This window comes from Diadema antillarum, unplaced genomic scaffold (assembly GCF_040938485.1).
Source record: "Diadema antillarum isolate AM-2024a unplaced genomic scaffold, OU_Dant_1.0 scf00000051, whole genome shotgun sequence".
NCBI lineage: Eukaryota > Metazoa > Echinodermata > Echinoidea > Diadematoida > Diadematidae > Diadema > Diadema antillarum.
Genome location: NW_027270940.1, coordinates 890,865 through 962,953, shown reverse-complemented (window position 1 = coordinate 962,953; position 72,089 = coordinate 890,865). Strand labels below are relative to the sequence as shown.

Below are 72,089 nucleotides of genomic sequence, written 5' to 3'. Positions count from 1 at the left end.
ACTCTTCCTTTATTATCATTATTATCATTAGTAGTACAAGTTGTAGTAGTAGTAGTAGTAGTAGTAGTAGTGTTATTATCATCATGATTTATATCAGTCTAAGTTTGTCCAATGGTAATGTTATGCCAACAGTTTTAATAAAAAGCGAATTTTCTTCTTTTTTTGGGGGGGGATGTAGTCGATTTTTCATAGCTTTATTCCTGTGAAAACACAAGAATAGGGAACGGATGTCTGTCAGGGAAAATTGTCATTCTATTCATCCATTTATACAAGAGCTAACACTTTCCAGTCCTTGGCGCCACCTCCTTGAAAGAAGAAAGAAATATCGTGTGTCAGAATATTGGAACTGTGTTGTTTATTTATTTGTGTAATTGTTTGGGGTAGAAAAGCGCGTCGTGACACAACTACTCTTTAAGTTTTTGTTTTCTATTGCTGTGGTGGGTTTGCGTGGTTGTTTGTTTGCTAAACTAAAAATCCATTTCTGGCGACTTTTTGTTGGTTTTGTGACACTGGGTCACAAAAATAACAATTTGCTGTGTTTTGTACTACAGTTAATTTCATTTTCTTTGTTCGTAAAATTCTATCCTTCGTAGAAAATGTAAGTGTTTCAAATTATGTTATCGTATTTTCGTTTGTACATTGTATTCTTGAAGAAGTAATTGCCCCCCCCCCAAAAAAAAAAATGAAAAAGTTAAAATGTCAAATGAAACTTTTCAGCTTGCTATTATTTATCATCCAATTACAATAACCTTGTCTTATTACCATTGATTAAAACAAAAGTTGATGACTTTGATGGGAAAACAAGTTATCTCCATCATTGTTAACTTCAGCTATTTGATATTTTTGATCAAATATTGTAAAAAGCATATGAAATAGCAAAATATGGGGGGTTTGTGTGTGTGTGTGTGTGTGTGTGTGTGTGTGTGTGTGATTTGAAAAATAATCATTGTAATGCACCTACATTATACCGCAGCGAGGAACATGTATCAATGAATGGGTTTTATGTTACACTGTTTGGTGATGGACTTACTTTAAAAAGTTTCAAAATGGCGCTAAACCCGTTTTGCCATCAAGCTCTTCAATTGGTGTCATTGGTATTGAATCACAGTGACAACGTAGCAGATAAGGCTGGGAATTTGAAGACACGTCTGTCAGTAAGGTCTTGTCTTGTATCCTATTCCTCTGTCTTCATCCTCGGACAAGATATTTGCTCACAAGAAGTCGCACCTGACCAATATGTACAAAATTAATCGATACCTGGCAATGGTAGGGCAACGATGACTGCATGCAGTGATAAAATTGAAGAAGTACTCAGAGAAGAAAAATAGGTATATAAATATCTATTGTATACTAAACACACACACTCACACACACACACACACACACACACATATACATACATATATATATATATATATATATATATATATTATATGTGACCCTGCACCTCAAAACAAACAAAAAGTCGCCAGACATGAATTTTAAGTTAAGACCATATTCTGAAAGAGCAGACTTTAAGCTTTAAAATGATGTATAACTCAAATCAAATGGACTCTTATAACCTATCTAGTGAGTATATGAATATAAGAACGACCCAAGTCCAATTTTTGGCCAAAATCAATTTGACATGGGAAATTGTAGCTTATGCATGGACTCATCTTGTGTGTAAATGATAAATTCTAATTACCCCCGGAAGTGCCTGAAATAAATGAGTTAAATCTTATATGAATGTAAGAATGAAGGACTTGGGTCATTCTTACATTCATATTATAGCGCCCTTTCTCGTCCTCTCATCTCTATAGCAGAATATCATGTATATGAATCAAAGAACGACCCAAGTCCATATAAATCAAAGAACGACCAAGTCCATCACACAAAATGGCCTCTCCACAATTAATGTTAATGTTAGTTGTCATAATAATATATGTTCTAATTTGTATATACAATGTTGCCTTCCCATCACAGTTAAATAGAATATTATTGGACAAACAAAAAAGATATGAAGTTTTTTTGAGTTTACTCGAAATGGTCTTCCATGGACTTGGGTCGTTCTTATATTCATATACTCTATTGGAAAGAAAGCACAAACTCAGGAAAAGTGTGAACTGAGAAAAGAGGCTCTGAAGTACAGTGTCTATTCAAGCGCTTAATCTTTACCAAACCGTGCTGGCTGTGCGATAAATGGGACAAAAAAAAAAGGAAGTAAACCACCAGAGTAACAACAATGAAGGGATTAGTATATTAAACTGAAATTAAGCATGCCTCAGTATCACATTCTGTCCATAATTGTTGCCAACTTTCAAAGCAGTAGCACTATCCTTTCAGAAGTTATTAGAGTTGAAAGTGAAGAGTGTGGACAAGGTTTTTCAGAAATGAAAAAGGGATTCTAAAGACACACCTAATCACACTATTCTACCAAAAATGTTTGAGATAAACTGCTAAAAAACACACTTTCCTGTCCGTTTTATGATACCAAATTTTAGCATAATGTAAAAGAAGACCCGCTCTTTCAGAAAATATGAAAAAGTCAAGTTCAGCTAGGCTGAACCATTTCACTTATTTTCAGTCCTCACGCAAAATCAGTGTGTGCGACTTTATGTTCGTTTTGAGGTGCACGGTCACATATATATATATTACATACATGTATAGTATTTGTTTATGTATTCATTTATATACATACATTAATGTTCTCAAGATGGTGCCATCCTAGGCTTTTTTTTTTTGTATAATGACAAAACCCAAAGTTGACGGGGAGAAAGTTACATTTTCAGAAGTTAGAAAATACCTCTAAACTGCAGACCCTAAGCTAGAGCGGGAGATAATCAAATCATATTAGAGGAGATTGTGAGAAATGGTTTCAAAGCAGGATATCTCCAAAGGCAAGACAGTTCGAGTATAGTGTAGTGGCCTTTGTGAAATATAGTGTACCAACGACATATGATGTATGAAGTTTTGAGACACATTGCCTACGTGCAGCACAGCCTCAGGCCGCTGCGGATGCACATATGATTTTTTTTTTTACAGAAATCATAACTTTTGTGCACGCATACAAAACTAAAGTAAGTCTAACAACGATATAGTATAATCAAACATCATCATAGCACATCAGTGTGTAATTCAAGACATATCACATGGATTGCTTACCATTTTCTAACATGCATACATTTTCACACGATACTTGTCTTACAATACATTTTAGACGCATGGCTTGGATAAGTTAACAATAAATCGATGTACTGACATTCCTTTTTCCTGTATACAGTAACCCCAAATCACACAGGTTTCGACTTTGATATAGTCTCTAATTGCACTGAACAAAGAAACTGGGAGTAGGGCCTATACATCATGCTGTATAACATGGCAGTTGTAATAACAGAATTTGCTGAGGCGGAAAGGCGTGCTGGCTGAAATCTTCACAACAGCACTCCCCTGCACACATCATACTGCTCATGAACATGTCATAGTATCAAATGCTTGGTGGGACGCTACATTATGCGCCTTAGATCTACACAAAAGAGTCTGGTTTGCATTTTTTCCCTGCTTTATATAGTGCACTTCATTGTGTGCAGTCTCCCGTGAAATAACAATGTCAATGATAAGACGTACCGAGTATGAGAAATGAGGGATATCGACAAATAAGGATACGGGTGCGCTATAGCGTTGAACAGCGCGTTAAAAGTGCGGATAGATTGCAATAAGAGTTCCCGCTTTTGAAAACCGAATGCGACGATCATCTTGACACACTGCTGAAACATAACGATTAAAACAAAGTGTTTTCACACAACTGTCTCCATCTGCGACTATCAGTGATGGATAGAAGATACTACCTCGTTCTTCTACTAGCATTATCTTCTGTGCTCTGTAGCGCTGCTGCAGAAGGTGAGTGTATTGAAGTTATTTTTTAATGAACCCAGTTGTGGCCATATAGCCAGTTTAACGTTGTTGAATCCCAACCTATAAATGATATCACTAAAAGGACCTGGGGCCTGTTTCACTAAGCTCTGGGATCAATCCTAAGTTCAATTCAATTGATCCCAGGGGCAGTTTTGGGATTGATCATTCCCAAAAAGTTAGGAACTGTTTCACTAAGCAATTTGGGAACGATACGGAGCTGGGAATTGAACCCAAAGTTGGGATTGATTCAGATCTGACCCAAGTTGGGAAAGATCCATTACACTCGCCGAGTTGCGCGCTTATGATTGTTACGTCATAATAGCGATGACCTCACACAGAAGCGTCATAATGGCAATGAAGTGATACAATTTGTCATGTGCTCGTATGTTACATGAGCAAAAAGAGAGAAGAGCAAAAATGTACGAATGAAGGGACGGAAGAAAGAAGGGAAAGAGAGAAAATAAAGAGGAAGAGGGTGAGGAAAATGCCATTATGTAGTATACTAGTAACACGCCAAGGCTAAGTACATATATATTGCCCAGTACAAAGACCATTCACAGGGTGAAATTATCAATTTAATTATGTTGAACCTCATACTAGTACAGAATTTTGTGGTAGTTTCACCTATACGCCACCTTGGACATTTAACACACATGATGCAGTTACGTGTATATATAACTGCATCATGTGTGTTAAATGCCCAAGGTGGTGTATAGGTGAAAATGGCAAACAAAAAACAAACATATATACCAAATAAAGAATACAATATTGTTCCAAATATTAATGACAGCAATTACAGTCCTCAGTGTGAGTGGAACAGATACGTTATATATATATGTATTATGTATATATGTATGTATGTATGTATATATATATATATATATATATATATATATATATACATAATACATATATATAACGTATCTGTTCCACTCACACTGAGGACTGTAATTGCTGTCATTAACATTTGGAACAATATTGTATTCTTTATTTGGTATACATATGTTTGTTTTTTGTTTGCCATTTTCATCTTTGTTGACATGTTTGAACATACATGTACAATGTATGTGTATATCTATCTTTTCATCTTTAAAGCGCCATGAGCACTGAAAGGTGGACCTGTGCGCTATATCATATGGTTACATGTATACATGTAAGCATATGTATACATGTAACCATATGTTTACATGTAACCATAATTTATTTACATAGATACACAAAATTCACTGTGCGCCAACAAAACCATCAACTATAGCACTCAATAAAACAACATCAATCAACTACAGCTCTCGAGACACTTCTGAATAAGTCAACTGTTACAAAAATATTCACATTTGATGGAATTTAATTGTGCAATGTCAAAATACTACCGGAATAAAAAAAATGCAATGAATACACACTCTTCATTATCTGAAAGCCTGTACTTGGGTTTCAACACCACTACATCACGTTCACACGTGAAGGGCAAATCATTCACATCTGGGTGTGTTAAAATCACATAGAAGAAACAATGGTAATTGAAGTCATGAATGAATAAGATATGAAAATCAACACCAATGAAACTTTTAATACTAGTATGCATCTTTCTTCTACATACAGTAGCTTTTCTCTTCTCTTACAACTGAAAAAATATTCAAATTCAAATCAAATCCATGGTAGAAACGTACACATTACAACATGAGACAACTCCATTCAGACATTCCCTCTTTTAAGCCTCCAACACAAGACAAGTTTTTTTTTTCATTGTTAAAGGTCAAGAGTGAAGTCGCATACATGCATAACAAGGAGAATGGAAAGGAGAGAAAGGTAGCATATCATGTACACCAGGGAGAATGAAAATGAGAGAATCATAGCAGTGCAAGAAGAGAGCAATAAGAAAAATAGGTTCAAGAGAACTTGAGCAAGAAAGAGGAACTATGATATACTTGGATTTTAGAGGGGGATGGAAGAGACTACAGATTTATAACGACTTTGACACATAATTACATAGACAAAGAAAAAATGAAGAAACAAGCAAGGACTATGACTAAAATGGCTTACTCATTGCCTTAGATGGTTTCTATTTGAATCTAGTCAGATAAAACAAATACATAACAAAGTGGCTATTTATTATGCATATGATATGATGGTTATCTTAGTAATATGACACTAATTGATTACAAAAAAAAATTATAAGCTCACAAACGTTCACAATGAGATAAAATTCAATGTCGTGTCAAAAATTAAAGAGTGAGGTTTCAAAGTAAAAGTATTCACCAGCCAAAGGTATAAGTTTCCAGGAATCTGCTTACAGCATACTCTTGTATTTCCTATTACAGTATTATGGAATGAGGGAAATCCTGGTGGGGCAACATGTCACACATTCTGACACCAAACAAATCACCACCACTAATCAAACTTAAAAGTAATGAAAACTTTATTCTTCCCTCGACTCCTCAGACGGCATGGTCCCTGCTTCGAGCCATCTTGACTTCCACTATGGGCAGAACAGGCCACACCCACTTTGTACAAATGCATATTCATGACACTAATAACACATTTAGGGTAAAATATTTAGACAATAATGCCTAAACTTTCTTGCTAAATGACTTTTGAAAGAATACCATTGTTGTTACACAGGGAGATCAAAATCAAAAGTAACCTTTTATTCCCTTTTCATCTCTGAATCAACTGTTGTCGTATTTGTGTGGACTTGTTATGTGGAGATTGGAGATGATGAATAAATTGTTACATTACTGTTGGCTTGGCTTATTCATAAATTGCAGGACAGAATGATGCCGCAGTTGCAGATCCCCCTAGTTTATACACAAATCCCTCTTCAAAGAAAATGGCGACTCTGCCATGTAATGTGGCTAGAAGCCAAGATCTAGAACACAGATGACCATGATAATGAGGAAACAGCATAGCGCCATTTATGTGTAGAAACATTCAAAGGCGCCCAGGTCCCAGAATGTATCACACGTCATTCACAAAGTTGCTGGAAAAGATAAGGGTTCAGTTGAACAGATTTGAAAGCTCAACTTGAAGACAAGATCATCAGTAGCTACAATGCTTGGACAAGACAGTCCCCTAGCTGTTCTCCACGGCTGCATATAAGAAGGAATAGGGTTTCATATCCTCCAATAGAAAGGACGAAGGCTGTGACTGTAGATGCTCCATGTTGACGACACATGACCAATAAAACTCAGCAACTGTCCCTTCCTGAGGTAAAACAAAGCATATAAAATAAAAAAAGAAACATTGAAGACGCCTTGAACCACAAAATGGTTTTGTTACTGTTAAGATTTTTTTTCCTATGACATTAATTCTGTAATGACTCATACCATAACTTGATGGACTCTCAAAGATGGTCACATTCAAAGTACATGGTGTCATAATTACGATAAAAATGTACATAGGTATTGTGAATAGAAATACCACTACCACCAAATCCCCATTAAATGATTTTTTCCCTCCCACAATCGTATGATTGCGTTCTAAAACTGGGTATAGATAATACATTGAAAAACCTTTTGAATAATGAGCTTTCAGAAAATTTTAAGAAATGAAACTTACATCTTTCCAGTCAATCAATGAGCTCAAAGCCTGGTCAGGAATTCACCTCTCTCATAAGGTTTGCACAGTCCTCTTGTCCACTGTGTAGAAGAGTGCATCACATTCAGAGCCAGTCCCTGCTGATAACAGAATAAAGCAGATTACAAAGTTTAACTATACAAGTCTGTAGAAACATGCTATGACAAGTAAAATATCTCAAGCTCTAGTTCTTTTCTCAAATTTGTCTGTCATTACTCAACCTAGCGGGAAAAGGAAGTGTCACCGACTTGCATTTGTGCATTGTACTTTCATACCCAGGTAGAGATATTTTGATTTTACTGTAATACCATATTGTATGAAAATGGCAGGAAATACTACCAGATTTTTTCCAATCATTCACGTAAGTTGGAACCAACTCGGTAAAGGAAATTGTTGATATTGACATTGACTTGCACATGGTTACTGCAAAAACCTCGCTCTCCGCAGCATACGCTGCGCTGCTGCCTACGCTTACCTGAAGTAACCTACACATCGAGGGATGCATATATTGAAATAGGCTATGGTGTAATATGAATTAACTTTGGTGTAGTCTGGTACAATTTGTTGTACCCCCCCCCCCCCCCAAACAAAAATGCACAGCAGTTCAACGAAAAAATATGAGCACACGTAAAAGCATGGAATTAGGTCTTTCCACATACCCGGTTGTCAAATTTAGGACAGTGTTATAGTCGAAGTATGGCCAGCTTGTTCCAACAAAACAGTAGTGGAACTTGAGATAACATCCGTATAGAGGTTCTAGAGCTCTAAGTCTAGTAAACATGCAACCATGGATACCGAGTACTTAGCACCGAAAACAAACTCAGACAAAGATATAGAGGTCTATAATAGAATCAGCATGCTACGTTGCCATTACTGTGTATCTACTAGTTCTCGACTAATCTAATGTTAGATCTATGTGTTACTAACGTTAGATATCTAATGATACTGATGTTAGCTAACTAGTAGTAGTAGTATGCCTACTAGTAAGTAGTAGTAACGTTAGATCTAGCCCTAGGCCTAGTCTAGGCTAGGCCTATAATGTAATCTACTGCACTGTAGTCAAGTGTAGACTGCACTCGAATTGAGTAGTACAGAGTCTAGGTCTAGACAAGAGAGACTCAATTGTGATTGTGATGAAGAGTAACAGGTTAGAGATCTAACAATGTTAGGTAGAGGGTCTAGAGTTTCTAGGCAGAAAAAGCTGACGTCTGTCCGGAGGAGCCTTAATTCAAATTTGAATTGTCTATAGCTAGACAGCTACGCGATCGCCTAGCTAGCGGCGTCTGCGATATTGCTGACATTTCACAAGTTATTCGAAGCTCACTTAATCGAAATCTTATCAGTGACAAGTTGTAACTAATCTAACAGTTAGATATATTCTAGGTCTACAGTCGTGAGTCTACATGCATGAATAAAGCAAGGATGGAGCTAGATGTGGATTACCGTATCAGTGGTAGATGTAGACTGACATACGTGTGCGTAATTACACACATGGGACTAAGCAAATCACGATTGTTGCGATTAACATGTTCAATACGAACAGAGTAAAGAAATCGTTGGGCAGTGCTTCCTTATGACTGCCAAGAACAGACTTGGAATGGCATCAGCCATGGAAATAAAAATAAACATGTCATTCTAAGATGAAATTTGTGTACTGAAAATGAAATTTGACCTCGAAATATTAATTTCATTGTTTCTTTACCGTACCTTCTGCTTGGTTGTCATTGCCATGTTTCTCTCCTATAGCTCTCACTATCGATCACAGCCTCGTTCACTATGATTAAATCAGTCGAACTCAATTAATTATCGTTCCCACCCAAAGATCGATTTGATGAAACGCGTCACAAGAGTCGTTCCCAGGATGGTATCAATCCCAGAGTTGGGATCGGTCTTGGGTTGGATCGATTTCCCATGTTAGTGAAACAGGCCCCTGGTGTGTAGGAAACTATTGTCCTAAGCAGTATATCATCAAACACCATCAACGGGTATACACGTGTACAATGATGGTAAAGTGCAAAATAAAGAAAGCTACATAAAACTTCACAGGTATATAAATCCCAAGTCTTTAACCGCTGTATGGTTATAAATTATAGAGGTTAAAAAAAAAAACAGACCGTAATAGCTGGTGAGTCAAATGAAACTCTGCAAGAAGGTGTTTTACGTGGGTTTCTCTTTTTCAATAGCGTAATTATTTTGAATGTTTTCCTTTTTTCATACATATACACACACGCACATTAGGCGTAGGTGTGCACAATGTATTGTACTTTTATATTCCTTGAAATTGTATCTGAAACAGAAAATTTGATATTGGAAAGAAAAAAACTTTATCACCTTTGAAGTTGAAAAAGGAAAAATTGTGACCGTGCACCTCAAAACGAACATAAAGTCGCACACACTGATTTTGCGTGAGGACTGAAAATAAGTGAAATGGGTCAACCTAGCCTAACTTGACTTTTTCATATTTTCTGAAAGAGCGGGTCTTCTTTTACATTATGCTAATATTTGGTATCATAAAACGGGCAGGAACGTGTGTTTTTTTAGCAGTTTATCTCGAACAGTTTTTGGTAGAATAGTGTGATTAGGTGTGTCTTTAGAATCCCTTTTTCATTTCCGAAAAACCTTGTCCACACTCTTCACTTTCAACTCTAATAACTTTTGAAAGGATAATGCTACTGCTTTGAAAGTTGACATTAATTATGGACAGAATGTGTTAATGAGGCATGCCTAATTTCAGTGTAATTTGATAATCCCTTCATTGTTGTTACTCTGGTGGTTTACTTCCTGTTTTTTGTCCCATTCATGGCACAGCCAGCACAGTTTGGTAAAGATTAAGCGCTTGAATAGACACTGTACTTTGAAAGAGCCTCTTTTCTCAGTTCACACTTTTCCTGAGTTTGTGCTTTCTTTCCAATATTTAGATAGGTTAGGAGAGTCCATTTGATTTGAGTTATACATCATTTTAAAGCTTAAAGTCTGCTCTTTAAGAATGTGGTCTTAACTAAAAATTCATGTCTGGCGACTTTTTGTTTGTTTTGAGGTGCAGGGTCACAATTAATACCAGTGCATAGGAAAGCTGACCAGGCGTGTGGTATGAATTTTACTCAGTGTAAATTCCATACTCATATTTAGGTATTTGTTTAGTTCGGTTAGTTAGGTTTTAGGGTTAGTTAGGTATTTGTTAGGTTAGATACGTTTCCGTATCTTAGTTCCTTTTGTATTTCTGCTTTTCATGTATAACAGTCTTTCAATAATATAATTTGTTGTATTAAGTGCGGGGGGGGGGAAGCACCCTACAAACACTCCTTTTTAGCATTCCTCCCCATTTCCAGCATTTTAGTACACTTATAATATTCGGTAAACCTAGCTATTGTTGTGTATTGGGATGAAATTTATGTATTCAATTTATGTAAAATATATATGTTTATGTTGGAAATGGAAAAAAAATGAAAGAATGAATGAATAAATGAATGAATGGATGAATGAATGAATGAATGAATGAATGAACGAATAAATGAATATATGTTTTTACGGCAAGCTTTATGAAGTGTGATTTTCACTTTGGCAAGGTTGAAAATCCATTTAAACCATTCGAAGAATTCTAATGGTTCCACTGGAAGCATAATGTGTGTGTGTGTGTGTGATTGTATCGTAATGGTTCCTGTGTCTATGGATAGATAATGACATTTTTTTTTCTTTTTTGTTTTACATTGAATTGAAAACGGAATGCAGAAATAAACTGAACTAAACTGAACTGAACTGAACAGTCAAACACCCTTAGGCAACCTCTAACGACTCAGTAAGATTTTTGCTCTCTGAAAGGTTCCTTAAAGCTCTATAGCTGGAGGCGACTGGAATCTGATATCATCAACCAACCAAATGTGCAAATGCCATAAGGCAATCCCTTTATATGGTCTAGTAAAATGTTTAATGTTTGTCAGAGGTGTAATAGTATCTAATGGCGATATAACTTACTAGTATGCCATAACCATCACCAAGAGAGTTACTGATGGTCCACCAAATCTGACTGTTAGTATATGGTGAAACAGCTTATACCAAAATAATATCTAATGGTGTGGTAGAATTTGACTATTTTGTGAGTCCAATGATATGTTGATGTGGAGCAGACTTATACAGAGAATTCATATTTCTCAAATAGAGTATTTCAAAATGATTAATGGTCTCCGTTGGACGAACAGTTGGAGAGCAGTCTAAAACATACATGATAATCAGACAGTTACTTTATGTATAGGTTATACCAGATGCACCTTGGGGAAGATTGTTACATTGAGGGCTATTAGACTGTTAGAAGAGACCATCCGAAATCTACGAGGGTTTCAATTGTTTCTGTTGGAGCCAACAGCAATCAGAACCTAGAATTCTCATTATCATGGCCCAAAAGTCACACACTAGAAACGGTTCCATTGAAACCTGGTGGACAGATAGAAATCACAAGGAGCAAGAAAATCCATCACAACCTATACGACCATTAGAAACCACAATACACCACAAGAACAGATTTTTGGACTTTTGCTGTCCTACCTAAACAGAACCAACAGAATTCGGAAATGAGCAGTCGGTTAGAAACAAATTTCCATTTTGAGGCAGAATATCAGAATATTTCCACTTTCCAAAGACGGGGACTGCGTATGTTTTGTGAATTGACATATGGGTTGCAAGGAAAATGAATCACAACGCATTGGATGTCAAGAATCTCTGAAAATACGATTCTTGACTTCTTTAGGGATAGTGATTTCATATTAGAATTGTCAAGAATTGAACTGAATTTTACAAAGGCGATGGCTGCAATATGTTTTGTTTCCATAAAAATGACAGCAAGAAGTGGATCATGATTTCATAGTTTCATATTTATTAAAGAAATTGAAGAGATGATTTGGCGGCACTGAAGACTGTCGTTTAGTGCGTTGTCGGGCATAATATGAAACTCAAGAGCACGTATGAAATGTTCGGTTTTATGATTTGGTATAGAATCTCTCATTAGGCATTTGCATGTTTCTCAGTATTTTCTGTGTTGGTGTGACTGTTATTGTGGTACAATATACTATAGTGCCAATTTAGTTACTTGATACATTCGTTGTGTATTGTCCATTTTTGATCTGGTCTCTGAATTTTCTCCGCAGGCATCTATAGCATACCATTACTGCTTTTCAAAAATCTATACCGTTATGGTTTTTTGGTGGTTCAACAGAGTTTATCTTAAAGATTTTCCAATAGTCCAATAGGCTGTATCTATAATGGCTTTCTAATAATTTTCTTGTGGTACTGTATTTCAATTCCAATATTGGGGCCATTTGCTAATGATTTTTGTGTGTGTGTGTGTGTCAAAATCGTATTGGGTTATTAACCTGGTTATCAACAACGTCAGGAATATTACATAAGATTTGGTTTGAAGAAAGCTAAATTTTGAAACGAAACGAATACTACTGAATTTATTTCAGATTTCAGATTATTAGATTACTTCATCGCTGCTGTAATTTGGGGGAATCAGCAAGGAATAAAGTATTGAAGACAATCCCCCATGAGTTGCCAAAGAAAGATGCGTTTATTTATGTGTTAAGGACGTGTGCGTACACCGCATTGAGAGAAATCGCGTGCGTTTTACACAAAGGCGTTGACGCCATCTTGTATTGAAGAATTGGCGCGTCCTGGTCTGTCATAGCAAAGGGTGCCATTCATACATTACGCATTGCACTGCATGGGATTGTATTCAGATCGTGAAGGGCCGTATTGAGGCAGTTGGGAATCCCACATGAACTTTGAACCCGGCACGTCTTACCTGCACAGAAGAAAGAGAGAAAATGAAATGATGCAGTTCCAGTAAGTGAGAAAGGTACAAAAAACACAGAAAACTATTGTTTGAAATACTCGTTCATAAAACCTTGAAAAGTCTGTGTGGCAGTAAATGCTAAAGCAAAGCGTGTGCGCAAGGTGCTCGAGAAAATGTATGATCTATGGCCCTTAAAAAGACAGTTATACGTAGGCCTGCTTTCAATCCTGAGGACATCCATGCGACATGTCCTGGTAAATATGTCAACAATTTTTTGAAATGCTATGCATTTGATTTTGATTGTACGGAGAGCGGAGGTTGACCTCTTCCGTTCTATCGATGTTTCTTGTCAAATGCACATTATGTCTGCACAATTATTTCATTATGTAACGATATGGTGATTTTACAGTCATGTTAATATCCAATAAGCAATAAGCAGATTCAACATGAATGACGTCAAATACAATCATTCCACCAAAACTCATTGTAACGCCTCACTTCAGTGAGCAGCCGTAGCAGTTTTATGTTTTTCAGATCTTCAGAAAAATTAAAAATCATTAGTAGACATCATCAGCAGACAGTACAGTAGCACAGTTTTTTTATGCACATGCATGCAATGATTTTATTGCATTTATAGGCCAATAATTACCAGAAAAAAAAAATGTTAGTAAAAAATAAAAAATCACTTCTACTACAGAACTTCTAGTAAAACACATTTCAGTGTACAAGATTTTGGGAAGGAAATGATATCTGTCAGAACAAGAAGAAAGACGAAAAAGAAAGAAAAAAAAATCAAAAAAAAATTACCAGACATCACTGTTATAGTGTCATCTCAACTGTCATGTTATGCGCTTAGAAACGCCAGTATGAAGCGCCATATAAATGCAATCATTATTATTATTATCATTATCATTATTACTACTATTATTATTGTTATCATTATTATTATCTCAATCCCGTATCTGGACAAACACATACCGTATGGGGGCTAACTATAGTATTTTGATTTCCCATGCCACAACAATATAACAAGTCATTACAAAAGGTTTCAGTTGATAGTTTGTCTCTTTTCTACCTGAAATAAATGTTACAATGAAAATGTGCGGCGAAATCTCCAAGTGACTAGAACTCACTCGACTGTGAACAAACATGATATTATTTCCCTTTTATACGACCTCCGCCCCCTCCCCCCATAAAACAAGACAATGAAATGGGAGTCATATTCAGCTGATAATAAGCAAACTTTCTTAGTGTTCAAATGCAGCAGTATACAGAAATTGACTGCTCATGAGGGTGATGGTGGAAATTATCATTCCCAATTTAAGGTGCTTTTCATACCGACCCTTCTATGTATGAAAAGCACCAAGGGAGTGATGATTTCCACGATCATCCGAATACAGAGCAGTTGATATTTGTTTTATATATTTGTTTTATATACCTCATCGTTTACCCAGACTAGGTCTAACTAGTAACTAGCTATGTCAAGTTCTGGGTTTTGCCTTACTTTATATCATGAGGTTTTTGCCTTTCTATCAGCTTTACCTGAAACCCTAAGGCAAGATAGACAGAACTACACCTTCAGGGGCGTCACCAGCTTTTTTTCAAGGGGGGTGCGTTTTGACACTAAATGTAATGAGATTTTTTTTTTTGACAGACATTTGGAATATAGGAAGCTCTCAATCCCTACACTTTTACTGCTTTTTGAGGGAAACCAAGCGGGGAAACGGCACCGGCGTATAGCTAGGATTTCATCGGGGGGGGGGGGGGTGTTAGTATATGCGAGGGAGCGAGCAAGGGTGGGGTGAGGGTGTGGTTGCTCCCCCCCCCTCCCCCCTCCCACGGTGAGAACTTTTTGCATTTTGATGTTGTAAGTGGTGCAGTTTGATTTGATGCATGTTTTGCTTGTTTTATCGACTTGAAACAGTCCCACTTGTTTAAGGTAGCAGTACATTTTGAAGAAAATTGTTATTGAACAATTTGCCTATATATGGTATAATTTAGATGAACTTCTAGTAATAATTCTTACACTGATGTCATGAACGCGACTGATGAGCCCGAGCAAGCGGAACGAGCAAGGGGGAGGTTGTGGGAGGGGGTTGTCCCCCCTATAAATGGATTATGGAATGACGGTGTGAAACGACAAAATGATACTGGCAGCAATATCAGGAAAATGGCATAACGACTACATGCGAGCGAGGGGAGCGAGCGAGCGAGCTTGAAAATTTTGACATTTTACAGTAAAAAAACTGCCGTTTGTAGCCATATCTTTTTGCTTTGTAAATTAAAGGGAATGTACAGTACTGGTTGAGGTAAGGATTCATGTTTTGAACATTCCTAAGTGAGATAATGAAAAGCGATATGAAAGAGCATTTGATTTTAAGAAGGATTCAACGTTTGTTTGATGAAAATTGGTTTTCAATTAAAATGGCTGAGATATCCCAAAAAGTGCTAATAATAAAAGGCGATATATGCTTCAACTTTATCAGTATCTCTTTGTTTCACCTTGTTTTTGGATATCTCAGCCATTTCAAAAAAGGTTCTCACCGAATAAACTTTTGATACCCCTTAGAACTGCATGCTCTTTGACATCTCATAGAGTGGTTTCTGAAAATCTCACAAAACGTTAAAAGCTAAATCCTCACCTCGACCAGAACTGTACACACCCTTTAAGGGGGGTGGGCGCACCGGGCGCAACTGCTGGCAATTACTGGCTGCAACATCAGGTGAATGGCATAACAATTAAATGCGAGCGAGCGAAGAGAGCTAGCTTGGAAATTTTGACATTTTACAGTCCAAAAACTGCCATTCTTAGCCATATTTTTTCGCTTTGGAAGTAAAGGAGGGGGGGGGGGGGGGGCGTAACGTGCGCAAATGCCGGTAGTTACTGGCAGCAACATCAGGAGAATGGAATAACAACTAAATGCGAGCGAGCGAGCGAGCTTGAAAGTTTTGACATTATACAGTCCAAAAACTGCCTTTTGTATTTTATTTTTTTTGCTTTGGAAATTAGGGGGCGCAACGGGCGCAACTGCTGGCAATTACTGACAGCAACATCAGGTGAATTGCATAACGATTAAATGCGAGCGAGCGAAGAGAGCGAGCTTGAAAATTTTGACAGTTTACAGTAAAAAAAAACTGCCGTTTGTAGATATATTTTTTCTCTTTGGAAATTAAGAGGGGGGGGGGCACCGAGCGCAACTGCTGACAATTACTGGCAGTAACATCAGAAGAATAACATAAAGATTAAATGCGAGCAAGCTTGAAAATTTTGACATTTTACAGTCCAAAAACTGCCGTTTGAAGCTATATCTTTTTTTGCTTTCGAAATTAAAGGGGGCGCACCGGGCGCAACTGCTGGCAATTACTGGCAGCAATATCAGGAGAATTTAATGCGAGCGAGTGGAGCGAGCAAGCTTGAAAATTTTGACATTTTACAGTCCCCAATAAAACTGCCGTTTGTAGCTATATTTTTTCGCTTTGGAAATTAAGGGGGGGCGCACCGGGCGCAACTGCCGGCAATTACTGGCAGCAACTTCAGGAAAATGGCATTACGAATAAATGCAAGCGAGCGGAGCGAGCGAGCTTGAAAATTTTGACATTTTACAGTCCAAAAACTGCCGTTTGAAGCTATATTTTTTCGCTTCGGAATTTAAAGGGGGGGGTACGCCCCTTGCGCCCCTCCCCCTGGATCCGCCACTGGTAGTCGAGGGTGTGAGTTTATGTTAATAACTGGGGGAGGTATAATGACCAGCGAGGTGGCGTCCGAAGTGACCAAGCGGGGCAAGGATGTCCAAAATCTGCACTTTAGAGCATCCCCTAATTGTGCGTGTTTGTTTGTGTGTGTGTATCATACATGGAAAAGTTAGGAATTAGCCAGGTCAAGTCTTTTTATTGGCAATGAAAGACATTTTTATATAGACTAGTATGTAAAGCAACGCTGCAAAATCAATGATCTAGCTTTGATAACGAAGCGTAAGGTACAAAGGTGTACATTCTACATAACATTGCGCAACATTGTAGCGACTCTTTTTGCCGTTCGGATGTTCTGAGTACACTGCACACATCCTGCTTATATGCAGAATGCCAACCAGGAATCACGCTGAATCACAATCTTTTGTCGGGTCCGGGCTTTTTGAACAATGTTTCACACTATATACCTATCTAATTATGGTTAAAAGAAATCATAGAAAAATATCTTATTTCTTGATCACCCTTTCATTCAAAAGCAGTTTACTAACACATGAATTTCTATTTTGGCAAGTCTTTTTTTTTCTACCAGCGGATTGGAAGGGGGCGCACCCCCCCCCCCCCTCCGTAGTTACGCCACTGCTTTTGGGTGAAATAATTTGACAGATTTCTAACAAAAAAGCAAGAAAATCTTTTCATCGCGGGAATTATGATTATGTGGGGTGGAGCAAATGGTGCGCTTGCCTTCCAATATTTTTATGGGGGTAACATTTTTTGTTTTCTTTCAAAAGCAAGAAAATCTTCTCGTTTCGGGAACCATCAATTATGGGGGGGGGCAAAATTAAAATATGATTGCCCCTCTAATATTTTTATGGGGCTAACTTTTTGTTTTTCTCTCTCAAAAAAAAAAGGTAACAATATCTTCTTGTCTCTGGAATTATGGGGGGTGGGCAAAATGGTATGCTTGCCCCTCATTTTTTTTTCTTTTTTTTTAATGAGGCTAAGGCTCGCTCTTGGGCTGGCAATATGGATTGGTCAGAAGTAACGTATAGACCCTACATACTTGTAAGTAGCACACGTACATGCAAACGTGTACGTGCTCCGTATCGTATGAGTGTACAGTACGGTCGATAAATAGTAAACAGTGCATATGTAGAATACTTGTAGATATGTATAAAATCAGTGCTGCCAGAACCAGGGGTGCGAATTGTTTTTGCCGACGAGTTTTTGGTGTTTTTTTTTCGTCCCTGGTGCAAAATATTAAAAAAATAGAAAAGAATAATTATTAAGGGTCTGGCGTTGAGGTCGCTCGCAGACTTTTTTTTTTAAAGGATCTGAAGGGGGTGCGTTCGCACCCAACGCACCCCCCCCCCCCCCTGGTGACGCCCATGACCTTGTCATTTGATATACTTTTGACCAATCAGTGATAAGATCTCACTTACGATCAATATAATATAAACTATCAAACTTCATGATCTCTCTGCTCAGCAGTCACAAAATTGCAGCGCGTCACCCAAACATACATATTTCAGGGCCCGCGAAAGGGAGGGGGGGGGGGGGGGGTTGTTACACAATAGGCCTACATATGGTGTAACCACTTTGTCCCCCCCCCCCCCAAAAAAACACACACTTTTTTCCTCGTTATATGGCTCCAAAATAGAATGTGGCTAAAGGTACCGTTTACCATTGGCAGAGTTCAGTGATTTTAAAAGAAAAGAAATATATATATACACTGTATATGTATTTAAGTTATGACATTTGATGCATGTATAAGGTCAGATTATTACAAAACATCCTACCACTATAAAAATTCCCAATAGAGTCAGAAGGAAATATTACTGTTTTTACTCAATTAACCATAACTGTAGCCGGTTTATTTTAAAAACAATTGTGTTATAACTATTTTTCATATTCTGTATATTAAACAATACTTAACCTTGATTATATACTAATCAACATTTTAGACATAGGTTGCTTCTATCCCTAACTCACATTTTAGCACTATAATGCACTAAAGCCGAGATTTTGTTTCATCTGCAAATGGTAAATAATGACGGTCAAGCTTTTGCCGATTGCAAGTTGCACCAATGAAGCCTTGAGCGCGGGTTAGCCTTTTTTTTTCTTCTTTTTGTTTTGCTTGTTAGCTGACGAAACCCGTAAGTGCCACCAGAAATATAAACTGTTGCACTTCCCCCCCCCCCCCCCCCCCCCAACATTTATAAACGCAGGGGCCGCGGAACCGAGACCATCAGCCTTTAGATATATCAATGAACATGACCTATTACGGGAACCAGTTTCCTCAAGTAACAGTCTCTCTTCAAAAGTTCCTACCAACTTGCACTATACATGTAGGCCCTACTCACATTTCCATTATCTTTATTACCCTTAATCAATCAATGGTAGGTACTCCCTCTACCGTTCAGGAATGGAAAGGAGAAGGCATCCGACTGAGGTGTGATATCCAGGAGGAGCCTTTCGCTGTGCTTTGGGTCAAGGAAAGCATCTCCGAAAATCAGCCGAGGACGACCAAGGCTAGATTCGTAGATGGAAACTTTGAGAGCGAGGAGGAATAGTTTGACATCGACAAAAACTTCAACCTCGTAATCACCGACCTAGAGATAGCAGATGAGGGTCTTTACTTTTGCCAGGTGGTGCTGAAGAATCTCAAAGATTTTGACAGTTCAGTCTTCATGACAGTCAATTGTAAGTAATGCATTTTCATCATGACATGAGGGAGTGGGAGGTGACTTAACGCGGAAAATTTACTAATGTCCATGAAAGGGAACGGCACCAAATTGTGGGGAATTTTTCACATTTTGATCTTCTAGTTTTTTAGAGGACATTGTCAAATATGTCTACAAACTTGTCAAGTAGCCTATCATTGCCAGTTATAGATAGACTAAGGGGCTGTGGAACATTTTCGGGGGTAGGAGGCGCAAGTGCCCATGTCTAATTATATTCCATAGCTCTTTGATAAGTAAATCCAATTTAGACGTTTGTTTTGTAGAAACGGGTATTTATTCATTAAACTTGAATAGTGACATTTAATACATATATAAACTATACTTTCAAAATTGTGCCAACGAAAGATAAATAAACCTAATGCACTTTTAGAATATGGGTTTTCCCCGTAATTCTATTCAAATTTGCATTAGAGTTCGAGCGAATCATTCTGAATGCTCACCAGAATAAACTCTTTCACCACCTCTACCTATAGTCTAACTTTCAACAAAGACAACTAGAGAGTTGTTATTACTCTCTTTCTGTAAAAAAAAGACATGAAATCCGTAAAAAAAAATATTCATATTGTTGTATCAATAAGTATTTGCTTGTTAAGATTTTGAATGCAGTATGTGACCCTGCATCACACACACACACACAAATAAAAAAAAAAATCGCCACACATGGATTTTTTGTTGAGGACATATTTTAAAAGAGCAGACATTAAGATTTATAAAGTATAACTCGAGTCAAAAGCACTCTCCTAACCTATTAGGTTAAAGATTAAAGGATGCACACACTATGTAAAAGTATGAATTGAGAATAGAGGCCATGAAGTACAAATACTTTTCAAGCGCGAATTCTCTACAAAGTAGTTCCAGCTGCGTAATGAATGGGACAAAAAACGGGTGCACGTCACGAGACCCACGATCTCGAGTCATACAGCTCGCAAGTCATACAGCCCGTGAGTTATACAGCTCACGAGTTATATAGCCCATGAGTTCGACACTAAGCTAACAAGGGCCACGAGACCGACAAATAAAGCCCTATGTTATATCTGTCGAACTCGTGGGCTGTTTTTACCTAGTGTCGAACTCGTGGGCTTTATTTGCCTAGTGTCGAACTCATGGGCTGTATGACTCATGAGCTGTATAACTCATGGACCTGTTTTCAATGTCGAACTTGTAGGCTGTATGACTCGTGGGTGTCAGTCTAGTGGGATGACCCCAAAGAAACGAGATGTAAGCCATTGGATTATGGAGCAACAACAGTGAAGTGATTATCAAATTAAACTAAAATTTAGCATGGTCTAGCAACACATTCTGGCCGTGATTAATGCCAACGTTGATAGCAGCAACATCCTTTCAAAAGTTTTTAGAGATAAAAGTGAAGAGTGTGCAAACGATCTCCAGGATATGAAAAGGGGCTTCTAAGACACACCTGATCACACTATACAAAAAAAAATAAGTAGCAGAAAAGTGCTGGAAAAAAAATTCCCATTTATTTTATGATCGTCATTTCTTCGTTCCCCAAGCGATGGCATCAAAGCATACAATCGAGGAATGCGTCGCTACTAGTCAGTCCCATCAAAGGCAGTGTACATATCAAACTCTCTTGAACTCATCTTCTTTCAACCTGACGTGTGTGGTCAGTGGATTCAAGCCTAACATTTCTTTGCTATGGACCGAGGAGTCGGGAAAGAAACTAAAGTCCTTGAGCTCTCAACAGACAACACTACCTGACGACTCATACGAGAGGTCTGAAATGATCACTGTTTCAGCTTTAGGCCTACATGGGACGGAGGAAACCTTTGCGTGTATAGCTATCGGTGACTCGTTAATGACTGGAGCGTCGACAGTTGAAATTACCGTCAGGCCTATACCAGGTTTGTGAAACTTTGTCATTTTCGTGTTTCTAGATGATAAAGGGACAAAAAGTGGTAATGTATGTATATGTGTATATATATATATATATATATATATATATATATATATATATATATATCAGAAGATCAAGAGTTGTCATGATCTGGTGATTGATCTATCATTTTTTAGTAACCTAAAATTACCACGCACATGTTCATTTAACCACTTAAATATATGCGTACGAGAAGCATTTTGATTAAGCTAACGATTAGATAATTTAGAGAAAATAGAATTCAAACAAGTACAAAACAAAAACACAAACCTTAAACTGTATGTAGTGTTTTATCTGAATAATGTAATTTCGTCAACATGTGTAAAATGGTTCTCCCTATGGAATCTATCATTTCTTTGACTAAAAGGAAGCATGACAACTAGGTTATATATATACATATATATATATATATATATATATATATATATATATATATATTTTTCTTCCCATTATTTTTCGAAATCTAGGATACAACGAATATAAACTTTTTCATCTGTTTCTCTATCGATTTTTTTTCAGGAAAACGTGGTAATTTGGGTCTCATCATTGGCCTAGTCACTGGCATTCCTGTTGCCCTAGCCATCCTATCTCTCCTTGTTGGAAAGTGCCTGCAAAAATATCATCCGGAATACCTACCAAGAAAAGGTGGCGATTTTCTTTTACTAGTTAGATAATTTATTCATTTTCTTTTTTTTGGGGGGGGGGGGGGAGGGTGAGGGTGTCATTGCAAACCACCTGGAGTGAATGAGAATCTATCTACTTTCACACAAAATCCGTGAAAAGGAGTAGGTTATACGGTAAAAATACGGTAAACTATTATAATCTATGCTTTAAATAATCACCGTTGTAAGATGGGAATTGTAATGATCTACCAGATCTGCTTAATAGTATAATAACGCAGGTTTAACAAAAAACAAGAAATTGAATATGTGAAAATGTTAAATGAGAAAAAGTCTTTGAAATTACAATAACTTTCAAAATGATCTATTTCAATGGATGTCATTGCAAAACGATTGTCAATACTAATTTTGTTTGCCGATGTTGTTGGTATATTTCACAGGATGTGGTTGGAATCCATGCTGTTGGAGACCACACGAACCAGAGCAACTTCATGAGGAAGAAGAATTAATGATGAGTATAAGAAAAAAAATGCAATCATGCTCATCATAATCCTTGCTAATGCTCTTTCTTGCTAATTCATTATTAGATGTGATGCAATATATAGAGTTTGGCGCTGTCCAACTCCAAGAATACGCATGCCAAGAAATACCAAGTTTTCCTCCTTATTTTGTTGTTTTCCTACGAGAATTCAGCATACTCACTTATATCTCACCCATTTTCTAAATAAAAAATACAAGTAAATATTCTCCAACCATTCCTTTGTTTTCTTGAAGGCAAATTATGTGTAATATTTACCAATGAAGATCAAAAATGCCGATATCTTTTTCTTAGTCTCTCTAACTCTCCTTCTGTTTTTATAAGACAGAAATGAAAGGAGTAGTAACCTAGTAAGAACCATTCCCAGTTTCTTTGTAGTAAACGGATGTACTGTATACGTAATTACGTCATCCACATTATTGTCGGGAGAGGCTGTAACATTTCCAATCCAAAGGGATTGGTCAAAACTCAATCCATTCAGAATGTTGAAATTTATAGTCATTGCAAAGATGAGTAATCCAGATTCCCGTGGATAAAGAGTTGAACGTGGTAATTGTCTTTTAATTGTTTGGTGTCTTTCTTTCGCCAAAAACATTATCAAAAGGCAAAATTTGTATGTAATGTACTTTTCAGTATCTTGAACGCTATAATAACCCCAACGTACTGAATTGTGAAGATTCAAGTCTATGTGCTCAATCTCGTGATATATAAATTGATTTCCCCCTCTCCCCCCGTATCCTAGGCTTGTAAATGATATGAAATAAAATGTTTAAAGCATTAATTATTTGTTTCTAAATTGTCTCTGAAAATAATATATTTTTGGCTGGAAATACTGTACAATTAAATCTCTAACTTCTGTAGCATGTTACTGTGCACCACTATCATTAGTTATTTACGGTATACATATTTCTTCTGTTCATAATGAAGTTCTTTAACCCTACAAATGTATAAAGGCCAAGGGGGCACATTGTGCCCCCTACCAGCTTTTCGTTTGCCACTCCTTCGACCTTGATCCGATTTTCCTAAAATCTAATTGCAAACATTTTGATGTATAATCTAACTATATTTGATGTTGCTGGTTGCCATGGCAACCATAAACTGACAACCATGTCAGTCAGATTTTGCATCTTTTTTCTGTTCCCAATTCATTTAACAGCATTACAGTGTATGAAATGGGTGTTTCTTGGCTGAAATTTGTTGAAGGAACAAAATTTGAAGTAATTATGGTCCTGGAGTAATTATGGCCTTATTATTTCCTTTGTTTTTTTAAGTGACATAGGCATAAAACAATAGATATAATAGGGATAATTGAAAACAATATTTTCTAAAGATTGCCCTTATTTTTTGAGTTAGGCCTATTTTGATTCCTTCACCCAAGTTATGCCTCTAATATCATAAGTTTATCATAATTATCAATTTGCAATCTCAAAATTCCAGTATTATGCAAATATGAAATGTCATAACTATACATGTACCCATCCCAAACATATCATCTCAGGTCTCATAATGTATCACTGCGTTGATATGAAAAGCGCCCCATGTGGTGACCTTGAGAAATTTCAACCATAACAAATAATAAAATTCCACTTGCTAATCATTTATGGCAAATATGAAAATGTTTGGTTTATAATAAGACATATTATGGGGATAAAGAAATTATACAGAAAAATCATGTTTTTAGCATATTTCCTATGTATTTTATATATTTTGGTAAAAATCGCCCTCCATTGGTGACCTTGTAAAAATTCAAATGTAAGGTCATGTAAGAGTATGCGTTCCTCCCCCTACGTACCAAATATGACGAAGATATATCAAATAATAACAAAGTTGGGCCTGCGAGAGGTCAAAATAGCTTGGGCTTAATAGGGTTAATGGAAAGTGAGCTATTTTGCCTTTACCATTGACATCACACAGCCATCAAGAAAATTAAGTATGATAAATGTTAGTGAGAGTCACACTGCTCATTGTTATCATTTTTCTTTATCATTATTATTATTCGCCATTTCAGACATGTATACATAGAAAAACACACACAAAAAAACGATTAAGCATAATTATGAAAGATAAGATAGATTATCATTATTCGGCATTTCAGACATGTACATGTATACATAGAAAAACACAAAACAAATTTGATTCAGCATAAAAAAGATAAAATAAATTATAACACAGAGTCAAAGCACCTAGATTGTGACATAGAAAACAGGGCTGCCAGGGGCAAGAAAAGGTAAACTTTATTATCATGACTCCCAGGTCGTCTATCCCACACCCCATCAACTGTGTCAAAATCTGTACATAAAATTGCACTTTTACAGTCACTAGTGAATTAAGCATGGAGTCGTATAGGAAAATAGATTGGATGAAAAGGCAATATCATACTTTGTACTTACATAGACATAGGCCTAAATTAGCGTCATTCTCTAAGGTAATGATACAAGACTGCAACTTAAAACCTCCAAAAAAAAATGAAAAAAATGGAAAATGGTCACATTTGTTAACAAAGAATTCCTGTAAATATCTTTATTGCCACGACGAATGAGAGTATAACAACAATAAAATAATATTGAGTAGATACCTTCTTACTCTTGCTATCTCTCTCTCTCTCTCTCTCTCTCTCTAGTATTCATTTTATTCTCTTTGGTTTTCTTCCCTTTCAAGGATCACCACGTAGCTCAGCTTGGCTGTCAAATGAACAAGTACAGCGCTGTCAAGAAGAGCTGAAGGAGCATTACCGTACATCAAGATGCAAGATCCCTTTTGCTCCACTCAAGTTCATGGAATGTGTTGAAATGGATGAACTAGATCCCAATCTGACTCAAAGGGACCGATCATGGATGTCTACAAAAATAACATACGACGATTTTTTGAATTTGACCAACGTTTCAAAGCGCCTTCTGATAGTGGGTAAGGAAGGTGTCGGGAAAACAACGCTCTGCGCCAAGATTGCCTGGGACTGGTGCCAGGGAAGGATTCTCCCGGACTTTAACATGTTGTTCCTAGTATCTATTAGTGATTTCACTGACGGCCAAAGTATAAGTGACATCATAAAAACATACCTATCTGATTCAAATACAGCAACAACAATCCAGATAGAAAAGTACATCTCAGTAAATCAAAATAAAATTCTCCTCGTGTTTGATGGTTTCGATGAGTATAACGTAGAACTATGTGGCAGTGAGGTTATTCGCATTCTAAGATCAGAACAATATATGTCATGCAAGGTAATTGTGACCACAAGATCCTGGAGAGCGATTGAATTCTTGGATGACATCGCTTATACTATAGCTTACACATTAATTGGCATCGAGGGATTCGACAGGAAGGATTTATCAGAACATATAAATAGATACTTTCGAACTCACGGAGCAGGAGAGATGGTCACTCTTGGAGAAAACTTGATCACTTTCATGGAAGAAAATGATGTTGTTTGGCTGGAATGGCCCCGTATCCGATCTACTGTGCCACATTTTGCCTCATGTGGAATGAATTGAGTGAAGCGAGACGGGAAGAAATTCAAAAATCAGAAACTATTTCCCAGGTTTTTGAAGAAATTATCTCTTTTCTGAAAGAACACTACGCGTCAAAAGTATGCGGAAATCGACAACCCCAGAACTTAACGGAACATTTGAAGGAAGCTGATATGGCAATTCAAGATATAAGTTGGATAGCACTGAACGGCTTATTGGACAGAAAACATTCATTTCGCGAAGAACAATTCAAAGAATGTCGAGATGCCATGGAAACCTGTTGCAGAGTCGGAGTTTTGGCAGTAGAAAGAGATGTTGACGTTACATGCTTCGTTGTGCCAATGGTTTCTTTCTCCCACAAATTATTTCAAGAATATGCTGCAGGGAAATACATTGAACATTTATTCGTCAATGATCGCGCCAAGTACAATGACCTGAAGAAAACACTTCTCAGTCGATACGAAGAGTTCCGTTACGTACTCTATTTTACATCTACATTCAGCTTTAGGGAATGAGCTCAGTCTTGATATCATTGACAGCTTGCTGGAATGCTCTGACCAGGATTACTGCGTTGACGTTGCATTCGATGTCACACTGAGGAGGCAGCCAGAGTAGTGGGGAAACAATGGGAAGAATACGAGATATCACATGGAACATCAGAACATACAAAGCCAGGAATTACGTTTATGGTACACTGTAATCAAGTGGTGAGTTATACAGATTTATACATGTCGATTTGAAAGTGACATAAAAAGTATGTAGGATGGCTATTTACGCGTCTAGAACAAATACCCCCGGACAACCTCCCTAATAGGGCAACTGTCCTCCATGGTAGGGCACTTCCCCCTAGGACAATTAAACCCCGGATAATTACCCCACGACAATTCCCAATAGGGCAACAGACAACTACACCTCCCACACACACGGGGTCATCCCACTAGACCGACACCCACGAGTCATACAGCCCACGAGTTCGACATTGCACCTCACACACACACACACACACACACACACACACACACACCTTAAACAGTTCAATTCCCCCTTGGACAAAATATAGGACTAAGGTCAGGTCACGGAGTTACCGTGATTTATTGCCAATTATGTCTACTTCTAAACTTCTTTACAACGGTTGAATTTTGTCTATTTCAAAAGTCCTATAGCTGCATGAGATTATTTCACTGCCACTACTTGTAGAACTTTCTTTAACATGATTCTGGGGTAATACCGTGACCGTCGTTTCAAGATTGCCCTGTCAGCTTGTGGTGTCAACAATTACCTTACTGGGAAATAAACCCTTGATATGATTAGCCACAATCAATCTCATTTCGGACATAGTCCATCCCAGGAAAAATGACCCCTCCCATTTTTTTTTATTTATCGTCTTATAAATTCAATGCTAGCAATAGAAGAAATGTGCTAGCAAACGTTCATGAGCTTAAGCACTTTTTTGTCTGCTGAACATGGTATTACACGCCTGGAAAACTTACAACTAATGTGCGTAGACGGAGATGTACGATTACAATAAAGCATAAACAAACAAACAAAGAAAAAAAAAACATTTGAAGAGCTTTTGCTCCAGCTTGGTTGTTGGTCAGGATTTGAAAGTTGCCAAGTGTTATGTCAAAAGTGGACATGGAGAAAATATTGTTTCAAATGGACTATACATGTACCCTGAAAAACCAAAAAACTTTATACACATAACATAGAACGACATAGGAGTGTCTCATATTCTGTTAATGTTGCAATGTCTGTCCTTGGGAGCTACTGTTTAGTAGCCCCATGACCATTCCTTTACAATAATACCACGTGCTTAACAGGTTCATCTGAGTAGAATTCATGCATGCTTTCTTGTTTTGTTCTGTTTTCCGGCAGAACACCCAAATAATCATGCATTATTATGTGAAGCTGTGATGTCATCATCTTTGTTTCTGATAATTTATGAATTTCGAAAACAAAATTCTTATTCCTCACATTTATCACTATGAATTCTTAAACTTTGTATATAAAAAAAAGAAAAGTTGAAGAGATTCAAATTCAAAAGTGTATATTTGTTTAAAAGTGTCCTTTAAACGTTTATATATGTAACTGAGTATTTATCAGGATCATGACACAAAAAAGTCTCCTTTGCTTAAAAAATATAGAATATCTTAAAGGTAGGGGATACCTTTTACAGACCTCCCAAAATGCAGCAAAACATTAAATATGAACCTCAGGGGACTTGTTTAGGCCACTGCTGAGAAATTTGGAAGTCAACAGTTATCTACAATTTGAATAATGCACAAAACTCAACTACTCAGTAGTTCTGTGTGTCAGCCACACTTAAGCCTTTTTGTTGCAGTCTTCTGTATTTTTTATATATAAACACAAATCTAAAAGTATAAGAGCTGATGTAATAACACATAGAGTGTGTGGAAAGAATGAATATAGAAATGTTTGTCAGTTTTGATGAACTTTCTTCACAAAATATACATGATGGACACACATGCAGTGCATGGGTCTGCAAAGGTAGCCTAGTAATGTACTGGAATTTACGGTGAGCCCCGAAAAAAATTCAAATCAAAATCTAACGGTCAATAAAAATGTACTAAATGTTACCTTCCACTTTCAATACTTTATGGGAGTTTCTAAAATGATACTATCTTCAACATACCACTGTATTTATACAACTCTTTATTTAAGGCATGCAAATGGGATTCCCTACCTTTAAAGAAATGATTAGTAAATACGATTGAAAATTGAATAAGCACTCATTTACTTCCCCACATCGGTCTATGGTAATTCTTACTTTTTACGACTATCAATAAATGCTTGCTCCCGTTAGAAATCATTACGTCTTGACGGAACGAAATGTGGACAAACTCTTTCGCGTGAATTGGCGAAGGGTATATGTTCCAGCTGTGTGCTGCATAAAGTAACGCTAAATGACTTCAGATTTCACGTGGACTTCTACAAGATCCTCACTGAGGAGTCTTCAACCTGTCAGGTAAGTCTTTTGGTAATGGTTGCATTAGTAAGCAGTGGTGGATAGGGGGAGGGGTGTTAAAACAAAAGAAATCAAAATAAATAAATGAAAGGGGCGCAGTAAGTGGCACCAGAAGTATATTTGCGCCCCCTTCCCCTTTACAGAATTCCTGGATGTCCCCTGGTAAGACAAGTAAAGGAAATCGAAGTATTACTAAAGTATTTCATAAAGGCATTACAGAATTTTAAGTAGTCAGGTGGTAGTCATGCCGCCTACAAACATTAAATATAATAGATATGCGAAATAGAGCTACTGATTATTTGCGGGTTCGCTCGGTTTTCCCGTTTTGCTTGTGTGTTTGTTGTTTTTTCTTCTTTCGGCATGGCAGTCCTAGAGGGCAATGGCTGATGCGCCAGGTGAGGTTTTTCCAAGGGTTTCGAAGAACACCTGGTGTTGCTGTGTAACTTAAATCTGGAATGGGTCTTTAGTTGTAGTTTCTGCTGACGAAGTAAGACGAAGGGAAGAAGCAGAGTCTATCCACTCGGTGTTTACGGCGTGCTCTTTTCTCTCCTGCCCGCTGACTTCTCTCCTCTTCCACTTCTCTGATTCTTGCACCATTTGAAGCAAGTATTGTCAAGGATTTGAGCAGGCAAGGTCGTCAACAGCTGCTTTTTCCCAAAATATCATGGCCAGTTTTGCGCACATTCATGTCACGTTTGCACACATCCCTCAACATTGGGTTATCCTTATTAAAATAATTATAATAATAATAATAATAATAATAATAATAATAATAATAATAATAGTAATGATAAAAAAATAAATAAACTTACGAGTAACGGAAACATGCTTGCCGAAACGTCGGGACTGGGTAGGCCCTTTTCAAGGCCAAACACCTACCCTAGAGAATAATATGTGGTGCGCCGGCAACGTTCTACCGCCATGGAAGCCTTCGAAGCTTTAAAGAAACAAAATCCACTGAATCTATGATTGAGTGATATTCCTGTTTATATGTTTGTTCAAAGTAAAGTTGTCAGGTTGTTATGAAACAGGATGGAACAAATGTTTCGATGATTAAAGGCGATAGTCTGGTAGAGGAAACAGCAGGAGGATTGGCTGAACGAAATTGAATTTGCATGAAAAAAATAAGGAAATGCCGATATTCAGATGGGCGTTAAGGCAATAAAGTTTAAAAGTATTGCCATTTAAGTCTGGCTTTAAAAGAAAAATAACAGTATGAATCATCTTTATCTCTTCATGTTGACAGGAACGCACTGTCATTATGCCTAACATTGCAAAACAACAAGCTAACTCCAAACTTGTGAAGTTTAGATATTTGAGACTAAATATGCTAAAAACAAGAAGAATAATAAGAAAATACGAGAAATCTTAAATCATAAACTCTAAAATATTCCCTCTATCTGATGATGGACTTACTTTGAAATGTTTAAAAATGGCGCTTAGCTCAGCTTTGCAATAAATCTCTTCATATTTCCTCTAGAAGAAATGAGAGTGAATCCCCTTCAGGACCATTCTTTCTTCCATCGTCCATTTATACAAGTTCCACCTTTCTATACCCACAGCGAGTTTCGGGAGAGAACGGGCACCTATTAGTTGCCCCTATGATAGCACAGATATGCGTATTTATGCATCGCTCAAGCCCCAGTCACGACATTCCGGATCACCCCTGATCTGATCCGGGGTGATCCGGGAAGAGATCCATGTTGACACCCTGGACATCCTTGGACATCCGGGCGGGAGGCCAACATGACAACTTTTTGAGGTCAAAAACATCCGACGTCATCTGGGGACTGCCGTGTTGGCAGAGCGATCCGGGGTGGTCCGTGTGGCTACCGTGTACCTGCCGTGTTGATCCGTGTAGCTGCCGTTTTGATCCTTGTAGATGCCGTGTTGGTCCGCATGTACAGTCACATCAACTCTCGTCGACGCTATAGTATACATCCAGGGCGAAACTATCCCGAACTCCCCAGATCATCATGTAGATTCTTGAAGATCCGTGTTTACCAGTACAGTCATGTGACTAGGACCTCAGCGCAATTATGCTTAAAAACGAAATCACTTAAAATCTTCAATCGCCAAAGTCAAGTAACACTCAAAACACACACAGAGACACTCCCATGAGGTGTAAACCGTACATTTCGTGTTTGCCACTGTGCAAACCACATACTGTAAAACGAGGAATGTTCGCGTGCATTTTAATTTCGCGAATTTCGCGAGCGCCAAGATTCGCGAAATTAAAATGCACGCGAAATTTCTTGTCTACACTAAATGCATTGAACGTCAGTGGCAAATCGCGAAAATTTCATGCCACGAAAAAGGCCGTCGGCTCCAATTCGCGAACATTTCGTGCCGCGAATATATCATGTTTTACAGTAATGTTCTCACTGGAGATGAACGTGTTTTTTTTTTCACACTGTTTCCTTGAAAGACAAATTGCACAATGAAATAGTTTTGGTAGATACACTTTTATTTCTCTTTTTTTTTTTGGGGGGGGGGGGGGGGGGACTACGCTCTTTTGTGTTATCGACAATTCGCTAGAGCCGAAGAAAATGCAAGGTATACTTTATTGTATTAGGACCTTATAGATTTGGGACATGAGTTTCAACATCTTTATGAATGTGTGTATTTGTTTCGATGCAGCCTTTTACTTTCACACTGCTGTTACGCAAAGGCCTATACTGATAACAAACATTGAATCTTTGTATAATTTGTTTTTTTTTCTCGAAATTTTGTTTGGTTTCTGTTGTTTGATATAGATACAGTATCTCGAGTTGTGCAATCAAAACTGGACAGACAACTCTCTACATACATTGTCGCTTGGAGAATGCTTGGCCCAATGGGTGTGTACACTGCCACGTCTTTCGAGCTTCGCTGTGAATTATTGCTACAACTTGCCACACAATTTCTTTTCAACAGCAGTCACCATGACATACTCCTGTCAGGTAAGTATATTTCTGTTGACTACTATAATACGCGTAATTCGAATGCGAAAATTCAGTGAAAGATCAGACGATTCTGTCTTCTTTGACGTACATACAATTATGCATATACTGATTGTCTGCAAATGTACATTTCTTTTGCATGTATCTGTGTGTGTGTGTGTGTGTGAGTGAAAAAAAAAACTTAAAGGTGCTAAATCCACTTTGGATTGTAAAGAAAAAAAACAGGATCATCATTTCACATGCTTTGAAATAGTTTCATGCCACAATTTCACACCCAAAATCGTACTCCATTATGAGATAAAAGAAAATGTGCCTCACAAAAGTCTGCATGTCTATACTGATTCATTATTTTGTGGACTATCACCCTTGTTATAGTCCACCAAACAAAAGTAAATATCCGTCGAATGTAATTTGTCATCTTAAAAGCATCATCTCAAGTAATTTTTCGGTTTTGGCAGATCTGAACTTGCGAGATGCTACACTTTAAAATGGCATATAATTTTCCCTTTCACTTAATCATACGGAAACATATCTTGAAGATTAGAGTACTCTAAAAGTTAAATTGCCAAAGTCAGTTTTACTCTCATTTTCTCTTCCTTTCATGATTTCCAAACTTATATATGATTACATACCCCAAAATATTGTATAACTAACTCGTTAATAAGACGTAAGTGTATTTTGTTCTTGTATGATTTCTTATCTCTGTATATTCTCCTGTTTCCTTTATCCCTCCAAAGGATCTGTTTTTATACATAGAAATGAAACATTTCACCGCAAATAACTACAGAGGAGCAAACCTCCAGCAAACCAGTCAAGATTAAAATATCGCCATTTCGTAGCCAGTATCTTTAACACAACCGTATATAGAGGTACAGGGATATCTGTGTAACACATTGGAGAAAATCCCATCAACCATTGATGACAATGTCCTTTATCACCGTTATGGCCGTTCATCTTTGACCTCAATACCCCAAATTTAACCGATTCTTTCTTCATTGTGAACACACTTCCACGTTTTCATCCGTTCTTGAGTTACCGAGAAATTAAGCTTGTTTTATGTCCTTTATGGATACTATGCCTTTGACCTTTGACATCATAGTTTCTTTCGTACTTCACATAACATAATCTACAAGTTTAGCGGAAATGTGATCAACCATTGTGGAGTTATAGAGGAACAAAGCTGATTTTATGTCCTTTATGTCTCCTATTGACCTTTGACTGCTTGATCCCTAAATTAGAGTATGTCTTTCTTATCTTTTTGTAAACACTGCAAGTGTTAATTGAAATCTAATCAGTCGTTTTTTAGTTATTGGGAAATTAAGTTTTTTGTATGTCCTTTATGACCCCTATGACATTTGACCCTCGATCTCATGACCCCCCCCCCCCCCCCCCCCAACATTAATTGTTCATTAATATTACCTTATTATGTACATACTCTGCTAACTTTATGAAAGTTCATTCACCCGTTCTTGAATTATATTGTACACGTACAGAAAGACAGACTGACAAACAGACAAACAACCCGACAGACATGCAGACAATCATACGGAACCGAAAACATAATCTCCACCGACCGTAGGTTTCACTTGGTCATCTGGAAACCTAAACAGACAGGAAAGCTAGCCAACCTGGCCTACTATGGGGTCAAAGTGCATTTAATCATGTACAATGGTTTCGAATAGGATTCTATTGGATTTAGCACCTTTTGAAACAAAACGGAAATGGATTTACCACGTTTTCAAGCAAAGTTTATTTTTCGTTGCATGGTTTCTCCATTTTCTAACAGGAATTTCAATACTTTGAAGAATTTCCTGCATGGGACTGTTAAAAGTGAATGAATGAGAGAATAACATCATAACAGGAAAAAAAATCTTCGTATTATTTTTAAGGAATCATGGACATGGCATGACAATGATCATCTGCTTCATAATTGCTTTTATTAGCCATCATCTCCCTCCTGTATTCAATTCCATGTCCGTTCAAAACGAAACTGTCTATTTCGCAATCCGATGTATTTCAATAAATGCCCTTGACTACGACTCTTTTTTTTTAATAACCAAATTTTGATTATCTGTGCAAGCTGAAAATGTTAGAACTCTCTGGATAATTATATTGAAGAAGTTTTAAGTCTTTTGCACGTTTACTTTCAAGGTATAAAGTATATTAGAAAGCCCTAATTCCAACCCCTTTCTATCATAATCGCTTATATAGTCTTTCATTAAATACAAACCCTTGTACTTATACCTCCGCGATCCCAAACATATCGTGCCTTGCTCGCCCTGGTTTTGACCCTTCAACCGCTTCGCCCCCTTCTCCCACTGATTTCCATAGTTACACAGAGATCAGTGTTTTTCTGGTTTTTTTTTATTACCGTGCTTTCTATTTTTTTTTTTATCAATGTTGATACGATATTTACTTTAAAAGTCGCATCTATTGTATTTCAGTTCACAGTATTTTCCGTGCTTAGAGTGTTGTATTGATTCTGTAGAACCCTATAGTTTTTACGCATTGAAATGTCTTTTTTGCAATTGAAGACCTGAATATAAGAACGACCCAAGTCCGATTTTTGGCCAAATTCAGTTTGACATGGAAAATTGTAACTTATGCATGGACTCATCTTGTGTTTAAATGATAAATCCTAATTACTCCCGGAAGTGCCTGAAATGAATGTAAGAATGGAGGACTTGGGTCATTCTTACATTCATATTAAAGCGCCCTCTCTCATCCTTCTATCATCTCTATAGCAGAATATCATGTATATGATTCAGAGAACGACCCAAGTCCATATGATTCAAAGAACGACCCAAGTCTATCACACAAAATGGCCTCTCCACAATCAATGTAAATGTTAATTGTCATAATGATATATGTTCTAATTTGTATATGTAATGTTGCCTTCCCATCACAGTTAAATAGAATATTATTGGACAAATAAAAAAGATATGAAGTTTTTTGGTTTACTCGAAATGGTCTTCCATGGACTTGGGTCGTTCTTACATTCAGATACTCAATTGTATTTCTGTAAGAAATGAAGTAAATAAACTGAGATGACGGTGCCCTCGCTGGTTTTGCGGCATGTTCCCTGTTTGAGAACTGACATTGATATCACGTCCTCAGATACATTTATATCTGCTTATTCACACGACTTTGGTTTTGATTTCGCACTTCCAGGTGTATATTTTGTTATTTTTCAGATTCAAGATCTGACGTTATCTTTCATCGAAAGTCGAAATCTGGACTTGATTGGAGGACCCATGGCCCAATGGGTGCATACTCTGCCAAATCTTTCGAGCCTAAGTTTGAGAGATGGGAGCTTTCCCGATAATTTCTTGTCAACAGCCATCGCCATGGCAAAATCCTGTCAGGTATTTCTTATGCACAATAAGCATTTGTTAGTGAACGTAGAGAAGAACGCATCATAGTTTGTATTATGCTGGTTTCATTTGAATTTATAGATAACAGCACTGAATATCATTTTATTATTAGAACAAAACATAATATGTACGTAGCATTGGTGTGAGAAAAATGCATCTTCACTGATCTTGGTGCTTGGGTGAAAAGGAATCTTAAGTGGTGCTCTGCAAGGGAGAAGACGACTCTTACGCTTCATAGTTTTAAAGGATGAATATGTCTGACTATAGAGGCATGACAATCTATCAGATCAGAGGAAGAGCTCATGCTGATATACGCTGAAATGCTGTGAGAGATAATGCCCTGCATTTAAAACAAATCCTTCAAAAGGCCTTTCACAAAATCTGTCGCATCCCAAGAGCTTAAATGAAGTTTTACATCACGGAGGCATAATGACCTGTTATTAGTTCGGGCTCGCCATAGAGCATGAGTATGAATCTAGATATTGTGCAAATCAATGTTACAGGTGCTGACGACAACCCCGTTATCCTTCACTTATCAATTACGACATTTGTGGATTGATTATCTTGCTTAAATTCCATCGTATCAAAGTTTTGTTGTTGTTGTTTTTGAATAACCTGTCATGTTTTGTAATAGTAACACCTAATTACTAACTGAAAACTGTCAACGGTTTAACCAATCAAATGATATGGTATTTGTGACGGGTACAAGTCATAATTATAATGGAAATTCTTATCAAATTCTTAGAACTATATCACCCGTACTGTCAAACCTTTTATTCTTTGAAGTATGTTATACGCCAATCAAACTTTATGAACTTTGCTTTAACATTATCGTTATGAAAGTTGACAGGTTCCCATTGACCATCAGTAAGTTCCGTTGGTATTTCTTCTCTCTCTCTCTCTCTCTCTCTCTTTGATATTTATGGATTCAGCTTCAAACTTTCTGTGACATACTTAGAAGCTACTTTGTGAAATGTTATGGAGTATACAACTCGAGAAGAATTCACAGTTTATTTGGTGAAAATCAGTTTTGATGTGGCCGACATATCCCCCCAAAAAGTACAGTAAAGTGATCTATTGAAAAGTGCGTTCCATCTTTTATTAGATCGCTTCCTTTAATGACTTCTTAACCATTTGAAACCAATTTTCATCAAATAAACTTTGAATTATAACCTCCTTTATATTTCATAGGCATGATAAGAGGTTTCTCAGTAGGGCCTATCTTTCAAAAAGGAATCCTCACCATAAAACGTTGGAAACCTAAAGCCCCGTCTCAACGAAAAATGCACCACCCATTTAGAACGGTGTTCTATTGTGCGTACGTCTAGTCATTGTCCAATATTCACACTTTCATGTATTTTCTTCATAGTAAATTTTCTCTTTGTTTACAGATCCAGAAATTAGAGCTGAACATGTGTCCATTGATATCCCCTAGTGAAAAAGACTTTATCAAATGGGTATTTACCCTGCCAAGCCTTTTGAGCCTCAGTGTGACATGGAGCTGCTTCTATCCAATGCCCACGGACCTGGAGCCATCTAATCAGGAATGCCAACTTAAAGTACACCTTTCCTTTTTGACTGCGAAAATACGCCCTTCGGAGTGTTTTTTTTTAACATGTGCTTACTCATCGTCTGCATGTAGACCTTTTCTTCTTTCAAAAACGGCATACTCATTCATCACAAAAATATCTTCACTTATTTGTCGTTTCCTCGTTATAAAGCCTTTCAACATATGGAGAAATGCATCGTATAGGCAAAATTTTTGCCGTAAAAGAGAAATTTTTGCCGTAAAAGAGAGAATCCCGAAAATGTTAAAACTGTTCAGATATGTTTTGTGAAAGGGCCTATAAGTACCAAAACAGAGAATTTTCTTTGTTTTTTTTTCTTTGTTTTGTTTTGTTTTAAGCGAGGAGGGGTTCCAATGTAGACTTTGTTTTTAACCATTTCTAATAATTTGTTGAGTTTCCGTTTCCAAAGCAAACGTGTTTATAGTGTTAAGTGATTAGAATTTTGGTTTAAATTGTTGTTTCGAAAAGGTTTTCGTTATTCCGAAGGTTTGTTAATCCGAAAATGACAGACAAAATACGGAATTACGAAACTTATTTGGTTGTCGTGTCAATCAACCGTCGGAAAAATGAGCTGTAACCAAATTATTTTCGGGTCTTGAAATAGTTGGGTCGTATTTTGTTATTATCATCATTGTTATTATTATCATTATCATTATTATTATCATTATTATTATTATCATTTTCATTATCATTATTATTATCATCATTACTATCATTTGGTGTGGGGTTTCAGGAGTAAGAGTTTCACGGGATGGAGGAGGGTCCCCAGTTTTCCCCATTTTTCCTTTCCGGTACCAAAGCTCCTTCAATAATTGTAATTATCGAACAATCACAGAAAGGAAATTATCTTTAATACTGCAATGAATTAAATTGGTTGTAATCCTTTTGATTGTGTGTATTATGACAAGTGTCGTGTATTTCTCTGTGACAAGTGATGGCATTGTTATGATGTGGTTTTTTTATAGCTAGGAAAGCAAATAATATATAATTACGTAATTTGAGCAGGGCAAAAGAAATTCGCATAAGTATTTGAATTGAACTGAATTCCCAACAACGAAAAAACGAATCAATATATAATGGATACATAATACTGTATATATATATATATATATATATACACATATATATCGTATATCATATATCATATATATTAGATATAACAGGTACTAGTGTATTAGGCCCCCATGCTTCAAAGTGTGCATGCGGTTTGTTTTCTTCGTTTTTTTTTCAGATTCGTGATCTCTTCATTAAGATTTCCCTGCCGGATGTTCTGGATAAGGAAGCAGCAGAAAACCTGGCTAAATTTGTGTGCATCTTCCCTCATTCTGTTCGTAAAGATGTACATTTCTATGGCAAGACTGATAAATTCGCCAACACAATTGTCTCATCGATCACAAATTTTGAAGTAAATATATCAGTCACTTCCTTCTGTTTACTACTTGTTGAAACAGAAAAAGTAACGAAAGTGTCAGAGTGATAAGTATTGAAACGACTATCAAAGTGTTTGATACATATTCGGCATATATAACGTCAGCAATGTTTTCAAATATAAGCCTTATCCGTCTCCTTTAAACAAGTATAATCACTTGTTTAAAAATCACTGCGTATCAGTAATTTTGAGTAATATTTTTGTTTCTCCTCATCCGAAGGACTTACATAACACAAGAGCTTATAAAATGTCAAATACAACTCTAAAAGGATTACGAGAACTAACAAATGTTAATCTTCAAACGGCTCTGAAGAAGATATATCGAAAAAACAAAACGCTCAATACAATAGTTATATCATGTTTCATTATCAGCAAGAACGAGTACAGAAACTCATCGAGGTGCATGTCGCAATTCTGCAGTTTTTTGTGGTTTTTGGTGTAGCTGTTGCTGTTGTTGAATGGAGTTTGATTCGATATATCTTAAAGCATGTGCTACGTTTTATGTTATACACTATCGTAATAAACGTACATTATTATGCTCTTATTTCATTTTGATCTGTAACATGCCACAGCTGGAAAACATTACGGTCAATGGAAAGCCAGTCACGGAGTTGGTCCGTCAGTGATGTTCTAGGAGGCATGACACAGGTATACATTGTAATGTCAGACTTCTTGCTTTATATAATACCTTTTCATTAATAACAATATAATTGCGATGCATGTGACTGTTTATTGAGGAAGTCAATACGACGTTCGAGGCCTTTAAGTTGCAGGCAACTGTCCTCATCCAGACACAGCTATGACCGCTTCTTGCGCTTCAGATGCGCTCTTCGAGCTGAATGGAATCGCCCAAATGGCAAGCCGTTTTAACATTTAATCCTATTTCTTGAAATAAAGAATTCGACTTCTTGATATCAAGAAATAGGATTAAATATTAAAGGACAAGTTCACCTTCATAAACATAAGGATTGAGAAAATGCAACAATATTAGTAGAACACATCAGTGAAAGTTTGAGGAAAATTGGACAATCGATGCAAAAGTTATGAATTTTTTAATTTTTTGTGTTGGAACCGCTGGATGAGGAGACTACTACAGCTTGTGAGTTATATGCGTACAACAGTATAAAGAAAATATAAAAGAAAATTCAACATATTTTCACTTTTTTCGCATAATAAAAGAGCAATTGACTTGCCTCTTTCTAAAGGCAGGGGGAATAATATTACCCATAACATTTATCGGTAACGAGTCAGGGGAATGTGTACTTTTTTCAAAAGATGGAATTTTTGTGAAATTCTCTTTATATTTTCCTTATATTGTTGTACGAATGTGACATCTAAGTTATTCATACACTGCAGTCGTCTTCTCATCCAGCGGGTACTGCACAAAAACTTCAAAAATTCATAACTTTTGAACGGATTGTCTGATTTTCCTCAAACTTTCAATGATGTGTTCTACTAATATTGCTACATTCTCTCAATCCTTATGTTTATGAAGGTGAACTTGTCCTTTAAAACGGCTTGCCATACCCCCAGCTTCAGTCCCTGAACCTGATCTTGACTCAAAGATACACGTCATCACTAAATCATTAATTGGAAAGTGCAGCGCCAGACACAGCGATAGCAGTTTAGGCATGTTTCCGAAATCAAGGCAACTACATCCCATGTACTTGAAGTGCAGGAAAAAAATAAGAAGTTCGCAGAATTGCAATTGCTGTGGAATGAACTGTTTACATGATAAGTAAAAAAATAAATAAATCCGAAACGTTTTCCACCAAACTGAGCATCTGAAATATACCAGGGAGGTGGCCACTTCCATGATTATACCCTTTTTCCGAAAAAAAGCAGGAACGCGAAAGCGGTACAGAATGGACAAAAGAGTGCGGTTGTGTGTATGTGTGTCGTGGGGGGGGGGGTCAAAAAATAGCCATTTCTTATATGACATATTTAATCATCTTCATTTCTTTTTCTCTTCTACCTGTTTGCACAGGTCTTACCGCGAGGTTCGTTATTGGGACTCACAGCTAACACGTTACTCATGCGTACCTAGCTTGACGACATTGGCTAATTTGTGAAGAGAGGAACGTTAACTTTACTGCAGCTATCTACCTATCGCAGCATGGAAAGAGCACATCATTGCAATGAGACTGCCGAAATATTTTCCATAGTCAGTATGGATGTGAGATTAAATCTTAACAGACATAACGAGTCACATTATTCAGTTGGAGGACAGAAGAAAAACAATCTGATATTCCCTGCAGATATATATCACGTCTCCATAGCAGACTCTGTTGATATATTTTATTATGAATAAACTGAGTGAGATAGACTGCTGTACACATAAATCCTAACAACAGCAACGACGACGACGACGACGACGACAAAGAAAGCGCTTGGTTATTGCAATCCAGGACATTACTGTGAGATGCTTAACCTCCGGCTACCTGCATGTAGAAGATAATGAAGTACATGATGGATGAGTACACCTGAGAGGGACTGTCATAGCAGACGGACCTGAACAGCGAAATGATGATCAATAGACACAAGGCCGTCATCAAATGAGTCTGGAATATTAAGCAGAAGATATCCCAGAAAAACGAGAAATGCGGTCCAGTTAATGTCATGTTCGGACACACAACAACCGCTGCACGGTATAGGCACTATTTTTTTTTTGTATGATTACGAGAGCTGAGCAACCTACAGAGGAATTGAGGCAGATTTCATCCATTTTTTTTTGGGGGGGGGGGGGGTGGGCGGGTTGTTCTTTATTATACGTAGAAAAAAATTGTTTGATACTTTCACACCGTAAGATATTCTAATTGTTTGAAGGTGATCTAGTTTCTACCAATCAACTATGGATTAAAATTAAGAGAGACTGGTTTCAACAACACTTTTCAATATTCCCTCAACCCCGAGTGTGAAAAAAGTACTTATGAAAATGAACTTTTACTTTTCTTCCTTCTTTCTGTCTTTTTTGTGTTGTTGTTGTTCATTATCAGCAGAAATGTAATATCTTTATTCTCATGGCTAATTTTGCTTCTTCAGTTTGCATTCTTTCCAACGTATTCAACCTAAAGAACTGAGTAGTACTGACAAATATTGCTTTAAGTTGGTCCCGTCACATTCACATTCCTTTCGTAATGAAACATAAGCCCTAGTTCCGACATTTCCTGAAATATAACCTTGTGCTGTCTGCTTGCATTTAATCATTGCTTTTATTTCTGTATAGAAGCACACATTCTCACGTTTTGAATTGAGATGCAATATTTCTGTCCAGTTATGTATAGTATTGATTGGTCTTATCGTGATGTATGAGAAATAGATTCAATATTATGAAATTATAATAGAGAATGGAAGAAACAGCGAAAATCGCATCAAGTATCTGAGGTGTCTTACTTTATTCATTTTCCGTTCTATCAATGTCTAATATCAAGAGCAATAACCTGATTATGAAATATTAATACGCTTATCACCTTTTTAAGAAGTAACCAGGGTGTTGAATGTTTTCCTCTTTTCTACAGTTTGTCATTAATGGCTTCCAATGCTTTAGATTTATGACATTTAATCATCTGTAAAAAAAGACAATAATTACTACGTTCTTGCAGTCTGTGATATTGAATTCAATTCATCTCGCTGTTTCTTCCTTTCACTTATTTCTCTTTCACATTATAAACATTGTATTGAATTTACTTTTTATTGTACATAAAAGCGAAGAATTCAATCATTTTTTTTGAACATTTCCTTTCATAAGTTCTACGAGATGAAATTAAAATTCTATCTATTTCAAAGTTTCCCACAGTGAAATCCAAATGTGTTCACATAGTTGGCTATGTGAAAAAAAAAAAACACTCGCATAATAACAAAGTATGAAGATGATTTCACACTGTGGTTCGGGTTTTCACGGAGTGTTTACAAGGTAGTGTTCTGGTTCCCACTCTGAATTGTTGATTTACTTTATAGTTCACAATGTAAAAACGATTGAATTTAAGAATGGGAAGAGATTTCACACAGTGTTCCCAGTGTGTTCACACTGTGGGACATGGTGCTTTTTCCAGTATGAATGTACTTGAAAATAGATTAAAACCTTTCTATACATCACGTATATACACCATTTGATATGAATGAATAACCAACTCACAAAAACATTTGGCTTAATTATATTTCAACAAATAAGAATACCACAATATCCCATCCCCACGCCCTTATAGGGAGTATGTTCACATGATTTTTTTTTTTGAAAATATTTGTTCATTAAATGATTCGTGAGAGTGTCTCTATTTTTTACCAACAACAATATTTCTAACATCATTTAACATGATTTGGATGAATCTAAATCATATCTTTTTGGACTTTAACATCAAATAAGTCATTAACTAAGAGAGCAACCCCTCAAGATTTTCTGTCATGTCTGTCAATATGTTTAAAAGTGTATCATCCATTTCAAATAATAAAAGCGTCTTATCACATATCCGTGGCTTACTTAAGTCAAACACAGAACATTTAAAATTAAGTTCACAGAGAACTATTTCATGCCACCATGATTTTTGTTTAAACTCCTAGAGATCAAATGAAGCATACCTTTTTGTTATCATTATAGTATTACGTTCATATATTTTTTAAATCTCTCCGGTAATGAATCTGTTTTTCAGAGGTACGAAATTGAAAGGTCATATCATTAAAATATCGCACCATTTCTACGTAATTACATGTGATTAATTTTACAATCGGCAATCGGATGGTTTTATTCAATGCTCTGGATGTTGCTGCGACAACTGAAACTGAGAAAAAGTTATTTTTTTACTTCCTGTTTTGTAAAGTTTTCTTCTCCAATGCTTCAACTTCTTTTTCTAAAACACATGCTGTAAACAGTTGTCAACGAATGTTTTTTTTCTATCATAGTGCACTCTTTCCTTTCTCTGTCTCTCTATCTCTCTTCTTCTCTTTCAAATATTCAGCAAAAGTCCAAGAGGTATGTAAAAAAAGTCGTTTCGGACAATCTGATGAAGTAACATTAATCCACTACTTACCGCATTATCATTCTGCTAGGTATAACGGTAAAATATGACGGATACACTCACACACACGCACAAACTCCAGCAATTATGGTCCAATAAGTTCCCTTCAACCATAAAGAGAAATATTGAAATCATGCATTCATAATATTTGATCTGTTTTGCATTTCAACATAATACTATATCTACATTATATGTACATGTGGTCTTATTTTATGCAGTGTTGTGCCTTCAGTGTTGGCATTGTTGTTCCCGGAGAACTCTGCATGCCATTATTGTGAAATATGCCTATACACAAACATTGACGGCAAATATCCTGTCCAAGTATTAACGCAGAGGGGAGGATTCAAAACCCAAGACCTTTTTGTATACGAATCCAGAGCCTTAGCTCCTTTATGACTTAGTTCCCACACTAATGACATCAATTCTTAATTCTAAATCGATGTTATTCGTTACAAGCAAAGATAAATTACTTCACAAATCATTTACGTTTTTCCCCAAGACTATAACATAGGGCGATTCGAAAGATACAAACACAGAATTAAGTGAAAATAGATTTTCTACCAACTATCACGATTTTCAAACAAATTCAATAAATCATTTAGATACAAACTACATCAAATCATTTTTTTCCTTTCTCATGATATAAGTACTTCATGTTGCAGTCACAATAAAATGAATATAAAGATTTTTGTTGAGATGACAGTCCTTTCCTCGTCACAAAAGAACAACAACAACAACAATAACAACAACAAAACCGTTCTCTAGGATCGACACTCAGAATGAGAGGATCAAGATGTGCAAATACGGGGATATGGGGATTTACGAATGGCCTTATCTGATTTCATTAACAAAGAGATTTAAAAGTTATGGCTATGATTAAAGTGATCTATTAAACACATTATCTACCATTTGCAGATGAAACAAACACTCAACTTTAGTGATTCAAAATGGTTCGAAATTGTGAGTTAGAGATAGAAATAACTAATGTATAGGAATGTTAATCTGTATATTACTGCTTGGCATTGTAAATGTAGAAAATGTAAACAAAAGTTTTGATAGAATTTTTTTCGAGAATAAATCGTCTATAGTTATGGTTTATTGACAAAAACATTGATACCTCTTTATATTTTAGGCTTTTTATTGCGCAATTTTTTTAATTGCAGGATGTTTTGTGATACAACCACACATGCTGAAATGAGATAACTCCAACATTTTTTTTATCCCTGCTCTCAATGGTAAACAATACCTTTAAGTACATAATGCAATTATGTGTTTCTGCAATAGCTGTCAGTACTACACTTTTTTCAAGAGATTTTATGATTCATTTACAATTTTTCTATCCAGAAAATTTCTTGTTCTGAAGCTTTTTTAATCCAAAAATGAAATAAGTTTTCTTTATTCGGAAGGTTTGGATTTTTTTCTTCATTTTTAGCATTTCTCACATTGAAGTTTTGGGCCGGTTATTTGAACCGTAACATTTTTACCACTGACATTTCTACCCCCGAAAACAGAAAAAAAAAATAAAGTGAAGTTAAAGGAACGGTATAACTTTGTTTCAGTTTTAGCTGTTTATTTTATTATTTTTCTTTGTTTGTGCGATAATGAGAAACTACTTATGAATTATGAAAGTGAATGCAATTATAATAGGAAATTAAAGTTTATTAAGGAAAATCGGTTTTTACTACTGAGAATTACTTTGTTTCTCAATGCCGATTTTTGTCAAAAAAGCACTTATTAAATAGAAAAGAACTTATATAAGAGGAATTTAAAGTTGTTGTTTTTATGAAAATCTGTTTTGAAATGGCTGGGATATCCAAAAGTAAAGGTTGGTCCCACCGTTTATCACAACTTTTAGTACAGCAATCGATTTCATCAAATAGACTGTGAATTACTTTAAGAATTAAATGCACTTTCATAATTCATTCATATTAGTTTCTTGCTATCTTACAAAAAATAAAAAAAGAAAACCTTACAAATAAAAAGTTAAGATCCTTAAGTCGAATCTCAGTCAAAACCATACCATCCCTTTTACTGCAGTGTTCTGCATAATAGTTATACTATTCATGAGGAACACTACAATAAATGAATACCTCTAGAATTGACATTATATTTCTTTTAATCTAATCTAACTTACGCTTAAAAGAAATTGTCTTTCCCTTGCTGCATTTTACGTGTCAAAAATTCGCAATGGACAAAGTAAACATAATGTTCAAAAAATCCCTGCCAAAAGCAGCATCTTTCATAGGCTAATAAAAGGCAGATGCCTTGGCGTCTGCTTGAGGTTTTCAGACCCTTTTGTTTTTGATATAAAAATGGCGTCCATATATATGGCTGACATGACGGAACGGGAATCTTCTTCATAGTCGGCTTTCTAGTGTACATATTGGACATAATGTTCTCTCCAAGTCCTTACAAACTGTTGAGATCTTTTTTCAAATAAGCATAATTTTCGCTGTTCCTAGAAATTAATACATGTATATTATCTCTGGTCACACTGACAGTACTGTATGTCATTGTATGTGCAGATTGCTAAACACAAAGGCACAAAATGCACAAAGGTACATGTCCGCGAGCGAGCGTGTCCCATTACAATGCGTTATGGCATACTATGTTAATGTGCACAACGGGAATTTGTTCGCTGGTATAAACTTTTCTCGATAAAAAGGAAATGGTACATCCTCCTTGCAGAAAGTCTTGCAGCTTGTCTGTGAAATGGATTGATAAGTCTGTGGCCATATAGCGATTCATAGCCGCACATAAATTACGAACGGTGCCAGTGAGGTTGTACGTGGAGACATGACCGCCTGTGCCAATTTGAAAAGGTTTCCAATTGAGACTAAACGTCCACACCTCGCTCACCGGCTGCGTCAAATGATCTCGGCGACGCGATAGAAAGATCCCCATCGACATGTTGTACAGAATATGAGAAACAAGAAGACATCAACAATCGCAAACGGCTGCGTCTCAGGGTGGAACACTTCCCACCCTCTCGTTTGTCTCAAAAGCGTAGATTACATGAGGAGTAACGTGCCAATGAACATCATACCCTTCGTGAAAGCTGTATTTACGCCGATTCTTCGACAGACTTCTGGAACATAATTACAATCAAAACGTAAAATTCACTCTGTTTTATATGTTGCCTCAGTCATTGACTACCTGCAATGGATAGAAGATACGACCTCGTTGTGCTACTAACATTGACTGCTAGTGTGATATGTAGCACCGCTGCAGAAGGTATGTATAAATCATTAAGATTATTCAATGAACCTGAGCTCATATCACTGTAGCTTTGTCAGCTTCAAAATAATACCACTGTTCAAACGGTGTTTATAAATACGTGTACAACCACACAGTGCAACCAGCAATATCATCAGAAAAACATCAATGATCATTAGAGGGCCTACATGTCAGGTTGGTGAATAAACGTGACTCACACACACACAAACACACACACACACACTCTCTCTCTCTCTCTTTCACACACACACACACACACACACACACATGTTAAATATTAAGTCCACTGATATAAAACGCATTGAAGGGAATTATGTTTTTATATTTGTACTATTATTTTTTTAGACAGGATTTGACACAGAAAGAGCACTGTACATTTCAAACTACACATTGATGAATACTGTATGTTGATGGGTGCATCAATCTTTAAGAAAAATTCACTCGCGGTTTTAGGCAGAGACACTGACGCCATCTTGTATTGGAACCCTATTGCGTCGTGGTCTGCCAATGGTGGGCTTTACCATTCGGCACTGAAATTGCATTCTGATCGTGAATAGCCGTATTGAGGCAGCGGGGAATCCCACATGAACTTTGACCCTGGCGTTGTTACACTTGATGCGTATAATTTTTCGTTCGTCACATACTATACGCGTTACCGGATTCAATGAGAAGTCGTTAATAATGTTGTAACCTAAGAATATAAAGATTCGATATCATACAAGATAAGATATCAATGTACTATCTCTGTAACTTGATGATTCACGTTCATCCATACCACGTTACATAAAATAAGATACGTAAAATTGTTCAAGATGATCAGTAATGTTTTATGGCTGGAAGAAATATTAGCGCAAACAGAAATATCTGGTGGATGTCATTGTATACTCTGAAGTTATGCACATTCCTGGCTCCACTGTGCCTTAGACTTTGAGAAAGCTTTGGATAGGGTTGATCATTCATTATTTTTCATATTTTTGAGGAGCATAATTTTGGTGACAATTCTTCTCAATAGATAGTATACCTTTCATAATGAAAGGATAACATGTGTTGTTACCAAGGAGGTATACCTCCTTGGTTGTTACCAATGGGTATTTTACCATAGATAGCTATACTCTTCTTTCAAGATGCATCTTTCAAGGTTCTCCTATTTTCCATTTACTCTTTATCTTAGCTATAGAAACATTGGAAATATCTAACTTGAGCAAGACTCACATTAAAGGAATACCTGTCGAAGATATTGATTTGAAGAAAAAAAAAAGTGTCATTATGTCTTTTCAGAACTTATTCGATACCGGACTGAATTTGTTGAATTTTCAGGTTGTATTAAATATCAATCTGTCCACTGGCTCTTTGAAGCGATCTGCATTTCTGCACATGGTCTACAATGGAAATCTATTTCATTTAAAGCCTTAGGGATCATTTTGGTTTGAATACGAAATCTTTATACGAATTGAATTATGTGCTAAAGTTGACACATATAGAACATGTAGGGCCCTACTAAATTGTTGGCGTCCAAAGAGTCTATCTCTTATATGGAAAATTGCAGTCTTGAAATTACTACGCCTACCTCAACCTTTTTTTCTGCTTTTCTTTGCTTTATGCCTTGACATGTCCCGGCGATTTTTAAACGATTAAATAGTTCATTTTTTTTTTGGTATATAAAGGAGGGAACGATAGAGTAAAGTGACCTCTGATGTTTCATGGCTATAACGATGGTCGTCTGCGCATCGTAGACCCTGTAGTGAATGCTCAGTCTGAGAAAATGAATTGGGTTGTTAATTTTTTGACCCCTTATACTCTAGCACTTGGACGTGTATTGAAAATTACATGACAGTGAGATTTTTTTTATGCAGATAAATAGTTTTGTTGAAGGCAAATGCTCCATGAAGTGTTTTGAATGAATCATGCAGTTCCCAGTTGGTAGAAACTCCCAAGGTTTTGCACATTTGTAGAGACAGCATTCACAAAGATATCGGTATATCTAATTTTTACTTACAAGATTCAATAATTATGGTGGAACAAAGAAATTAGTCTGAAACACGAGCCATTTTTTTTCTACCCTGAATTGTTGGAGAACTATGTACCATAGGTGATTCAAGAGTTTGTGGTAATATTGTAAAAACCTTTGAGGACCTAATTGAGTATATGAATATAAGAACGACCCAAGTCCATGGAAGACCATTTCGAGTAAACTAGAAAAAAAAACTTCATATCTTTTTTATTTGTCCAATAATATTCTACTTAACTGTGATGGGAAGGCAACATTGTATATACAAATTAGAACATATATTATCATGACAATTAACATTTACATTAATTGTGGAGAGGCCATTTTGTGTGGTGGACTTGGGTCGTTCTTTGATTCATATGGACTTGGGTCGTTCTTTGATTCATATACATGATATTCTGCTGTAGAGATGAGAGAAGGATGAGAGGTTGCGCTATAATATGAATGTAAGAATGACCCAAGGCCTTCATTCTTACATTAATATAAGACTTAACTCATTCATTTCTGGCACTTCCGGGGGTAATTAGGATTTATCATTTATACACAAGATGAGTCCATGCATAAGCTACAATTTCCCATGTCAAACTGAATTTGGCCAAAAATTGGACTTGGGTCGTTCTTATATTCAGGTCTTCAATTATTGAATTCGATGTACAGATGTTTCAATAAAGTATAGACGAAAATATTACTCTTTGATGAATGGGCTATACCTCAGATGGTTTGATGTATCAAAGACATTTGAAGAAAACCTATTTGATAAGATTACTTCTGAGTTGGTGAGAAAAAAAAAATATTATTTCATGAAGTGTGTTTATACAATGTAGAGAAGTTCTCAGTAACACTCCTGTAAAAAAAAAAAATGTAAGTAAATGTAATGAAATATTAGAAAAAGACAATGAGATATTATGTTGGTCTACTTTCATTATTCAAAATAAAAAATAAAAAAAGAAATCCATTGTAAACTTAGACTCAATTTCGTCCTTTCTATTTTGCTATTTTTCATGAGACAATATGTCTGAATGCAATTTTAAACATAATTAAGAAAACAGACGGCCCTTACTGCTCAATGCCACCAAAGCCCAGAAACAACAGTTGTTCAACTTTAACCCCTCTCTTTGTATAATGATAATTTATGCACCTAATGATTTGGCTAACATTTTGTTGTGACTAATAACATTTAACATGCGTGCCTTTGATAGTCAAAAGGCATACCTTTGGACGAACGGATTTAGTTAAGGAACATTTTTTTTTCCTGCCTTTTTTTTTCGGCCATCTCTATCCTCGTCCTTGTAATACCCACCCCCACCCCCACCCCCACCCCAAATAAGAGAGAGGATTAGAAATGGGACTCGTATTCAACTGAAACACCCTTCGTTTCTTTCGGACGGAACAATCCCAAACGTGATCTTGGGCGTGGCAGTCACGAGCGTGCATGCTGGCAGCGAGCCACGCAGACATACAATATTCATGTTTATTACACATATAAGGTAGTTTAGCCGGGCAATTGTAGTTGGTATTTTGAGCGCACTGGTGTATAGGGTTCGACCTGGGCGCCTAGTGGATTTTGTAACTGTAAATCGGGAAGTTCAATTGTCAGCATGATTGTAATGATTTGAGCTACAGCTCGAAGACGCCTGAAATGGGTAAAAATAGTAAAATGGACTGCCTACTTTCAGGGGATACATTGATTGCCCTCACTAGAATAGCAATGCTCTCGTCTTCGACTCGGCAATACCATTCTAGTTCGGGCAATAAATGGCGTATCCCCCCGAAGGCCAGACCATATCTTATTAATATTTTGCAGGTCAACATTTGAACATCAATAACCGTGACTGAACGGGAAACCACTTTCCTCAAGTCACGAATTCGTCTCGAAAATGCTTTAGGGCACACACCTGTTACGGATAGATATGATAGAATATTCCTGACCGCAACACAAAATCGTACCAAATAAAGTAAGATAAATGAAGCAAATTGATTAAAACTCAGAATTGAAGTTTGGACAAAAAACTGTATATCTGCAGATATTGTGTATGAATTCCTCTACAAACAGCAATGATTGGAAGATGAAAGCCTTACCGTTGAATTTGAAGGAATTATATATTTGACTGGGTGCATGTACAGAAAGTAAGTGTTTTTTTATGAGTAAAAAGAACTCGTAGTTTCGCTTTTCGAACTCTTTGGCAGAGTTTCAGCTGAAGAATTTGAAGACACGTCTCTACGGGGAATCATCAATCCGTGTGAGCCCTTCATACTCATATTTTCATTATCTATCCATTGGGGTAGGTACTGTCTCCAACGTTCAAGGATGGAAAGGGGAGGACATCCGACTGCCATGTAACATCGAAGAAGAGCCTGTAGCTGTGGTCTGGGTCAAGGAGAGCATCTCAGAAGAGCAGCCGAGGACGGCCAAGGCTAGTTTTGCCGATGGAATCTTTCAGGGTGGGGAAGAACGCTTCGACATCGACGAAAACTTTAACCTTGTGATCACAGACCTAGAGATAGCAGATGAGGGTCTTTACTTTTGCCAGGTGGTGCTGGAGAATCTCAAAGATGTAGACAATTCAGTCTTCATGACGATTAATTGTAAGTAGCATATATATGCCTATCGTGACCAGTGAGGGAGTGGGAAGTAACCTTACCAGGGAAAAGTAATCTAACTGAATAGGGAGGGGACCTACAGTAATTCCGGACCATTTTTCACTTTTCGATATTTTCTTTCAAAACACATTGTCAAATTTTCTACAAACTCTTGTGAAGTATTATTGCAAGTGCATGTGATGTAATATACAGGAGACTGCGGTACGATTATAGGATGAAAGGGGAGGGGGTCAATCCTAACCATGACCCTTTACCCTTCCACCCTTAACTTTTCTTTTATTGGAAGAATCTGCGAGCCTAATTATCGGAAAGTCTTAAGTTTTGACATTTTGTTATTTCATTTTTCTCGAATTTCGTCTCTTTAAAAAAAGTAATTTGAAGTGCCAAAATTGTGCCCCCGCGGGTTCCGCGGACAATGTATACACAATGGACTCTATGCCCGCAAAGTTGCCATGCCCGTCTCCATGCCCGTCTCAGTCCCACAAAGTTCCCAAAGTTTGCTATGTTTTTCTAAATAAAGATCATGGTCTCCAAGATTGTGTAAAAGGTAAATTTGCGATGCTGAAGTGAGCTCTAGTGCTCACTCCAGTGCTTAGTTTTGTTTCTTTTCTGTTTCTGTTTGTGTGTTCGTTCGTTGTTGTTTTTTTTTTTGTCTGTTTGTTTGCAACAGCACGGTTCAAATTCATGAGATTCTTCCGTCGAGATGTTTTCATTGCAGCTGATTGATAAATTGCTTACGTCGATGTAGGACACATGTCTATCAGTTGCAACAGCACGGTTGTCGACTTCAAATATTTACCACGTACCACCACTTTTCACAGCTTTCTGGCACGATTTCACGGTGTTTTGGAGTTTAAAGTTTCAACGTTACAGAGAGTTCCAGATGTCTTGAAACATTGGCATTTCAGATATAAACATTTTCTTTTTCCATTCTGCCAACAAAGGATGATGATTTATTTGTTCTGTTATAGGATAACGGTTATCATAACACTATCATTTACATCACATATTATCAATATCTTGAAGACTTGATGGGTTTTACTGTGAAAGTTTCAGGGTTTTGTAAAATTTTGCAAATGGAGCACCTATATCATATATCATCTATATCATATACACAGGATTGGTGAAATCGAGATGATATAACAATGCAATTTATTTCGACAATGTTTGGAAGATATAAAGCGTTCACAGAAACCTTATGACCACAAGGTGAAACGAAACAAAATGTACTGGTAGCACGAAATGTATAAGGAATCCATGACGGTGAACCCAGTTAAGTCGAGCGCTTTTCAGAAGATGCAAGTATAACTGTGGTAGACTTGACATTTTGCATGAATACCGACAACAAACTGAGTGACTGTGAAAATCGAGACATGAGACATGGAATCGTATATCTGTACTGAAAATACTTCTTCATATTATTGGGTGATGTTCAATGTTCCGAAGGTCACTTAATTTGAACATGAAATAAGGTTCGCTATTCCATTATTTCGTTATATCGAACAAACCTTTGGAATTACGAACGACTATAACCTTCTACTCTTACACGCTTATAGAGCCGTTCACCTCTTGGGAATATTTCGTCATCTAGCCTCAATTTCAACATACTTGACAAAGCACAAGATACCGTAGGCACTTAATTGCTGTCTGAGTAATTCCTGGGTAAAATTTGAATTCTAATGCAAAGTATGTAATCTTTTAAACAAAAGATGTTTTTTTAATTCACAAGCGATCGCATCGAAGCATGAAATCGAGGAATGTGTCACTACGAGTCAATCCCATCAAAGCCGGTGTACATACCAAGCTACCTCCGACACCCCTACCTTCAACCTTACCTGTGTCGTGAGTGGATTCAAGCCTAACATTTCAATGCTGTGGCAAGAGGAGTCGGGAAAGAAACTGAATTCCTTCAGCTCTCATCAGATAACACTACCTGACGACTCATATGAGAGGTTTGAGACGATCACTGTTTCGGCTTTAGGCCTGAATGGGACAGAGCAAACTTTTCAATGCCACGCCGTCGGTGAGTCAATGATGAATGAAGTGTCAACAGTTAAAATCACCGTTCTGCCTATACCAGGTATGTGAAACTTGCCAATATGTTTTTTTTTTTCTGAATGATAACGGATCAAAAAAAAAAGCAATATTTAACCTACTTTCCTTAAGATTTGTCACGAAAAATTTTAATTTTGTCGAGTACTTATGAGTAAACTATCGTTACCACACAATGTGTTCTGTTAAGCATTAAAACACGTTCCTCCAAAAAAAAAAAATATTTCGATTACTTTGCCAAATGAACATTTCGACTGTTTACAGCGTTTTCTCTTAGCAACTTGAGTTATCAGCATTAATTATGTTGAACAGTTCTACCTAGAGTCATATTTAACCATTTCCTTCTTACAGAGGGAAAACACGCCAGCGTTATAATTGAGGGGTGTATTTCTACATTTTTGCTGGTTTGCTAAACTAACGAGCAAATAACCAATTTCAACCAAACTGTCTGCATCATATTTCAGGGAAGCGTGATAATGTTGGACTCATCAGTGGAATAATTGGATTAACCGTTGCCCTGGTCGTTCTATTTTTCCTTGTTGGAAAGTTTCTGCAGAAGTACCATCCGGACTACCTACCAAGAAAAGGTTTAGATTTTCTTGTAATTGTTGGATATTTTATTCATTGTTTGGATGCCATTAATTATATAAAAAACTATTAAACAAAACAAGTGAGTTATAAAGAATGGCTGTTTCACAATACCCTTCAAATAATCGTAATTTTAAGATATTGATTGTACTAATAGGACAGTTAATCATAAAGTTTTGTGACGCAAATTTAAACGAAATGCAAGTCATTCAAGATGTAATTACGTTACATTGAAATTAAGAAGATAAAAATGTAATGATCAAAATCAAAGTGATATTTGAATAACTTCCAAATGCGGTAATAAAGACCTCATTGGAAAACGACCATCAATATTATTGTGTCGTCAATGTCCTTGATTTGTTTCACAGGATGTGGCTGGATTCCATGCTGGCGGAGACCACACGAACCAAATCAACTTCATGAGGAAGATAATGAAGAAGAATTAATGGGTATGACAAGGAATGCAATAGATGTGAATCATATTCCTGCTATGAAATATTTGAATAACCATTTTTACTGTGCCTGACTCACACGCTCGAGTGAGCCATTGAAGATGGATCATCGTCCGGGCCTCCGTCTACGTTGGGCATTATAATTTGTATATTTTCAACTTCTCCTGCAAAGCACCTTGACAGATTTCACCATATTTGGCAAATAACATCAGACAGGAGAAAGGATCTTAATTTGCTCAAATGGGCGCAATGCCTCCTTCTCCCCCTCCTTAGACACCCTCCTGGAGACCACAGGAGTCTCATATCAGGGAATCTTCAAAACCTTCCTCTCCAGAACCAGATCTAGAATTAGAATTAAAGTAATGCCACGAGATGGTACATTGGTGACTGTAGTTTCAAGTTTGTTCATGGGGGATCGGATGGGTCATCTTAAGGGGGACTTCAGATTCTCCTAAAGTTTTGTACTTGCTAATTTCTTAATGGTTTCTTGGGATTCGCGTATGATAATGATATAATTATCAATAAGTGGAAGGTATGTCTTATACATTTCTTACCTATCTTGGAATGTAAGACAATCAGAAGGTATTGAAGTTTTAGCATTTTATGGCATTAATATATCACAGAATATACACGAAATCCTCATTTTTGTGGTGATTGCATTTCCCTCCCAAGTGTCATCTTAAATTATTGCTTTAGACAGTAATTATCTATTTCTTGATGGCCCCGTGAAATTCATATTGGTTGTGAACACTGTACCATATAAACGTCTTAGACCCCGTTTACAGTGCGGGGCTGGGCCGAGCCGCGGCCGAGCCCAGCCTCAATTCGGCCCCGCAATTTTGTCCGTTTACACTGCCGGGCTCGGCCGCGCTTTTAACTCAAACCTTTCAATATTTTGTCGTAGGAGCGCTCTGCTTGTAAACAAATGCAATTTGGTATAGTCTGGTTTTCAGACCCTTTGCGAAGCCAATTTTGGCCCCGCATTTTGCCATTTGCGCGTTTACACTGAAGCGGGGCTGGGCCGAGCCGCGACCGAGCCGCGGCCGAGCCTCGCACTGTAAACGGGGTCTTAGTTCTCGAGCATGTGGTAAATGTTTGCCGCCATCAGTGATCAGTTACGCTGTAACAATTATTTTCTTCTGTACGATAACGAACTCCTGAAATTTCCCACGAGGATCATGAAATGAGCTGTACTGTCGGTACAAAAAAAAAATGAAACCGATCCTTTGAGAAAATGAAGTGTCAGCAGCGGATACAAGTCAATCTGCTCTTTTGAAAGCGAAAGCAAAAACTGAGTTACGCTATTTTTTTTCAGAGAATAATGATCATATAAAACCACAATCAATGGACGTAATGGAAGTATAGGAAAATAGGTTAATATCCTATTCTCTCTCTCTCTCTCTCTCTCTCTCTCTTTCTCCTCTCTCTCTCTCTCTCTCTCTCTATTTCTCCATATTACACATTATATTTAATTAATATAATACAACTTTCTGTTTTTCCGTTTCTCTCCAATTCCAAGTAGGGTCACCACCTGGCTCAGTTTGGCTAACAGAGAAACAAGTACAGCAATGTCAAGAAGACCTGAAGGCGCATTACGGTACGTCAAAGTGCAAGGTCACAGTGGATCCATTCAGCTTTATGGAACTTGTTGATTTGGATAAAATTGACATTAATTTGAGTCAAACAGACGTGCAAAGCGGACGTAAGACACCAACAACATACGGTGAACTTTTGACCAGTGTTTCAAAGCGCATTCTTGTCGAGGGTGAGAGAGGTATCGGCAAAACAACTCTTTGTGCCAAGATTGCCTGGGACTGGTGCCAGGGTAGGATTCTCCAGGATCTGGACATGGTGATCGTAATTCCTCTTCGAGATGTCACTGACGGCAAGAGTATTAGTGGCATTGTAAAAAGATATCTCTCTGATTCAAATACAACAACAACAGACCAGATTGACAACTTCATCTCAACAAGACAAAATAAAGTTCTCCTTGTGTTTGACGGTTTCGATGAGTACAACGGAAAATTGTGTGAAAACAACAGCAGTGAGGTCATTCGCATTTTAGAATTAGAGCAATATAAGTCTTGCAAGGTAATCGTAACCACACGACCATGGGAAGAAGATGAATTGTGGAGAATCTACCGTTTTAGCGAAAATTACACTTTTTTTAGCGTGGAAGGATATAACAGGGAGAATCTATCAACGCATATCAAGAGGTACTTTCCAAAGAAGGATGCTCTTTCAGAAAGCTTGATTACTTTCATGGAAGAAAACTATGTAATCCGGAAGAACATGGCCCCGTTTCCGATCTATTGCGCTATGTTTTGCCTAATGTGGAATAATAATATACATCAAGAAAGACAAATAGAAACGCAAAAAGTGCAAACTAACCGCCAGGTTTTTGAGGAAATTATCTCTTTTCTAAAAGAACATTACGTTTTAAAAGAATGTGAAGATCTAGAGGACCAGAATGCTATTGAACATTTGAAGAGTAAAGTTGGAAAGGCAATTGAAGACATAAGTGAGATAGCGCTGAACGGCTTACTGGACAGGAAACACTCATTTCGTGAAGAACATTTCAGAGATTGTCGTGATGCAATGGAAACATCCTGGAGAGTCGGAGTTTTAACAATGGAAAGAGACGTCAACATTCCATCCTTCTTTGTGTCAACGGTTTCGTTCCCCCACAAATTGTTTCAAGAATATGCTGCGGGGAAATACATTGACTATTTATTCGCTAATGACCGCACCAAGTACGACGACCTGAAAAGCACACTTCTCAGTCGACACAAAGAGTTCCGTTACCTATTCTACCTCGCCTCATCTTTAGGGAATGAGCTCAGTCTTGATATAATTGGCAGCCTGATAGAGTGTGCAGACCAGGATTTCTGCACTGACGTTGCGTTCGAATGCCATTCTGAGGAGGCTGCCAGAGCAGTGGGGGAGCGATGGAAAGAATACAAAGTGTCACCGCATAAGTCAGAACATACAAAGGCAGGAATTGCGTTTATGGTACACTGCAATCAAGTGGTAAGTGATACAGCTTTGATGTCGATTTGAAAAGCGACAGAAAGATTATGTAGAATGTCGACGTTATTTTGGGCTGTGTGTGTGTCTATTATACTTCCCCGCGTGACAGTGAGCGCAAAATTCTCAACCTCCATCATTATTCACATTCGCTTAAAACCTGGCGTGGAACCGGTATTGTTGGAGATACAAATTCTTGTCAAAGTTCATCTTTTTATCTTCACTGCTCTCAACTAATTTCATAAATTTTACCAGAGCATTCGCTCGAGTACGTGTTTTCCCCGATGAATTTTTAGGCCAAAATGTATAATCCGGCACCTGGGGCTGTTCGCGGGATACAATGAAATCCGACGAGAAATGACGCTGGTACAGCACATACAATAGAAATGATATGGCAGCATATAAAAGCCGGAACTACGAAGCTGCTGTCAATGAAAACTTGTGTTATTTAGAATACCCGCTCCCTCATAAACATCCGTAAAAAGTTGTTAGAAATGTGGCTGATAGAGCACATTTAACAAATGTTACAATCCTAATTGGAGCACTGAGGGCACCATCACCACAAACAGTTGTGTCAATATACAGAATGACCTCCCATACACCTCCTTAGCAAGTCTGAATTACATCCGTTAATCATCAAGTTATCGCATAAAAATAACCTTTTATTTTCTAGGTGGCATCCCCAACAGTCGGAAGAATGAGGGCGCTCTCAATGAAACTTTTGTTGCTTAAAATAATCCCCGTCAATCAAAATAGCTAATTTGAATGATATCCGACAAGAAATGTGGCTATTGTAGAGCGCATACAAGAAACGTGATATGGCATGCACGAAACGTGACATGGCATCCAAGTCGGAACACTGAGGGCGCCTTCACCACAAACTGTTGTGTCCTTCATGTAGAATGGCCACCCATACCCTTCCTTAGCAAGTCTGAATAAAATCCAATCACTCTTTAAGCAGCTGCATTTTTGCACATTTTGACTTGATCAGGGTGACCTTTGATCCTGTAAATGGTGGAAGGGGGGGGGGGGGGAGGAGGGAGCATCAACTTCAGTATAGGTGTCTAGATTAGACTATGACACACACACACACTCACACACACACTCACACACACACACACACACACACACACACACACACACATACTATTTTGTTTCTCTCCTCTCTTTTCCGGCATGACAGCGACTTAGTGTAGGGATTTGTTCAGGGTTTTTGTTTCGGATAAGTTAGGTTATAGGTCTTTTTGTCTTAGTTTCTTTGTTTCATCCATTTTCAATGCTTATCAGTCTATCGATCATATAATTTCTTGTATTACGTGTGGGGGGAATGCAGCCTACAAGCTCAGCTTTTTAGCATTCCTCCCCATTTCCAACATTTTCCTATACCTACAAGTTTTCTGTAAATTTATCCTTTACTTTGTATGATGAAATTTATGCACTGTATTCAATTTTTGTAATATATTTATATGTTTTTGTTGGAAATGAAAAATAAATGAATGAATGAATGAATGAATGATACATTGACATACCGAATTTTGGATGGAAAATATTTGTTGAAAAACACGGCCAGCGTTGCGCACACCCTTACAAAAATTACCTTTTTGTGTATAAAGATGGAACAAGCGAGGGCGCCACCATAAAAAAGATAGGCTTTTTCCTTTTACCATAATGCACCGTCATGCAAATTTTGACGATGATCCACGAACAACTGCAACCGGTATGAAGTGCTCACAAGGAATACTGCGGTGCGAAGAGTCCAAATCCATCGCAGAGACTTTGTTAACATTTAAACAATTTTGGATTGAGTCAGAAAATATCTGTATTGCAATCAATTTTTTTTTAAGGTGTGAATGGAAAGGGTATAGTGCAGCTGTTTTAAGCTCGATTAGAATCAGACTGATCGGTGAAGAGAACCAGATTTCAATCTGCTACTGGAAGTAGACCCTTACTATTCACGTTTGATCGCGTGAACATACCGAAGACGACGCGTATCGAAGAGCGGTTTCATGCTGCGTGTATACTGCATAGTTACCTATGAATGCTGATGTGGTCATGTATTTTGCCCCAGTTATGCTCTGGCTATATAGGTCTATACATGCAACAAAAAGAGCACGGCACTCTCCCTTTCACACTTCAGGCATTTAATGTCGAACTGTAATAAAGATTTACAATATAAAACTCTGTTTCCTATATTTTAATCACCTCGAAAATAACTACATTTTGCCCACGTCATTCTTCAGCGGACTGTTATTTTTACTACTATCAATAAATGCTTGCTCCCTTTAGCCATCATTATGTCTTGACGGAAGAAACTGTGGACAAACTATTTCCCGTGAATTGGCGAAGGCTATATATTCCAGCTGTGTGCTGCAAAAAGTAACGCTAAATTACCCGCATTTTCACGAGGACTTCTTCACGATTCTCACCGAAGAGGGTTCAAACTGTCAGGTAAGTCCTTGTCATAAACGATGACATGACGTGGTGTAGATAACAGGCGAAAGCCGAAGTGTTACTACAATATTTCATATACACATTTCAACATTTTTCAGCAATGAAATATATCTTATATTAAAATCAATATTTTTTTTTTTTTTTTTTTTGGGGGGGGGGGGGGGTGGCTAGTTCTTTCGTTTGTTGGCAATGCAGTCCTGGAGGACAATGCCTGATTCACCAAGTTCGGTTTTTTTTTTTCCTAGGGCTGTAATCGGTGTCCGGTGTGGGTTGTGCAGCTTTCATATTTTGGAATGGGTCTCTTTAGTAGTAGTTAGTTCAGCCGAAGTGTAACGACTGGAAAGATGCTGGGGCGGCTTCTCGCTGTTTGCTGCGTGCTCGTTCCTCTCCTCCTCCGCCATTCAATGTCATGTCCGTCTTTACCTAGCCTTTTGTCAAGGCCCTCTCGCTGTATAGTGACGAGAGCCCAGCTGAGTGGGATTGTGATGTCGCGCTCGGCTGGGCTCGCTTCGCTCGCCCATTAAAGCGAGAGGGCCTTGACAAAAGGCTGGTCTTTACCTATCAACAACTTTCGGGAAATAACGTGCGTCCACTGACCCCAACTGACATAGATGCGAATTAGCTAGTATTTCACGATTTCAAAACACTGTTAAAAGGCTGCTCCCGTTATAAAGAAGACCGACAATTTTCTTTCAATTTTGCCGCAAAAATGGTCGATAAAAAGATTCCTATCATCAGACCTATATACATTCTTTATCAGTGATGGAATTTTAAAAGAAACGATAGCTTTACCTTTGATATGTCGAAGGTACTGAATCCGAATCTGGGTGTGATGCAACTCTTGCATCTTTGAAATTTTGAGATATTCAACATGGCCGACAAACTGTCAACCAAAGATGACCGCCATTATCAAATATTATTTTCCAGTTATTATAGGTGGTAAAAATCTTAAGGGAATGTTGGCTTTTCCCTGTTTCGAGCATGCCAAATTTGAATCTAGATGATGTACCCCTTAAACGAGAATGAAATCCAAATACCTGAATCATGTCAGCGAGAGAGAAAGAAGAAGCAGTCAATATACAGTGGGTGATTTCAAGTTCGGTGCTAGTGATAGTGCTAGTGCTATATCTCCCATCGATCCAACTGCCTTAAATCGAGCTCCAACACCGACGGTCAGATTAACGAAGCGATACCGATCACATTCGATCCCCAACACTATAGGTGGTGGAATCACAGCACTGCGAAGTCCGCTTGCACTAGCACCGACCTTGAAATCACCTAATCTAATACATCTCCATATGTTGCCGGAGTGTTGGTTCAACTTGATAAGACGAATACGGCCTACAACTCTTTGTGACGTCGGGTATGGAAAACTGTATAAAGAAAATAGGCCTATAAAGAAATTTTAACATGGTTTACTTTTCTATCATAATGCAAAAGCGCTTGGTTTACCTCTTTCTGAAGCAGAAAAATAATATTGTCATTAATAATTGCACGTGTAAGGGATTTTGTACTTTTCATTAGAAATCAAATTTTGGTTTAATAATTCACTTCGTTTTTATCTTATTGTTCGTACATACATACATTACACGTATACAATCTGTAACGGGACCTCGCGAACTGTGGTAGCCTTCTCAGGTACAATGGTAGCGATGGCTGCACCGACGTTCTAAAAAAAAAAAAAATGTTTAATTTTTTAGTATATTGTCTGATGTTCCTCAAACTTAAAGGGATAGTACAGTATTGGTGGAGATGAGAATTGAGCTTTTAACTTTTTGCTAGATACCAAGAAAAACACGTATGAAATAGTACAGAGCATACCATTTTAAGAGGAATTCATAGTTTATTTGATGAAAATCGGGTTTGGCATGACTGAAACATCCAAAAACAAGGTAAAACAAAGCGATCGTAAAAAAGTGTGGGTCCCACACTTATTAGAATCGCTTTGTTTTGGATATCTCAGCCATTTCAAAACCAATTTTCGTCAAATAAATGTTGAATTCCACATGGAATCACATGCTCTTTCATATTTCGTAAGAGGTTTCTCATTATCTCACCAAAAAATGTTAGAAACCTGAAATTAGGTCTCAACCAAAACTGTACGATCCCTTTAACTCATGTGTTCTGCTAACATTGCTGAATTCGTTCAAATCATATTTTGTGTTTTTTCATTGCTCTTTGATTTACCGACATGACCGATTCTTGTTTCACGCGTCGAAATCAACACTTACTTCTCTTGTAGAATACTGTCACGAAGAGAGAGAGGAAGTGTGTACTTACATTTTATGACAACTCAATCTGAGAAATTCTATGATCTAATTTATGTGTTTATGAATGTTTGTACCTGTTTCAAGGCATGTTCAGGGATTTTGCATTTATACTCTACATATTGACAGCAAACACTCAAATTTTTTGGCTCACACTGATCCCATATTTTATCGCCTAAAAACCCTAAAGGCCCATGATATACATTCATATTTAACTGCTATATTTATGTACAAACACATTCGAAATTTATTACCATTTTTCCATAATGCCCTAGTTACTAATGATCATATTCACTCATACCCTACCCGTCGTTCCCATGATTTTCATTTAAGTAATCCAAAGCTTTTACTTGCTCAAAAGTCGATTAGACATCACGGTCCGGATACATGGAACACTCTTCCTGAAGAGTTGAAACAGTGTGCCTCCTTGTTTTCATTCAAAGCAAACTTAAAGAAGCATATTTTATCACAGTATACTTCAAATACGAATTAAGCCCGAATAATTTATATGACTTATGTTGGTCTCCCGATAGTAGCAACATCGTAAGTCATTCCCTCTTCCAGCAAACCAATTTTATCATTCCAAATCCCAGCCTATCTGCCCCTGTGCACTCTCAAGCACTCGCACGCACATTCTAAATCTTTCCATATTCTGCAATATTTGTTTGTTGTTGTTTTTTTTTTCAATATGGTGGTTGGTTTCTTTATTTTGCTCCAGATCCAAGATCTCATATTGATGTCTGGGCACATTGAAGACGATTCTCAAAATTCATCCGAAATGGGAGGGGACTTAGCCAAGTGGTTGTGTACAATGCCACGTCTTTCGAGCTTCACTGTGAAGTATAATTGCTACGACTTGCCGCATAATTTCTTCTCAACAGCCGCCGTCATGGCGCAATCCTGTCAGGTGTGTTTACTTTGACTACACGAGAGCACGTAAGATCATACTGATTCTCTCTTCTTGTCTCCAAAGAGACATTTCTCTTTTTTGGTACGGAGAACAAACCCCATAGAAGTCACGGAGGAATGTCCGGACCTGTGGGAAAGAAAATGTTCCCCAGTGTATCACCCTCAGTCTACGATCATCAAATGGTAGGAATGGTTTCATTCAAATCCTTCAAGTCTGTAATACGAAAGGATAGACAAGAAACTTCTGTTACTGCAATCATAAGACACACGTTAAACTGCGATAGTATTGTGGCAATAATTTCATGTGAGAGTAACCGACATCTTAATTGCTACTGGGCCCCGTTTCATGAAGTTATTCGTAAAGTTACGCATGACTTTACGAACGACTTAAATAGAGCAATTAAGCCGAGTAAGTTTCCTCATCACTGTTAATTTCAATAGCTAAAGTTGAAATAACGCAGCCAACGGCTGGCTGTATGACTGCACGTGCACACCATTTATGAAAATGGTTGCAATTTCTGTGCTAAATTCAAACATGTGTGTGGACCACATGTATTGACGTTCGAGGTGTTGTATGAAACAAACAGTGTACAGTCTTTCCTCGTGCCATGGAACAAGATTTCGCCCTAGGTGAAAGATGAGGCACGCTATTAAAAGGGGATGGCTAGTAACTGATCAGTGGACATTAGTGGGAATGCTCGGGGATGATTGTTCCAATTCTTGTGGGATTCTTTTAAGAGTACATTATATATTCATTGTTGTTATGTGTGAAAATTATTTGCTTCAGAATGGTCTCATATTCAAGTGATATGCAGTTTAATGGTTCAAGGCTAGCATGCCTGTACAGTGACGGGGCATTAAACTGCACATTACTTGAATATGAGACCGTTCTGAAGCAAATAATTTTCACACAACAATATACAGATTTATAATGTGCTCTTAAATGAATCCCACAAGAATTGGAACAACCACCCCCCCCCCCCCCCCAGCATTCCCACTGATTCCAAATGATCACTTACAAGCCATCCCCTTTAACTCGGCTTCGCCTCGTTGAATAGAGCGCCCCTATCTTTCACCTCGTGCGAAATCTTATATCATCGCACTCATGGCCATGTGCTATTGTTCAAAACATTTGAGAATCTTAGCACGTGTACGACAATACGGTTATAGATCTGTCTGTGCATTGAATCAAGGAAAATCCGTACATGATTGTTATAATGCAATATCAAACTAAAAAAAAAAAAGGACACCTTTTATTTCGTTCCGAAGATTGTATATATATAGCTTTGATGAAGAGTCTAGGGGTACTTCTACGCTTTGGAAGAATGTAGAAGAGATATTTTACAAGACAACAAGTAATATCAAGACTCTAACCGTATTATAAAAGCTTGCTTATTTCTGAATAAGCAGCACGATAAAACAATAATTGAGAAACGTTGTTTTATCTCAAAGATCTATTGATATTCAATGCGTAACCATTAAATACACTTCATTTTTTTTACCCTTTGAAGACGAGTCCCGAGAAAATTACTCGGGCATGTGTCTTAGGATTCCGTTTATGATAAGGAAAGAGAGGGAGAGGGAGGGTTGGTTTCATCTGGTGTCAATGCGAGAAGACGTTTAAGTCTGTTTTAGACTCAAATTGAGTCTAAAATGTACACGCTATGATCACAAGTTCCCTCTTTGAGCATTTACATTGATAATATGTCATCAGACAACAAACATTATGTCATTGCTGCTGCATATTCATTGACTGCAATTTTTGTTGATTTTATAAGTTCAGTTCTTCATTTGTTGTTGCCTTTTTTTTTCAGATTGAAGATCTGACGTTATTTTCACATAGAAATTCACGGCACGACTTGATTGGAAGACCCATGGCCCAGTGGGTGCATACTATGCCTAGACTTTGGCGCCTAAGTTTGGGCTACGGAAACTTTCCCGATGATTTCCTCTCAACAGCCACCGCCATGGCGCAAATATCTCAGGTATTATTTCTCACGCACAAATCGCATTTGTTTGTGAATAATTATATAGATTGTTTTTGAATTCCTACAACTCTATCTATCCTGATCTACTATTTGCCTGTTGACAGAAAACAATTTCGTTGACAAACAAATTACACAACCAGTCAAGTAAGACTCATCTTGATATAGGACTGTGGTTCCCTATCATAATCTTAATGTATGAGCACTTCGTAGAATGTAGAATGCTGGGGCGTAATCAACGTTCAGTTAATCAATTTATAAATGACAGCTCTGAATATCATATTCGAAAAATGTACATACAGGCAAAAAGAAATCTTGAGTCACATTCAGCATAGCAGAAAAACCGACTTTAAAGAAACATTTATTCATGTTAAATATTTCTGACTTTGAATAGAAATATACCAATTCGATAGAAGAATACTGTTATATAGAAAGTTGAGGGACATAATTGTAAAAGTGCACGTGATCGTCGGAGGAAAAAAAAATAAGTCACGCCAGGCGTTGACAAATTAGTTCGAATTTGTAGCAGGGCATACGAGGTCGTTAACCTGTGAGATGTGCAAACCAATGTTAAACGTGGTGGTGGCATCTCCTTTTCCTTCAGTTTTCAAATATAACTTTTTGGATAGACTCTCTTGTAATTTGCATCTTATCCAAGTTTCTTTCAGTCCGTCATGTTTTGGTAATGTCAGTTACACTTCATGATTATACATAGACGAAAAACTGTCAAACGTTCTAAGCAGCCAAGTAATGATAGTGGTGATGGTTTTAAAACTATTGTGGAAATCGTTGGTAGATTCTTTCACCTGAATCATCCTTTATTGGCAACCTCATTTCTTACATCGTAACTCTTTTGTGACCTTGTTATGCTACATTTTGTTAGTATAATCAATCGAAGTAGCTGAACTTACTCATTTAAACATTGTCGTTAGGATGATGGATAAGATGTTATTATACCATCTCTTCTTCAAATTCCAAGATAAGAAATGGATTATATTCGTGATTACGCAATATACTTTCACGCACTGTAAAAAAAACTGATTGCCAGGAGAAATTCCCCTGAGACTATCGGTAAATACATTTATCGCAAAAGATCCGATGATCGCAACTTGATTTTACCTGACAAAACAAGTTAATTCATAATACAGTGTATGCTCTGTTGGCAATTTGCAGTGATTATGGTGGCAAAGTGAAATCTGCTATTCGATTGGGCTCTATCATGAAAATATCATGGAAATAAGATGTCTCCTTGTACCCAATGGGGCCAGCTCTACTTTTTAACGTGTTCTTTGCTTGCTACTCTGTCCACACGCGTGATTAAAGCACAAATTTATCTAAATCTGAACCCGGGCTTATCATTTATGATGTTGTAATGTATACTGCGAATGTCCTATCCAGTGTTCACTCTTATTTCTATGAATTTACTTTTTGTCTGATTCTTATTTCTAAAGATGCAGCAGTTAGAGTTGGACCTGGGGCATTCAATAGACATCATGGGAGAAGACTTGGCCAAATGGGTGTATTCACTGCCACGTCTTTCGAGCTTCAGTATGAAATGCAGCTATGACTTGCCCGATAATTTCATCCAAACAGCTACCAACTTGGTGCCATGCAGCCAGGTATATAACCTGAAAATACACATTATGATCGTTGACAATGAAAATGCTTTTGACTTTTAATACATCAATTTGCCTTCATAAAAATTCTCGCGGATCGTCTGCACATTGACTCTCCTCTTCGTAAAAAAACAACAACAAACAAACAGACGGCATAGTCATTGTCACAGAATTACATTTAACAATGTGAAAAGATTTCACACTGTGTTTGCAATGTGTTCACACTGTCTCGACTGTCATGTGTGTGTTTCGCATCATGTTTCAAGTTGTGTTTCACACTGTGGGACACTGTGTTCTTTCCAGCTGGGGTACCAAAGTCTTGCTCGGTGAAACAATTTATCCATCCCAATGAAATCTGCTTGTTGAAGGAATGCATAAACATGTCATTTTTGTTTCTTTTTTACCAATCACGTGAAACTGTCGTCTACCACTCTCAAGATGTACACTGATCTACATTTAACAGGGGCGTCACCAGCTTTTTTTCAAGGGGGGTGCGTTTTGACCCTAATGTAACGAGACTTTTTTTTTTGGACAGACATTCGGAATATAGGAAGCTCTCAATCCCTAGACTTTTACTGTTGTTGAGGAACACCAAGCGGGGAAAGGGCACCGGCGTAGCTAGGATTTCATCTTTTACAGTAAAAAAAACTACCATTTGGAGCTATATTTTTTCGCTTTGGAAATAAAAGGGGGAGGGCGCACCGGGCGCAGCTGCTGGCAATTACTGGCAGCAACATCAGGAGAAAGGCATAACAATTAAATGCGAGCGAGCGAGCTTGAATATTTTGACATTCTACAGTAAAAAAAAAAAAAAAAAACCCTGCTGTTTGTTGCTATATTTTTTCGCTTTGGAAATAAAGGGAGGGGGCGCACCGGGCGGAACTGCTGGCAATTACTGGCAGCAACATCAGGTGAATTGCATAACGATTAAATGAGAGCGAGCTTGAAAATTTTACATTTTACAGTCCAAAAGCTGCCGTTCTTAGCCATATTTTTTCGCTTTGGAAATTAAGGGGGGAGGTGGAGCTCATGCCACCGGGCGCAACTGCTGGCATTTACTGGCAGCAACATCAGGTGAATTGCATAACGATTAAATGCGAGCGAGCGAAGAGAGCGAGCTTGAAAATTTTACATTTTACAACAGTCCAAAAGCTGCCGTTCTTAGCCATATTTTTTCGCTTTGGAAATTAAGGGAGGGGGCGCACCGGGCGGAACTGCTGGCAATTACTGGCAGCGACGTCAGGTAAATTGCATAACGATTAAATGCGAGCGAGCTTGAAAATTTTACATTTTACAGTCCAAAAACTGCCGTTCCTAGCCATATTTTTTCGCTTTGGAAATTAAGGGGGGTGGAGCTCATGCCACCGGGCGCAACTGCTGGCAATTACTGGCAGCAACATCAGATGAATTGCATAACGATTCAATGCGAGCGAGCGAAGAGAGCGAGCTTGAAAATTTTGACACTTTACAGTAGAAAAACTGCTGTTTGTAGCTATATTTTTTCGCTTTGGAAATTAAGGGGGGGGGGGCGCACCGGCGCATCTGGACGATTACTGGCAGTAACATCAGGGGAATTGCATAAAGATTAAATGCGAGCGAGCTTGAAAATTTTGACATTTTACAGTCCCAAAACTGCCGTTTGATGCTATATCTTTTTTTTTTTTTTTTGCTTTCGAAATTGAGGGGGCGCACCGGGCAACTGCTGGCAATTACTGGCAGCAATATTAGGAGAATTTAAATGCGAGCGAGAGGAGCGAGCGAGCTTGAAAATTGTTACATTTTACAGTCCCAAAACTGCCGTTTGTAGCTATATTTTTGGCAGTAATGGGGGGGGGGGCGCACCGGGTGGAACTGCCGGCAATTACTGGCAGCAACTTCAGGACAATGGCATTACGACTAAATGCCAGTGAGCGAGCTTGAAAATTTGACATTTTACAGTCCAAAAACTGCCGTTTGTAGCTATACTTTTTCGCTTTGGAAATTAAGAGGGGACGGGGGGGGGGGGACGCCCGGTGCGCCCCTCCCCCTGGACCCGCCACTGGTAGTCAAGGGTGTCGGTTTATGTTCATGACTGGGGGAGGTATCACCAGCGAGGTGGCGTCGAAGTGACCAAGTATGGGAAAGATGTCCAAAATCTATGTATATAGTCAACACTGTATAGAATACACTTGCGTTAGTAGATAATTATGTATAAAATCAGTGCTGCCAGAACCAGGGGTGCGAATTGCTTTTGCCCACGATTTTTTCTTTTCTTTGTTTTTGTCCCCGATGCAAAATTTCAAAAAAAAAATGATAAATAGATAAAAAATAATAATCATTTAGTGTCCGGCGTTGAGGTCGCTCGCAGACTGAAGTTTTTTTTTTTTTTGGTTTTTTTTTGGTTTTTTTTAAGGGTCTGAAGGGGGGTGCGTTCGCACCCAACGCACCCCCCTGGTGACGCCCATGTTTAAGAATAATGTGATATGGCGAAGGCATATAACAAGTCGCCATTGCTTCAGTTCTATTCTATTCTGGTTACGTCTTTCAATACAGGATCCACGAAACTTTTTTATCACTTTTTAGTGTGGGAGGATGCGGGACAAAGGGGTTCAAGGGTCATTGTTCCCCCCCCCCCCCCCTCATCTAAAGACGGAACCCTCACAAAATCAATTTTTGTGATTTTTTTTCTCGATTTCTGTTTTGTTTTGTTTTCTTTTCTTTTGGTTGGAAGAGCCCAAAGCCAACCCCTCCCCATCCTGATACTGCAGTGATTTCAAATAGCTATGCTTGATTTGCTTGATATGATCTTTGACATTGGACAGTATAGATCAGGACCTTGACCGAAGCTATATCTCTGGCAAGTGGTGACTTTTCTCACTGAGTCAAAGTGATATCAGTTTCCATTGTATTGATGTGTTTTATCATAGATTTTCCATTTCCATCAACAAAATTCACTTTTTACAAGCACATTATAATATACTTTTATATAATTATGTATACGTAGATAGATGGATAGATACATTTATACATATACATGATTTATATGTAGTGTTGATCCCTATGTTCAGAATATGCATTCGATTTATTGCTATATTTTTCCTCTTCAGATACGCGAGCTTTGCATCAACGTCGGTCATGCCGTCTGTTCAAAGTCAGTAGTACCAGAAGGCCTGGCTGAATTTGTTTGTCACTTACCCCATCTTGAACACGCCGATCTCAAAATCTACAGGATGATGTCTAAAACGTTCTCCGAAACAATTGCTTCACAGGCCACATGCTGTAAAGTAAATATAATTCCTTAAATTTTCGACCATTTTTGTTTATAAGAAAAAAGTGTAACTTTGAAAAGTCATAAAGACATTGTCAGCATTTCTTGACACGACCTCCGTGTTCGCCATGGCCATGTTTTCAGATATCTTCTGTCCACCCGGGAACATATCATTTCTGATACCTTACAAAGCGTGTGATTGTTTTTCCTCAATCCAAAAAAAAAAAAAAAAAAATATCTGTAACATCAGAACTTACCATAATTTAAGAGTGAACGAAATAACACGAAAAAGGATTAACTGATAGGTATATCTGCCCCTACCCCCCCCCCCAAAAAAAAGTATAAAAACGTAATTAGAAGGAAACGTGTTGATACTGTAAGATACTGCAAGCAACTGATTGTGCCTCACTATCAGCACTAACGAGTAATGCATAAATTACCTCCAGCTATTCGGCTATATTGGTTGAAGAATGTACGAATTGATGGAATATAAGGTGTGTTGCCCTTATGTAGGTCCACTATATTTAAACGTACATTTCATATCTTCACTTGTTTGACACTTCCCATAGCTGGAGAACATTATCGTCAATGAAAAGCCAGTGACCGATTGGATCAATCAGTGATTATAGAAGGCACGACTCAGGTAAACATTGTAAAGTGTTTGATTTCTTGTTTTTTAGATGATCTTGTGATTGAAACACACACACTAACACACACACACACACACACACACACACACACACACACACACACACACGAACACATACAAGCACCCACACACTCACACACCCACCACACGACACACAGTATTTAACATACATAGGTCTATAATTATGGGAATTCAATCCGACGTTCGAGGCCGGTACCGTTGCAACGTGAAAGTGCACCACAGGCGGTGAAACTATGTAGGAATGTTACTGAAATCAAAAGAAAATCAAATGTCACCAAATGAACAAAATGGTATACGGATGTCCTCAAATCTGTAAGAAGTTCACGAGACTAACGTAAATTGCTCCGAAATAAACATTTCACATTGCCGAATAAGTAACGACCAAAACCAAAACAAAACATACAAGCAGGCAAGCAGCATATCAACATCAACGTCTGAACCAAGTGTATGTCTCATTCTCCAGCTATTGGTTGACAGTCGTAATTGCTACGTAGTTGAAGATTTCCTTTCAATGTGTGTGAAATGTTATCAAGACTTTTTAGTTTTATTTTTATGTTTTCTTTCTATGTTCTTCTTTGCAATCACTTTCCACAGGTCTTCCTCCATGGGTCGTTGTGAGGAGTCACTGCTAACAGGTTGCTTGATGATAAGTGAAAAGAAGAACGCTATCTTACTATTTTATCAGTATCACGGCATTAAGAACACCACATGAAACTGCAGATATTTCTCGATCGGCGGTATAATAGATATGAGAGTAACGATTACCAGAAATAAAGGGTACGGTACGTATGTGTGAAGACAGAACAATTGTGGATATGCATCTGACCATGTCTCGTAGCAGACTCGACTGAAGAACCTCGTATACTGCATTGAGTGAAGAAGACAAGTCTATAAATGTTAATCGTAACCACCACTACCACCACAAACAGCAACAACAAACAGTCTGTGCATGTTGATCATAAACCAGGATGTTTGTGAGCGTTGAACAGTAAACTTGGGTTTCATGGATAATCGCTAATATGTGAATTAATGCTACTCTGCTAACTGAGAGGGATTTTCATGGCAGACGGAACAGTGAATCAATAACCAAAAGACACAAAACCCTCACGGACTGCTTCTTAAATAAGCTTTCTGAAAAAAAAAAATGAGTACTAAACATCGTGACCTTAAATGCTACATACCTTTCGGTAGGCGTGATACTTCTGTACGGTTGACACAGCTGGCCAATCTACATGTATAAAGCAGTGGTGGCAAATTTGAGGCTATGAATATGTTGTTTCTATGTAGAAAGAATGATTTGTTGTGATGATTTCAGACAACGAGATATTCTTGTTATCTGATTATTACAGATAAACCGTTAATTGGATTCAACCAGCCTTTGGTTTTCAATGACAAGTGATATATAATCATTGAAAATAATGAGAAATGTACGTCTACAGTGCTTCGAGACGAAATATGCCTCCGCT

At 37.5% G+C, this 72,089-nt stretch overlaps 1 long non-coding RNA gene across 1 annotated transcript; it reads left to right on the top strand.

The window, feature by feature from the left end:
- The first annotated feature begins 53,978 nt into the window (after window positions 1-53,978).
- Window positions 53,979-55,984, top strand: LOC139715592 (uncharacterized). The gene is made up of 3 exons (XR_011709840.1): window positions 53,979-53,998; window positions 54,368-54,448; window positions 55,974-55,984. It is a non-coding gene; the product is annotated as an uncharacterized lncRNA (long non-coding RNA).
- The last annotated feature ends 16,105 nt before the right edge of the window (window positions 55,985-72,089 follow it).